Source organism: Mustela erminea, chromosome X (assembly GCF_009829155.1).
Source record: "Mustela erminea isolate mMusErm1 chromosome X, mMusErm1.Pri, whole genome shotgun sequence".
In the NCBI taxonomy this organism is placed as follows: Eukaryota; Metazoa; Chordata; class Mammalia; order Carnivora; family Mustelidae; genus Mustela; species Mustela erminea.
Window position 1 is genome coordinate 120,980,671 of NC_045635.1, and position 72,089 is coordinate 121,052,759.

The window sequence follows — 72,089 nt, forward strand, 5'->3', positions numbered from 1 at the left end:
CAGCCTGTAATCCTTATCTCTGACTTCTCTGACTTTTGGTCACTATATTGGAAACTTTAGTATTATTAACCATCTCAATCAATAAAACATAAAAGGTACTATGAACAAATGATATTTTCTTTCTACTTTCTGAATTTAATAATTTTTCATCTTTCTGCTAGGTTGATAGGTCCTAAATGTACAATTTGGCCTTCATTTAACATTTAGCAATGTCTCAAGGCAAGGCAGTCCTAGAGATTTTAAGAGAGTAAATGGAAGAGAACAAGGTTCACCTTTAACTTAACCACTGCGTGAACCTGAACAAATCACTTTACTTCCTCAACCAGTTTCTTTGTCTGTCAAATAGGATAATTAAAACCTTCTCATGAGGTTATAGTTACATGTCATCATATATGTGAAAATCTGAGTGGAGCTCCTGAGTCCCAGCACATATGTGAGAATGGATAGCTGCATCTGAAGAAGTGATTCTATTTCATTAATCCCATCAAGCATGACTTATCTGTAACCTAAATATGTTGAGAAGGAGGCACTTGTTATGGTGAGTACTGGGTGTTGTATGCAAGTGATGAATCGCTAAATTCTCATTCTTCAGGTGACTCATAGGAATCAACAAGAATCAAATTACATTTCATTCACATTTCAAAACAAGATGTTGTGAGAATTCTCCACCAGAGTCGTGTGGTAATAGAGTCCTAAATAGTATAGTGGTTGCAAGATAGCATTATTCATTCTCATGACAATTCCAGAGAAACAGCCTAGTGAAGGCCACACTTGCATTACCAGCCATTGTAAGACTTCACTTGTTTTACAAGCCTTCAATCAGCAAAACCTCCCTTCCCACTAACCATTTCTCCATCACAAACCTCTCTTGGCAGACTAGAGTGCATTTCCCATCAGGATGCTCTATCCCACCCAGCCTGCAGGTCAGACATCTCCAACTACTTTTCTTCAGGCTACAAATATATTACTATCTTACTGACCTTCAGAGATCAGAAAACAAACTTAATTCTAATCTACACAGAACATCAAGTTATATAATACAATTTATCCGAAGACTACATGCCGTTGAAAAAGTTAGCTTGGGAAAAAAAAAAAAAAATGAAAAGCTTGGTCTGAACTTACTTTTAAATAGCTGTTACTATGCTTGCATTCAAAGTCTTATTCGACATTTTGTTAAAGAGCTAGAACCTCTGAACTACATTCCCAGACAGGTTTCGGCAATCACTGCTTAGCACGAGCAAAGCTATTCGAACATATCCATTGTGGAATGTAGTTTGCTGCCTATAGGCCGCTATACATAGCACTTTCAATTAGGGAACCTGGCCTATTCTTTCAATGCCCCGCAGGACATGATCTAATTTTAAACTCCAATCTTCATTAGTACACCATAGTCTCAACCCTTAATCTCCTACCTAATTTAATTCTGCTCATCTACTCATTTGACCTCTACAAAGTTAAGGTTTTTTGCACAATTGTAAATATCTTGCCTGGATACATATTATGGAGGATAAAGCTAGAGGACAAGATGATAGAATTACAGGTTATTACCCCAACAGGTCACAAACCTTCCAAGTTTCTGGCCTTGGGATCAGCCTTCTTTCCTTCCATTGGAAAACTTAAACTCTTTCCAGCTCAAGCCATCTGGCTTTCCCAGAGCAATTATCCTATGTAGACGGTTTTCTTTTATCCTGCATTAGAGCAAACATCCTTCAGAAACAGAGACCTATCATTTCCTTTCTTCTTCTACAGTTTGTACATTTGAATAGGGGGAGCTGCTGTGCTACATAAGAATTTGTTTAAGACATAATATGCTGTGGATCGTAATCCAACAAATATGCACACCTCATCCGAACGCCTTTCCCTTTCCTCTGCAAGTTGCCTTCATCTTCTAGCTTGGCATACAGTGTTAAGCATTGCTGTGATGCCTCTATCATCTGTCCTTTAATCCGAGGTTCCATGCTCCCTAAGTCTTTTTTTGCTTAACTGTTCTCTCCTTTGTCCTTGGTAGTTTCACCAACTGATGGGTTTTTACCCTTCAGTCAGATGTGAACTTGAAGCCCAGCTCAGCTCTTTACTAGCCCTGAGACCACAGACAACCCACTTACTAGCTCCTTTTCCTGCCACCATCAAAGGGTTTTTTTACACTTGTCCAATGCCACAATTGTGACCTCCTCAGAAACATGGATATATTTAAGCCCCCCAACCTAGCATAATATCTGGTACAGATAGGCAATCAGAAAAGGGTCTCATGCGGGATTCATTCACTCATTCTGAGGACTTCTTTACTCCTGTTATAACATTTTGAAATGAAACCTTCCTGGGTTCAGAGTCTGCCCTTGTTACTATTCCATGTGCCATTTTTAAATTTTTTAAAAATATTTTTATTTATTTATTCATTTGACAGAGATCACGGAGAGAGAGAGAGGAGGAAGCAGGCTCCCTGCTGAGCAGAGAACCCGATGTAGGGCTCATTCCCAGGACCCTGAGATCATGACCAGAGCCGAAGGCAGAGGCTTAACCCACTGAGCCACCCAGACACCCCAATGTGCCATTTCTTAAAGGTAATCTCTACCTCCAACGTGGGGCTCGAACTCACAAATCCGAGATCAAGGGTCACATGCTCTACTGAGTAAGCCAGCCAGACACCCCCCACATACCCCCACATGCCATTTCCTACGGAGTTTTGTACAAGTCCAATTTTCCACTTGACTATAAGCTCTTTAAGGATATAGAGTATGTATTATTCATCTTTTAGTTATTCCCCTTTAAAGGTTATCATGATGACTCACAAATCTGAATTCCATAAAAAGGTTGCTTAATGAAAAGCTAGTGCAAAAGCAGGGTAACAAGTATGAAGTGCTTTATATAAACAAGACATTTCCGTGATTCCTGTGCTGGTCCTCCTTGTTATAACCTCTCCTCTGCCAGCATTGCCATGGTCTACAGTACAACCGTGGTCTACAGTACAACCGTGGTAATGAGAAAGCTCTGGCTTTCAGTTCTGGCTTTGCTGCTTCCTACGCGTATTAACTTCAACCAATCACCGACCATAATCAGCCTCTACATTACAGCTTTAAGGTAACAATTACATTAGATGATGGTCTTAAACCCTGGTACATAGGAGATACTCGGCATTTGTTAGTTCTCATCTCTCTTTCGGTTCAAAGCATGTTGTAAAATGACCTGCCTTTACTAAACCCCATTTTTTTTTAAAGATTTTATTTATTTATTTGACAGAGAGAAATCACAAGTAGATGGAGAGGCAGGCAGAGAGAGAGAGAGAGGGAAGCAGGCTCCCTGCTGAGCAGAGAGCCCGATGCGGGACTCGATCCCAGGACCCTGAGATCATGACCTGAGCTGAAGGCAGCAGCTTAACCCACTGAGCCACCCAGGCGCCCCTACTAAACCCCATTTTTGAGTAAACTTACTCTTCTCCAGATATCTCATCTGTAAAGTCCTGTAACTTTTTAATGAATGATCAGTGGTCATTGTACGTTGAATTTCTCTAAGTAAAATGTGGTGGAGGGGCACCTGGGTGGCTCAGTGGGTTAAGCCTCTGCCTTCAGCTCAGGTCATGATCCCAGGGTCCTGGGATCAAGCCCCGCATCAGGCTCTCTGCTCAGCCGTGAGCCTGCTTCCTCCTCTCTCTCGGCCTGCCTCTCCGCCTACTTGTGATCTCTGTCTGTCAAATAAATAAATAAAATCTTAAAAAAAATAGAGTCAAACACTTAACCACCCAGGCACCTCATGAACACCCTACTTAAAGTAGTAGCAGTAAGGACTGTTGGTTCATAAGTTCTTGAGGAGTGAAGGGTGAAATCTGAAACAGGCCCCACCTAGGTAGACAGGTAGACCTCAGCACTCTCCTGTCAAATCTCAAATGTTTTCTAGAAGCCTTAATGGGGTTCAGTCCTGCTTACTGTCCAGAGGGTCTCAATGCCATATGACTATCACAAGGCTATGTCCTTGGGACACCTTCAGGGAGTGGGGAAAGCCAGCACATTCTAGTATATTCCAAGAACAGAGGAGGCGGGTGAGGTCTAGTATATTCCAAGAACAGAGGAGGTGGGTGCAGGTCAACAACCAGTCCTTTTGAGGACATCTCCCAACTGGGAGGGTGAGACTAGGAAAACTAGGGATAATTAGGCTGCAAAAAACCACAAGGCTTGGTTACTGATGACTGAATAGATGCCAGGGTAAGAAATGAGAGAGGTTCCGTGTTTCCGATATGAGCAACTGGATAAAGGCAAGACTTTCACAGAGACAGAAAATGGAGAAAAAGTAGAAATTTGAGAAAAATACTTGCAAATGAGAAAATCATGAGTTGCATTTTATCTATGTACATTTTTCTTGATCTTAGAATAAATTGCACGGATTAGACAATTTGGTACAGAATTAGAAGAGAGGGCTTTCAGATAATAGCTAATGTTTAGCCAATAATTAAATTAATGAAGATTTGAACCTTCATAAATGTGGGAAACTGCACAGGAAACTGCTGATACCCATGTCATCTCTCTCCACCACTACCCTAAACCCCCTAGTCTGCCTGTTCTCAAACCTTGCAGATCCTAACTAAATCTTACTCTTTCCTCTGGACCTTTCCTTTTATCCTCCCTGGAACAACACTGTTCTTGGCCCAATTCACTCTCCATCCTCTAATACCCAGCCCAGCTATTTCCCCACAGGAAATCATGCCAACCCCCCCCCCCCAAGACTTAGCTTAGCTCTCCATCCCTTTGCCCAACAGCACTTCATGTTTACTACCACCTGTCTTCACACGGATCACATTGTTTTGTAATTGACAGTCTATTTGTCTCTCCCATTATGGGATAAGGCACTTCAGGGAATGACCATGTATTATTGTCCATAACCATAGTCTCAGCAACTCAACCTTGTACTAGACATACAGTAGTAGTTCAATCCATGTTTATCAAAAGCAAGCCCATTCTGGGCTTGGAATTTTACTCATTTAAATAGCACAGCAAGGAAATATTTCAGTTTTCAGAAAGGGCTCTTCTCCCCCCGACCCCAACTACAAAACTGTAGCCACTATGCTCACCGTTTTTGTGGGCCCAACTTACTAGAAAGTAAGGTGAGGAGGAACCAGTGCTAAACCGAGAGCGCAGCAAGATTCAGGACACAGTCATCGTGTTTTGGCAGCTAGTCTCCAGCTAGATACCAACTGTGCATGTACTGTGTGCGCGCGCATGAGTGCACACGCAGGGGGTGAGGGAGGAGATGAAAAATATTCAATGAGCATTTATTATGTGCCCGACTTAGCTGATGCGCTCTCAGTACATTATCTCCGGTATAATGTAGCAGATACCTTTGCCATACCTATCGTACATGGGGAAACTGAAGGTGCAGACACTTGACATGACTTACCCCATATCACATAGTAAATAAGAGGCAAAAAAAGAAAAATTAAGTCCAATCTTATCTGGTTTCAGATTCTGTATTCCTCCATGATGGTGGGTATTAAATCTTTTTCACAAAAAACCAGATAGTACTTTTGCTTTTATGGGTTACATAGCCTCTGTCACAACCAGTCAACGCCACCGTTACGGCACAAAAGCGACCCCAGACAATAAAAGTGGCCACAGATGGGACATAAATGAATGGGCCTAGCTGTATCACAATAGAACCTTATTTACAAAAACAGGAGGCTGACCAGCTTTGACCCTTGGATAATGTGTGGATACCTGCTCTATTATGTTTCTCAACCCCGGCTATGCAGAAGCATCACCTGAGGAGTGTTTAAAAAAAAAAAAAATGTTGATGCATATATCACACCTCAGAGCAGTTTTTGACCTTGGAAGTTGCTTGACTGTTTTTAACCTACAGATGGGGAAGTTGAGGTCCAAATAAGTTAAGGAAATAGTTCAAGGCTACAGCTGTCAAGTGAAAGAGACAATGGGCAACTACATCTTGGGCCTGCCTTCAGATCCTTGTCCGTTTCTATGTTCTGTCCCCACAGCACCTGGCAGCCCATCGACTGTGAAAGGTTTGTGTTCTTACGGTGGTTACAGTGATCACTTATGTGCCTTTAACCAGTTGAAAAGGCTTGATTCCACAGTCTGTCCCCTTTTGTTTGTGCAGGGGAGAATGTAAGTGGAAGAAAATACTGCTATTAAGAGGATTTCAAGGTGCTCTTGGCTGGCTCAGTCAGTGGAGTGTGGGGCTCTTAATCTTGGGGTTGTGAGCCTGAGCCCCACACTGGAGGTAGATCTTACTTTAAAAAAATCTAATCTAAAACAATAATAAAAATAATCCATTTTATAGGACATGCCAAATATCTCATCTATTACTCTAAGTCCATCTTCTTATACCTAATTAATATTTACTTTTAAAATATTGGGAATGCAGAATGATAAGCTCTGAATTGCACTCTGAAAACTTGAAACAAGAGTACCAGCTTTTACCAAGATTAAATATATCATTACCTCTCAGGTAGAAAAGCATTTATTTTTCACACAAAACCACTGACAGTGGATGATAAAGATGATTCCGTTTGATGTGAGATTATATTCAAGACCTCCGGGTCAGTAAATCTACGGAATGTCACAAGTTATGGAAGATTAGTACAAATTGAGACAGATGCAAAACTGCTATTAAATTATAATACTCCAGCGTCCTATTTAAAAGTTGGAATGTGCTCATCAGATTTAAATTCACAGTGAGGAGAACCTGACAGATATTCTAAAATCTACAATAGTTTCATGTATAGGTTTAAGGGGACAAGATTTAGCTCAAAAAAACAAATAAAAACTTCTAAATCTTTACTAGTACTATTGTATACCTCAAATTCTACCTGAAATTAAATATAAATAGCTCAAAATTGTTCTCGTATAACATCAGTTTATGTGAAAAAAAAATAATAAAGTATCTAAAAATAAAGTGACTAACATGGTTTAAAAAAAAATCAGCATGATCCAAAATTTAACCAAGAATGCTAATATAAGTATGTTTATTGTTTTTCATTTCTATAGTGACTTTTAACCACATATTATCTTTACAGAGCTGATTATTACATACAAATGGTTTGCAGTAGGTTGCAAATTATAAAAATCAACAATTATTTGTTAGATGGGTCATTTTGATGTACTGAATGATTATCACACAAAACCTAAATTTTTGTTGCTTTAACTAAAGAAACCAATCTGAAAATACCAGGACTTCACCAATTCGCAAAAAGACCTCAGACTATTCCCCAAAGCTGTAAGGAATAATCACAAGGCATTACGCAACCTCTTCCAGCTAAAATCTTCCTTACCTGTGGCAGCTTCTAGCAAATAAGAGACTATTTGCTCAGCACTTGCAAGCAACTGGTGCTTTCAATCAGATAATTGGACAGAGCAGGGGAATCGGCACATTGGCAGAATCAATCACACCTATGGTGAGTCAGAAGCCTTTTAAACCTTGGCTCCTATAAGTGGCCTAATCTGTCTGAAATTGGGAGAATCAACTATGAAACTACAAAAACTTCAGGCTACTTCAAACTTTCCTTCCCTTCCTTTTACAATTTTCACCTCCCCACTTTGTAAGCACAAGTGAACATCGTATTAGTCAATGAATGGGGGTTACTGAGAAGGTGTACGAAATGTATAGATTTTTACCTGCTAAATCCCATTTTATATGTGCAAGGCAAGTTGACTTTTTAAAGGAACCCTGGGAAAACCTTTACCAAGAAAACTTCTCTTAAAAAGGGGGCGGGGGGCACCTGGGTGGCTCAGTGGGTTAAAGCCTCTGCCTTCAGCTCAGGTCATGATCCCAGGGTCCTGGGATCGAGCCCCATGTCCGTCTCTCTGCTCCACGGGGAGCCTGCTTCCTCCTCTCTCTCTGCCTGCCTCTCTGCCTACTTGTTATTTCTATCTGTCAAATAAACAAAAAAATTTAAAAAATAAATAAATAAAAATAATAATAAAAATTTTAAAAAGGGGGGGGGCACCACATCCCCTGACAGTGATTCTGAACTGTTCTGGGTCGCTGGGCCACTTTGAGAATATATGGAAAGTTTTTTAACTTTTGAAACAAAACAGGACACAAGAGCAAAATTTTGTGGGCAATTTCAGAAGCTCAAAGACCCCTCCCCGAAGTCTCACATTTTAATTTTAGAATTTCTGCTCTAATCACTTTGGAGATGTGTTAAAGCTTGAGTCGGTCAGTGTAAATAGAAAATAACATCCCATTTTATCTGCTCTCAGATTGAAAATATCCTTGATTCTTTTGCTTTGCCTATACCAACTGACTGATTTCCATTCATTTATTCAACAAATAGTATTCAGCATCTACTATGTAATGGGGCCTGTTTTAGATATTGGGAAGCAGTGAACAAAACCGAAAACCAGCTCTCATGAAGTTTACATACTGAAATGTGATTCGAGCCGCATACAGTGTATGTACCAAGGTGTGTGGGGGGGGGGTGCTTAAGAGACCATACCAGGATTACTTTTAAGCTAGAATTCTCAACTTTGACCATTCATTACAATCACTGGGGGGCACTTTAAAAGCATCTCAATAGCTCAGCCACATCGCTGCTATGGCACCTCCCTTCTCAAGCTTTCTGTACAGCTTTCAAATATACTGTGTTTACTGTTGCACTTTACATGTTGGGGGAGTTGACTGGACATGTGGAGAGGGAAAGGGTTGAGTTGCACATGGGACTAGATCGATTGCAGAGGTGGACTAGCACAGATGGGGTGAGGAAATGGTCAATGAATGGGACAATTCAGGAGAAAAAGGATCTCAGAGCCAGAGGTGACCATGAGAACCTAGGGCCCCCGAAGAACAGGAAAACTTCCAGAAGCCATGGAGTTCTCAGTGTGTATCTTAAAGGTTAGGGAGAGTCCAGCACACATCTGCATCACACTTTGGAATATAGCTGTGCTAATGGGAAGAGGAGTGATTACAGAACACGGAGGATCCTTTTCCCCTGCTTTGAGTACAACTGAGGCTGAAGAACTTAGTGGCTGCCTCTCTGCCTACTTGTGATCTGTCTGTCAAATAAATAAAAATCTTAAAAAAAAATTCTAGAACTAGATTATAAAGCGGACTGAGCTCTATGGCAGTTTTTTGGCTCTGAATAGAATCTATGCTGGGACTGGACCTTTTCACCAGGTTACAGGCAGGATTCAAAAAGCAAACAACTCAGGAACCTTCCTGAATAGAAGCTAATTAGTTTTCTAGGCTTTCTGAAGTTCTAAAGTTTAAAGAATTAGAGGATTCAAAATACAACCTAAATGATTTAAAGGCTGAAGGAAATGGCAGGACTTTGTGAGCCTTGGTTGTTTCCCAATTGTTTTTTTAATCTACAAAAAAAAATAGATAATACAGCAAGAACTTTTGATATGCACGAAGTGCTATCCAACATTTCATCACCAAGTACTTGTAAAATTTCACAATTTGAGTTATATTACATTCTCCACAAGGGTTTCTTAACCTCAGTAATACTGACCTTCTACACTGGAAAATTCTTCACTCTAGGGGTGTCGTCATGCATTGTAGGAAGTTCAACAGCACACCAGCTCTCTACCCATTAATAGTAGTAGCACCCTTCACACCGGTTAGGACAACCACAAATTTCTCCATGTGTTTCCAATTGTCCTTGGGGCACAAAATGGCCCCAGTGGAGAACCACAGGTGTCCACTATTCCATAAAAATCCCAAACAGCTTACAAAAACAATATATAAAAATAAGACCCAAGCATCACTAAGGAAATAAATATGAACAGAAATCCAAAACCAGGGAAGAGGAGAGGAATTGAAGCATGAAGGTAACAAGGACTCAAACATGTGGTGTATACACACACATACGTGTACACGTCCATATGCATCAAAAGGACTTATTACAGGTACTTGACCTTGGGCAAATGTAAGCAAGCAGTCTTTGTAATGCTGCTGCTTTCAGGTCTTAGTTTGGAACAGAGGATCTCCAGGAAAGACAGGCTGGCGGGGGAGATGGAGGGAAAGTGGGGGAGAGCACGAACAAGCTGAAACCTACAAACACGAGCCGCAGCCCGGGAGCTTGGGCAGGAACCCACAAACATGGGACTGGAACCCTGCCGGTTTTCATTGCCTCCTACCTTGATAAAATGGGTGTTATTCAGGGAAAGCTGCTGCCCTTTGTCATGACGATTAACGCTCACCTCATCTGAGAGTGAAAGGAGCTGAAGCAAGATGGAAAGGAAGAAGGAACAGGCGGTGGCCAGGCCGCTGTCCCATAAAAAGGACGCGAATCGGCAGGTGAGTGAAAAGGCCTGTGAGCGAAAAAGGCACCCGCCTCAGCCACGCACAGGTGAACAACCTAATCCCTGCTGCGTTTCCTCCACCCACCAGACTCCTGCAAAATGTCTCTGATGGCCCAAACCAGGCAAAAACAGACCAGGAAAGGAATTTTGGGAAAAGGAGTTCAGCTTAGCTATACGGACGTACTACAGAGCCACCACATTTTCTCACCTGATGAAATTCTGGTATAGAATATAAGTCTATCTATTGATTTTCAGTAAAATGGAGCCAAAATTTAGAAGAACTCCATGGAGAAAAAAAATTAAATAACAGAGTTCTCTTAGGCTGCTTTATCAATAGTTCTTCAAAAATCCAATCATTTTTTTCTTTAATGGGGGGGTGGGGGTAGAGGCAGAAGGAGGAGAGAGAAACTCTAAGCAGACTCTGCACTGAGCCCGGAGCCTTACAATGGGCTCAGTCTCTGGACCCTGAGATCACAACCTGAGCCGAAACCAAAAGGCAGATGCTTAACGGAGCATGCCACCCAGGCACCCCCAAAATTTAATCATTCCTAAAATCAGATTGATCACAGATATCAAATATGCCTGCACAATCATACTGATGTTTTCTGTTACTATTACAAAATGTAAGTATTTTCACAAAAACATAATGGAAATAATTTGTATATATGTAATGCTATTTTTAAAAAAATTTTAAAGACCACAGCTTCTATTTGAATTGGTAGACTATTGCTTTTATGGGTGTAATTATGACTTATGTATACATTACCACCAATTCCACATATATTCCTGCTCTGTATCTTTTTTTTGGGGGGGGAGAAAACATCGTTTTTCCCATTATGCTGGGCTTGACCAAAAATTTTATTATCACATTTGTATTTTTCCACAAAATAAATCGCATTTATATTTTTAATTTATTTAAATATAAATAATACACTGACATGTAAGTGTAAATTACAAAACAAAATGTCATTTCTTCAGTATTGAATCTTTTTAAAATTATTTTTATTTTTTTAAGTCAACTTTACTCTCAACATGGATCTTGAACTCAAGATCCTGACATCACAAGTCACATGCTCTACCAACTGAGCCAGCCAGGCATCCCTTCAGTTTTGAGTTTTTCTTTTTTTTAAGATTTTATTTATTTATTTGAGAGAGGGAGCGGATGAACACACAAGCTGTCCGGGGCAGGGGTGTGGGGGGGAAGACAGCAGGCAGGGGGAGAAGCAGGTTCCCCGCCAAGCAGGGAGCCCAATGTGGGGCTCAATCCCAGGACCCTGAGATCATGACCTGAGCCAAAGGCAGACACAACCGACTGAGCCACCCAGGCGCCCCTGAGTTTGAACTTTTAACTTGAACTTTTAAAATAGCATTCCCCAAAATGTCAGGTATTTCATCTTTGACACAATGATCTTCCTAAAGCCTTGCCTTCATTCCATAAATTTGGTTTCTTAAAAACGGTACTATTACTGAAATAAACTCATTTTTAATCTGAAATATCTGATGATACTGATATGAAATTCAAATTTTTGAACTGTCTGCAAAGATCCTCTTCTGCCAGTGGAGCCAATACATTATGAGCTACTGAGCTTCTGTTTTATTTTATCTGCATGCATATTTTTAAGTTTAAAAAAATTAATTTAGAACAGTGATCTCATTCTGAAAGATAAGTCACGTTTCAATGAGTAACCTGTAAACACACCTTTTACAGCTGCATGTGTTAGTAGGAAACCGTCATCCTCTGAACAGTCTTCTTAAATGACAAGTAACATTTGAAGTGGTTGCTGATACTTCTTCAGGAGATTTGTGAGTTCTGATTTTCACATGATCTCTCATACCACTATGACCCCAATGAGGGAATGGGAAATACTGATGAATATTTTGTTTTTATCACCAGTTTTCGTGAGAGATAAAAATTGAGCACTTAAATATTTTAGCATTTAAATATTCATTAAATATGCACTTCTACTTTTTTGGAGCTCATAGCTACAGGAAAGGAATATTGCAAAAAATTTCACATAGAAACAGTAAAATAACTAATTGTCCAATTGTATCTTATGAAACTGAAAAGCCACCTGCATGCCTGTGTGGCGCAGTTAGTCATCCAGATCTTGATTTGAGCTCAGGTCATGACCTCAGAGGCCTGAGATCAAGCCCCAGTAGGGCTCGGAGATGGCTGTGGAGCCTGCTTAGAATTCTTTCTTCCCCTCTCCCACTGTCCCTCCCACTTCTGAAACAACTAACCAACCAACCAACCAAACAAACAAACAGAAACCTGAGAAGCCACAATGGAAACACAGTTGGATTACTCTCTGCACAGACTATGGCATGGCCACCTAGCCGGTTTCCCTCCTCTATTTCTTGGACACAACCTCTAATCTCCCATGTTTCCCACTGACCCAAACAAGTGAGGATTCAGTACCTTCATGAATTTTGCAGTTCTTGGCACAGACTATAGGACAACTGAGTCCATTACTTCTCCCATTCCCATTTGAGACTAGAAAGTAATCATCCCCAACACCATGTGTCACACACTACCTTCCATCCTGCAAATAATTTGCATGCTATCTTTAGAAAGAAAGGGCAGAGGACGAGAAATGGGCTAGCACTGTTCACTACACAACATCTCACATACGACTAGCTGGGATATAAATTGCAGATCTGCCAAAGCTACGCTGACATATTTTAATGTAACTATTAATATTAATACTTCATTAAAAGTCAAATATTCAGGAAAAATATAAAGTCAGACTGGACGCCAGGAGTGCAGGAGTAAACAGGGACTCTCCCAGGCAAACTGGGACTTACAAGTGTTCTACATTTAGTAACTATGACTCACTTTCAGCCTTAAGTCTGAAAGCACTTCCCACTCTCCTGAATTAGGCTCTGGGAGCTTCCATGGAGAAGAGGGGTTGAGCAGCAAATGTCTGGCCTCCTCTATCCCTCTTCCCTCAACTCCACCACTCTTGCTAGGGTGGCCAACCTTAACATGACCTCAAATAATTTGCATCCCTTAGTATTCACCCTATTGTTGTAGTCCCGCCCCACAATGTACAGGGCTGACCTGTGTAACAGCAAGTTTCAGAAGTGACAGGGTGCTATTTGTGAGTTAGACACAGAAGACACTGTGGCAATCCTCCCTGTTCTATTAGATAACATTCTATTAGAAAACCAGCTGCCATGTCGTGAAGACCCTTGAGGAGCCCAATGAAGAGGTTCTTAAACAAGCCCTCCTTTCCAAAAGGCAGCAAATCTCTGAAGCTTCCTACCAACCGCCAAGGGAGTAGGCCACCTTAGAAGTGAATCTGCCAGCCTCAGTCATGCCTTTAGAGGGTTACATCCCCAGCCAACATCTGGAAGGCAACTTAATGGAAGATTTTTAGCAGAACTACCTACCTAAGCCACTTCTGAATTGCTGACCCGCAAAAACTGTGAAAAAAATAATTTTTATTATATCTAAGACATTATATTTGAGGATTACTTGTTATATAGCAATGGGTAACAGACTCCTCTGGGGTTTGAAGGACTAGGAGAATTAGAGGAGGAGGAAGGACAAGTCTAATATTGGCTGATATATTTATAAATTTCAGCTCTAGGACTACATTTCATAATATGTGGCCACTTGCCATCTTCTTTGTGGGGTCCATTCGGCAGAGCACCACCCACTGACCGTCATAATGGATTCTAGCATTCTCTGGATGCCTTCTTGCAACACCCTCTAAGCTCCTGGGAGAGCAGTACACCCATAGCTTCTCCCTGATTTGGTCCTTTCCATTAAGCAGCTTTCTTGGGCATGGTCCCATCCAGACCTCAGGATGACTCAAGCTGACGATCTTCTGCGCTGTCTAGTTGGCCCAAAGGAAAATCACTCATTTTGGACATGTATCTTTGGACACATTTGGACGTGTATCTTTTGGACACACCAAAAGATACAACTGCAGTCTGACCACCTGCTGATCTCTCTTTCTCCTTGCATGGCCATTTGGACCTACTAAATCCACTCCTGATTTCCATGTTCCTTTATTCCCCCAGAACTCCAGAAGACAATGTCCCATTTCTCCAAGAGCTGTTCCACTGTACCCCATCTGAGTGGGAACATGATTTGGACATACAAATTTCTGCAGTTCAGGAAGTTTCTATCCAGAGGATGTAATGCCAGTCTCCTTTTATAGTCATACTAAATCTGTACAAGTGGGCTTTTTTTTTAAAGATTTTATTTATTTGTGTGTGTGTGAGAGAGATCACACACAAACAAGGGGAACAGCAGGCAGAGAGAGAGGGAGAAACAGATTCTCCACTGAGCAAGGAGCCCGATGTGGAACTTGATCCCAGGACACTGGGATCATGGCCTGAGCCACAGGCAGATGCTTAACTGACTGAGCTACCCAGGCACCCCTGTACCAGTGCTTTCTTAAAAAACCCTCTTCCAACTCAAGTTTAGAGGGAAATCTTTAAAGTCATTATAGTTGCTATTCCTAAAAATTTCCTTCAACAATTCCATTTAAAATGTTTTATATTTCCCCTATGTAGTAACAATGGAGAAGAGGTCACTGGAACCATTTCACTAGTTTTTAGTATGTCCCACATGAATGTGTCTAGCACTATTGTTCTAAGCTTTAGGATTTTAGCCAAAATTCCTAGAAAACTGAAAAAGCACAATTATCCTGTTACATTCTGGTTAAAATGGTTTATTTCCCCCACTTCCAGGGGTATGCTGGTAGGTGTACAATATGTATTTTTGAGTAAATAGATGGAAATGCCAAGATCTCATTACCAGAGAGGTAGATAATTACATACACTTATATCTTTATTTATATTTTTAAAGTAAGCTCCACAAACAGCATGGAGCCCAACATGGGATTTGAACTCACAACCCTGAGATCAAGACCTGAGTTGCTTCCTGAGATCAAGAGTCAGACGCTTACCAACTGGGCCACCCAGGCTCTCCCTATCTATTTTAAAATAAAGTACTCATATTAGGCATCCTATAGCAGTTAATTTGTAACATAAAAGCTAATTTCTTTGACATTTATTTAATTCAGTAATGGCTTCATAAAACTTTTTAAAAATAATGTTCTTTGCTAAAAGGAGAGGACATAACAAAGCTACTGTTTCTAAATACAATCTGATTCATATTCTTTGCAAGACTGGAAGAAAACGCTCCTAGTGAAGCAGATCAAACATTAGAAATTAGGGATAATGTGAAATAAGGAAAAAGATGGAAACCACAATTGCCAAATGAAAAACTACAATGAAGAAAATGAATGCCTGACTCCCTCTGGAGAAACCAGATGATGAATTGCTTAGGGACATTGACTCTGGGGTTGAAATGTACCATCTCCATGAATATGTGCAAATGACTTAAATTCCCTCAGCATCAGGCATGTCATTTGTCAAAATAGAGATGATAACTGAACTTCACGCACGGAGAGAGAACTGGGAGAATTAAACAAGATACCACATATAGAATACTAAACATCTAGTAAATATGTAATAAATGTGAGCTTCTAAACCTGAAGAGTGACCAAGAGTATGAGAAACTTGAACAACTTTTTCTTGATCATGAAGGAAAGGGATAAAATGACAAAAATTCTACAATAAATATGTGATCAATGTAGAAGACATATTCCAAAGATGCAAACTGTAGTTGAAAAAAAGAATAAAACAGAGGGAACAAAGCTAATAAGCAAAAATACGACGCAAAGCTTTCCACCTATAGACAAAGCTTTTTCCTGACAATGGAGAGTCCTCAAAATGTATTAAAGAAAATAAATAAAATTAATTCCATACCTACGCTTATCTTAGTGTATTATTTTTTTCTTAGTGGAATTTCTACACTTCACTCCCAGAGAAAGAATCTCATGAATATCCATTAAGGTAACACAAAGGAAGAAGAAAAGCTTACAAAAGACTGATTTAGGTTGACCCCAGGCTCCTCCCGCAACACCAAACCCCTGAAGAATATGGAAGCAAAATGTGAAACAGTTTTACTCAGAAAAAGTGTTGTTCATGTGTGAATACATCTGTAAGCAAGGTATCACTCAGGAATTATGCCAACTTGGTACTTTTCATGAATAAAATATTGGAAGGTCTTCCCACATAAAAGTACTTGCAAATGTATATGAGGAAAAAAAGAGAGAGAAAATATCAAGAGATAAGCAATTAAGATTCATGGTAATTTTGGAAAAAATTGAAGGAACAGGCTGCTGTATAAATATATACTCTAAATAACTATAAATATATACTTTTTAAAAAAGATTTTATTTATTTATTTGACAGAGAGACATATAGAGGGAACACAAGCAGAGGGAGTGAGAGAGGGAGAAGCAGCCTTCCCGCCAAGCAAGGGGCCCGATGGGGGGCTCGATCCCAGTACCCTGAGGTCATGCACTGAGCAGAAGGCAGATGCTTAATGACTGAGCCACCCAGGCGCCCCTGTAAATATATACTTTAAATAATTGCTTTTAGTCTAATTACAAAATTAATTGTGTATTTAGTTTAAAATAAGACAATGATATTGTGAAAACCAAACAAAAATAAAAGTTAAAATGCAAAAATGAATTATATAACTCCAGGTTGTGTTTTCAAAGACTTTCTCCTATATAGGAACAATGAAAAGAGATCACTGGACCTATTTCACTAGCTTTTCACTATTTTCACTACTGCACTAGCTTCTTTCACTAGAAAGAAGAGGAAAACAAATGCAAGAATCTCCAATTCTCAGGGTGCCTGGGTAGCTCAGCTGGTTGAGGGACTGACTCTTGCTTTCAGCTCCTGTGGTGATCTCAGAGTGGTGGGAAGGGCCCTGTGTTGGACTCCGTGCTTGGCATGAAGTCTGCTTGTCTCTTTCCCTCCCCTTCTGCTTCTCCCCCCACATGCATTTTCTCTCTCTTTCTCTCTCTCTCCCAGTTAAATAAAATCTCTATTAAAAAAAAAGAAATTCCAGGGGCGCCTGGGTGGCTCAGTGGGTTAGGCCACTGCCTTCGGCTCAGGTCATGATCTTGGGATCCTGGGATCGAGCCCCACATCGGGCTCTCTGCTCAGTGGGGAGCCTGCTTCCCTCTCTCTCTCTCTCTCTGCCTGCCTCTCTGCCTACTTGTGATCTCTACCTGTCAAATAAATAAATAAATAAAATCTTAAAAAAAAAAAAGAAATTCCAATTCTCACAAAGGAAGTGAAAATTAAAGGAGTTATGTCAGACAGAAGAGTAACAAGATTCTTAATAGTGAAATAGTAGGGTTCTACCCATTAATATCAAGAAGGCAAAATACTATCACCATTACCACTTAACATGAACATTGCTTTGGAAGTTCTAGTCAATCTATTAAAACAGAAATAAAAAGTGTCAGTGGACAGGAAGGAAACTGTATCATTATTACAAATTATGTGGTTATATAGCCAGAAATTATTTTTTAAATTGAAAAGCTACCATAAATAAGTTTTCAATTGGACATTAAATCAAAACCTCAAAAATTAATAATGCTCCTGTGTATAGAAATAGGTAAGTTATAGACAATAGGAGGAATACCCAACTAATAGTATGATCTTTATGAGTATGGTTATCTACATGAGAAAATATAAACTTTAAGGAGTAAATTTTTAAAAACCTGCATACATGAAGTCATGCCATGATTTTGGACAAAAGCATGAATATTATAAATCAATTCCTCCCGAAGAGACAGTATGTATTTGATATAAACCCAATCAAAATAGCTATATAATTTGTTAAGAAAAATTTTAAAATAATTCTGAAGATAAACTAGAATGATAATTCAACAGAAATTTCTAATATTTTTAATTTTATATATTTGCAGATATCAAAGCATATTATAAAGATTTACAGGGCAATATAGAAATGGCATAAGAATCAACACTTCTGTGGGATAGAATATATAGCCAAAAAATACACAGTAATATATATGTCAGTATACTATATAAAGAAGTATCATCAGTTAACATAAAGAAAAAAACATTTTCAAATGGTAATGAGACTCTTCAGTTATTGGAATGGAGTTGAGAGAAAGGAATAAATTAAAAACTTCACCTCGTAATATGAGCAAATATAATTTCCAGAGGAATTTAAGTATGAAATACTTTTAAATTATATATTTTTAGAAAAAGTAGTGAATATTTATCTTACATTTGGGGGAACTTTCAATGCTTAGATGCAATGCAAGAAACTGCAAAGTGGTAAAACAGGAACTTTAAAAATAGATAAAACATCTGAATATAAAAAAGAAACACCAACCCAAATCCAAAGGCAAAACTGAAAACTTTGCCTTATATATGGCAAGTGGGTAATATTTCCATTTATAATGAAGAGGGAGAGCAAGGTTCTTACCTCAAGGAGTCAAAGAATCAATCCTGTAGACAAAGGAGAGTGAGTAAAGAGATAGAGTTTTTATGAAGCAAGGATACAGAAAAAGCTCTTGGAAGTGAGAGGGTTGCCAACCTGGGCCTCCACTGACAGTCTTTGGTTTAGAACCGACCAGGGAGCTTGTGACCTTATCATTCTTGTGATGTTTTGGGTTGAGTTAAGGACTGGTAATAACATCTTTAATGGCTTACTTCTTCTTCGGGGTCTGCTTGTTCTTTGTTGGTCACAATGTGACTGCCATAAAAAGACCCCACCTCTGACTCCCGAGGCTGGATGGTCTGGTTCTGTTACGTCTCAGCATTTCTGGGATTTCTGTGAGCCTGATCACATAGTCCCCTACCTAGCTCTCCATACCTAGCCCAGCCTGTCCCTTAATGAGACCGTTCAGAAGTATCTTGGCGGCGGGGGTGGGGGGGGGTGGATGAAGTTTCCAAAGGAATTTTTATGTGCTAAAGTAGACTTCTAGGATCCTGGGGGTCAGGCTAAGATTAACTTTTGCCCTTAGAAAGTGTCAACATCCAGGCAGTGGAGTCCCTAGGGGAATGTCACTCTGCCTGTTCAAGGACTTGTCAATGGGCTGTAAGTAGTAAGGAAATTTAATAATTTATCTTCGCCTTTGTTTCCCAAATCAGTAACATCCACATGATACGGTACTAAGCAACTGATATGTTTATGAATAAATTTTCCCTTAAAAAAATTCCCATAAGCAATTATTGTTAGTATTTCATTTGCCAAATGCTAATTTACATAAATAATGTGATATCAACTGTTTGGGTAATGTACACATAGGAAGACTACATGTATATATACCATATATCCCTAGACAATGGGATCATAAGTGAATTTTAATTTTTGAGTATTTCTCTGTATGTCAAATTTTTAAGTTTTTTTTCATAAGCTATACACATTAAAGGTGAATATACATTCTTAAGTCTATACACATCTATTAAAAATACTCAAAAACCCAATCAATAAATGGATAAAGAAAATGAATAGACAATTTCACAAATGAAAGTATGTATTTATCTATCAAATATATGGAAAAGTAGCCACTTTATCACAGTGGTTGAACGAACAAATTAAAGCAAAGACTCAGAGATGGGATTGGGAGTGAGACAAAGCATAAGAGACTCTTAATTTCATAAGAAAACTATGGGTTGCTGGGGGGTTGGGAGGTAGGGATAGGGTGGTGGGGTGATGAACACTGGCTAGGCTATGTGCTATGGCGAGTGCTGTGAAATGTGTAAGCCTGATGATTCACAGACCTGTACCCCTGGGCCAAATAATACATTATATGTTTTTTTTTTTATTTCCTATATGTTAATAAAAATAATTTTTTTAAAAAAGCAAAGACTCAGGATTTTTTACCATCAAATCAGTAGAGATTGAAAAATAATGATTATCATTGCTGGTAAGCACATGGTGAAACATATCCTCTCAACCGTTGGTAAGGAGCAATATGCATTAGTATAGCGCTTCCTAACGGGCACCAAGAAGCCTAAAACTGTTCATGCCCTTTAGCTTTGCAACTCCATTTCTAGTCATCTCTCTTGTGGTAGATAGAATGGCTTCCCAAAGATGGCCATACCCTAATCCCTGTAATTTGTGAATATACTGCCTTCTGGGGCAAAAGGGTTTGCAAATATAATTAAGGTTATGAACCATAAAATAAAAGGATTATCCCAGATTTTCCAAATGGACCCAATTTAATCATATAAACCCTTATAAACAGAGAACTTGTTATTTTTACCTGAAGCTTCTTCATAGAATTGCAAACATTTTCATTTCCTTGTTCTAATATCCTTGCCCCATAATGGAATGCCAACTTTTGTTATGTATTTCCCATGTATTTTCTTTCAATTAAATTTTTTATCTAAATTGTTTATATTTTTAATCCCTCAAAAATGCTTGTAAACTTTTGTAAACATTAATGATAGTAAGCAATTGTTCATAACAAATAACTGAATAGCATAAATTCAAAATAATCACTTTCTACCAAAGATACAATTTGTTCCTTAATAAGGATCTATGCTCTAATATAATCTTGTACCATGCCTAAAATTAAATTTAAATGTTTTGATGGCATCATTCCATTTTATATTTGGATAGTTTTAAGGGAAAATGAGATATGTACTTCATCAAGATATTCCATTTGGGAACAAATGTTGTTGGGAAGAACTTCTTCCACCCTATGGTCTTTCCAGCTGGACTTAGAATCAAATAGACATGAGACAGATTAATAGGAAAAATCAAATTTAATAGGTGTAGGTACGGGGAACCCACATAGCCATGGGATTCCAAAAACAATGAGGCAACTTGAAGCTTATAGGAGCTAAGGACAAGGGAGGGGTCTGAGGATACATAAGGGAGGAAGGCCCTTAGTTGGAAAATAAAAGGAGATATTTGGAAAAACAAGGTTATTACATAGATAAGTTTCTTAGGTAAAGGGGAGTCTCTGTTAATAACTCTCTTCCTTCTACAGGCTCTGTTTCCCATTATATAAATTTCAGCAGTTGTCACGGAGGCAGAGAGCTATTCCTGCATCTGCTAGGTTTTGAATATTTTTAACTCCAAATTATCTTTATGTCAAAGTGACCGATCTTAGGGCAGCCTGTCCCAGGCCCCTACAATATAATATTTAGTTTTTTTAATTTTTTCAAAGAATATCATCACTGTCAAAACAGTTAAGGCCATCTTTCTAAAGAATAAGATTAAAATAAGTGTGTCATGTGGCACAAATAATGCTTCTAGGTTTTGCACAAACTTCTGGTTTGTACACCATTTCCTTTGCCAGATTTTTCAAACCATTCACACAGGCCTACCCTCAAAAGAATCTTAGTTTATTTAAATAATGTTGATATTTATTTTTTATAAATTTATGTCACATTAAATATTTTTATAAAAATAAAACTTTTATTTTTAGCAGTCAGTCCATATCTATCTTGTTTCTGATGTAAAAAATCAGTATCCTGTTCTACACACTTCAGCTCTAGCACATATAAATAAAAATCTAAGAAATATGGATTTTTGCATATTGAAAAAATATTCCTTGCTGCCATTTGCAAATTTTGCAAATACCATGCAATTATATAATACCTTGGGATATAAGGAAAAGCAAGAGAATTAATACTTGCCACCAGTAAAAAAAAAAATGACACTTCATGGAAGAATTATTCCAATTACACCATTTGAGAGAAAGGATTTGGTAAGTTAAATAATTGGCTTTTTTTCTCACCTAAGCACATTTATAGCACAAATCCTCCCTACATTATGAAGCAGGGTTTGTCTTCAGTGTTGCTGATAACACAACAAGAAACTTTCTTGCCAGTGAAACACAGTTACCTTCTGATGTAAGAGCAAGATATATGAAGAAAAGATTCCCTGAAGCCTGAATCCACTGTTGGTGATATGCATGCATACAAACTAAGTCCAAGGATGGTCCCCCAACCAAAACTATTTATTGAAATACTCTGGAGAACTTTTTTGATAATAGAGGAAACTAACAGCTACTTAAATCATTTTAAGAATTTTTCGGGGGTGGGGGGGTGGGCAGGCCTGGGTGGCTCAGTAGGTTAAGCTTCTGCCTTCAGCTCAGGTCATGATCTCAGGGTCCTAGGATGGAGTCCCTCATGGGGTTCTCTGCTCGGCAGGGAGCCTGCTTCCCTCTCTCTCTCTGCCTGCCTCTCTGCCTACCTGTGATCTCTCTCTCTCTGTGTCAAATAAATAAATAAAATCTTAAAAAAAAAATAGAATTCTTCAGGGAGGGGCGCCCTGGTGGCTCAGTCAGTTGAGAGACTGACTCTTGATTTTGGCTCAAGTCATGATCTCAGGGTCAGGGGGACTGAACCCCACATCTGGCTCTGTGCTCTGCTCAGCTTAGAAGTCAGCTTGAGATACTCCCCGCCTCTCCTTCTGCCCCTCCCCCTGCTTGCACTCTCTCTTAATAGATGAATAAAATCTTTAAGAAAAAAGAATGCTTTGTGGAATTTTTATTATTATAAAAATATAAAACAATGCTTTGAAAAATGAAACTTTCTCTTATGACTCAATTAAATTCATATAGAATTTAAACCCTGAATAGAACATTGCAATCACCTAGTTAAAATCCTTTTCATTTTTCCTATTAGAAAATTATAGCCCAGAGAAGGGAACTGAATTGCCCAATACCTCAGATTTCAATAGCAGCAAAACAGGACTACTGTCTTGGTCACCTGACTTCTAGGCTTATTATCAATGTTGGTTGATCACTGATATATTAGCTTGGCAAAAGCAAATGGAACATTTAGGAAAATGCAGGGATTTTTATCAAATTGTAAGAATTAGTACTTGAAGCAAACAAGTTTTCTACAACCTGAATGTGCTATTTTCTCACTTTCTCTTAGTCTAAATGTGTTCTTAATTTAATCTGAGGAAACAGTGTACCACAGGGATGGATTTAGTAGAATTTTTAATGAATGACAGTAGGCTCTAATAAAACAAAATAAAGTAAAATCCCATAATAACTTCAACTGTTGAAAAGTGTCTGGATAAAAGAGGAAATTTAGAACTGAATTTTTTATAGAATTTCAATTAAGTTTGACAGCTGTTTCATTACCAGATTTTATTCATTGCAATAATACATTGTGAAATGATAATCCTTTTATCAGTAAAAAAAAAAAAAAGGCTCTTACAATTTAGGTAATAAGATCCTCGTATAAAAATCTAAAAAATGTTTAATATCATTATTTCCTCACTTTTGCAGTGCCTTTCATGGAAAATGTTAAGAAAAAATACATAACTAAAATGAGGAAAGAATAAGACAATTTAACGGTGATGAATAACCAAATTACATAATAACTGGTGGGAGAAGCCTAACTTCTCTGTACTCATTCTAATTTGAGCTCATTTATTGAATCACAAAGGTTTTCCAAGGTAAAAGGCAATTAGTCTGAATAGTTATAAAATAAGATTTAACCTCAGGTTCAAGTGAATGCTTAAAGAAACAATATTGGCAGCACAGATTTATGATTGGTTGGAAGCTACTAGAATAAATGCACAAACTTTAACATTTGAAACAACAAATCATTATACTGGAATCATAGCACTTTGGCTATAGTAAGATTTAAAGAGCATATCACAGACCAGAATGGGAAATAAAGATAACTTACCAAAGAGAAAATGTCAAAACTAGGGAATAGAAACAATCATTAAGTTAAAAGAATAGCATGAATTTTAAACAATTCAGATACAGTAACACAATTCTCAAGTGTACCACAATCAGATCCTTACTTTATAGTATTATCTGAATTACCAACCAAAAATGAGAAAAGAAATGAATCATTGTATTTCTGGAGATAGCTTTTAAGACCCAGTTAGCAATGTTGAGATTCATTTTTGAACAATGAAAACATGTTATATTAAAACCATGTTTCCAATAATTTGTTAAAACTGCTTTTTATTCAAATCATGAATTCTAAGTCTTATACAACTTTACACACTTTCTGTTTGCTCAGGGATGTGGTCACCTTCACCACTGGGGTTACCTGTATTTCACTACTGGGGCCAGGAGAATGACAACCAGGACTATGAAAAGCCCTACTTCTGACATTATGCAATGAATAATAAAATAATAAAATAATGTCTCCACTTTTTGTTCAGATTTTCATATTTCAGCTAATGAGTTAAAATTTCAAACCATGGCACAGTGATGTTAACATCCAGTCAACAATTCTTTCTCAGCATCACCATCTTTGTTCTGAAGTGCTAATGCAATTATTTTTTTAAAATGCTTATGTATTGTCATTTTGTCAAAAAAAAAGTAGAAATAAAAAATAGAAGTACTGATGAGAAGCCTAGAGCTCATTATTTAAAATGATAAAAGAAAATCATCATGCCTGCTAAAAGCAGTGATTCTCCAGTTTTAGACACTCATTGTATTAATTTGAAAAAAAAGGAATATAGAACATGACAAAAGCAATACCCTACATAAAATTTAACAGTCAATCAAAGACACAAATTTTAAAATGTGAAACTATAAAACTTCTAGAAAAAGATAGGAGAAATTCTACATGTCCTTGGGTCGGACAATGAGTTTCTAGATGCAATATTTTAAAGCATGATTCATGAAAGAAAAATTATGTAAGCTGGACTTAATTACAATTTAAAAAAAACTTCTGTATGAAAGATGACATTGAAAGGATGAAAAGACAGGTCATCCTGATAGAAAGCACTAGAAAAACACATTTCTGATAATGGACTTCAAACAAAAATATATAAAGAACTCTAAAAACTACAAAAACGGGGCGCCTGGGTGGCTCAGTGGGTTAAGCCTCTGCCTCAGCTCAGGTCATGATCCCAGGGTCCTGGGGTTGAGCCTCCCATCCGGCTCTCTGCTCAGCAGGGAGCCTGCTCCCCCTCCCTTTCAATACCTGCCTCTCTGCCTACTTGTTATCTCTGTCAAATGAATAAATAAAATCTAAAAAAAAAACCTCTACAAAAAGAAAATTGAAAAATAAATCAATATTAAAAAGAGCAAAGATCTAAACAGACACCTCATCAAAGAAGATACAGATGGCAAGTAGGAATACAAAATGTGCTCAATGCCACTTGTCACTAGAGAAATACAAATTAAAACAACAATGAGATATCAGTACACACCTATTACAATGCCTAAACTCCCCCCCCCCCCAAAAAAAAACCTGACAACACCAATTGCGGTAAAATCTGTGGAGCAACTGGTATTCCCATTCATTGCTCATGGGAAAGCAAAATGACAGAGCACTTTGGAAAACAGTATGGCAGATTCTTAAAAAGCTACACATAGTCTTATCATACAATCAAGCATTATATTCACACAAAAACCTGTGCCATGTTTATATCAATTTGATTTACAATTACCAATAACTGGTGGCTACCAAGATGTCCTTCAATAGATGAATGAATAAACAAACTGTAGTGTAACCATAAAACAGAATATTACTCAGCAATGAAAAGGAAAGAGCTAGCAAGTCAGACAATGTAACTGCATATAATTTGGTCTTCTTATAATAAAGGCATTTCTTTGGAGAAAGGTCTAGCCCTACCGAGATTCTCTACTCTCATCTTTGTAGGAGTATGCCATGTTCTTAATCTCAAGCCTAAAGACAGTTGGACAGCTAGACATGTGTATCCTGCAGTTGAGGACCACCAAAAGCAGGGATCTAATTGCTGTTCTTGGAAATCTAGATGGCTAGATATTAGCTAACTGCTTTGGTGGCTGAATCAAAGGAATGTTGTCAAACTGGAATCAGCCTGCACTAGTAGTTTGGGGCAAAAGTTGCCCAGCATTCCACATGGGCCAGGTGTGGACCCCAGGTAAAAGGAAAATAGAGGCTAAGTACAAAATACTTAGATTGAATGGTTATGACCAGATGTCAAAATAAGAACTGAAAAGTATAATACCCGAAACAGAAGGAGAAAAACTCAATTTATCTATATCACTTACAGATCCAAGAAGCTCAGTCAACTCCAAGCAGACAAAATACATCAAAAAGCACATCACAGTCAAATTGATAAAAACTAAAGACAAAAAAGCAAATCTTAAAAGCAATCAGAATAAAGAGATATACAGAGAAACCGGGATAGAATGATGAATGATTACCAACCAAAACAAAAGGAAGCCAGAAGACAATGTAACAATACATTTTAAATCCTAAAGAACCAAAGGAGAGAAGAAAAAACTACAAGATTATTTCAACATGTTCTAAAGTAATATCTGATAAAATTCAGCACTTTAGAATGAAATCAAAAACTCAGAAAGTTGAAATAAAAAGGAACTTTCTTGTTGAAAAAAAAACACTCTCCCCAAATCCTCCAGTAAACATTTTAGTTACTAACCATTAACTTTAGGATCTAAAAAGAAAAGAAGCTCACTGTCAATGTTCCTTTTAAACATACCACTGTAGTTCCTTGCCATCACAGTAAAAAAAAAAAAAATGAGATGTTTATGGATTTTAAGTGAAGCAGCACAACTGTTATAATTTGTCATGGTAGGATGATCTACATAGTATCGATAGTTATAATGTCTCTAAGAATTAACCCAGTAATTTTAAAAAATGTAATCTCTACACCCAATATGTAGAGGCTTGAACCTCTAACCCCAAGATCTTTTTAAAAAAGATGTTTTATGTAATCTCTACACTGAACATGGGGCTCAACTCACAACTCTGAGATCAAGAGTTGCATACTCTACCAACTGAGCCAGCCAGGTACCGCAAGATTACTTTAAAAAAAAATCTTTATACAAAAAGATATGAACAAATGGAGAAAAATGCAATGTTCATGGATTTAATAACTTAATATTATAACTATAATAATTCTCCCTAAAAATAATCTATGAATTCAATATAATTCTAGTAATAATTCTAGCAGAATTTATGCAGGAATCAACAAATTCATTGTTTTCTCTTTACTAATCCTATACTTTATTTATCTTTTTTAAAAGATTTAGTTTTTTTAATTTTTAAAAAGATTTTATTTATTTATTGCTGTCATCCCAATTGCTGTTTATTTTTATATTTTTATGTTGTTAGCCACCATATAGTACATCATTATTTTTGACATAATCAATGATTCAATAGTTGAGTAACACCCAGTGCTCATCACAACACAGGCCCTTCTTTGATTTTATTTGTTTATTAGAGAGAGTGCACACAAGCAAGCTCATGCTCACGTATGAGGGGCTCAGAGGGAGAAGGAGAAGCAGACTCCATGCTGAGCAGGAAGAATGATACAGGCTGAATCTCAGGACCCTGGAATCATGACCTGAGTGGAAGACAGACATTTAACCGACTGAGCCACCCAGGCACCTGTTAAATAGTTCATTTTTAGGTAATCTCCACATCCCATGTAGGGCTCGAGCTTATAACCCTGAGATCAACAGTCATTCCTGTACTGAATTCCAGTGTGTCTGGAAGATTCCCCACTATCGACAAGCAATTGTCAAACACCCTGCTAGTGTCCAAAAATTCAACTCAAATCTAACACTACCTAGTAGGAGATGGCAACGGATGCCACAGGTAAAGGACAGTCTCCCAAGACCACCCTCTACTTTGAGGTCTATCACAAGCCAGTATGATAACCGTGCTTCTGAACGACCAGCTACAAACTGAAGGTTCCAAAGACCCACTCCAACTAAGGATGCCACTCCTTAGACCAAGTCATTCTCGTGCTTCTGACCGACTGGCTATAAATCAAAGGTTTCCATGACCCCCTCTTTGGGTTCAATTAATTAGCTAGAGCAGCTCACAGAACTCAGGAAACTCATTTACTCACCAGATTACTGATTTATTACAAAGGATATTAAAGGATACAAAATAACAGCTGGATAAAGAAACAAAGGGAGAGATCCCAAACAAAAGAATTTCTATCCTCGTGGAGTTTGAGGCCTAGCATGGTAGCCCATGAAAATGTTCTGGTTCCCCAACCCGGAAACTCCCATTCCTTTCCTTTTGGGTTTTTATGGAAGCTTCATTTCATAGGCAGGAATGATTAAATCACTAGCAACTGACAATGAATTAAACCTCCAGCCCCTTTCCCCTCCCCAGAAATCAGGGAGTGGGACTGAAAGTTCCAACCCTCTAGTCACAGTTGGTGCTCCAGCAACCAGCTACCATCCTTGGGTGCTTTCCAAAATTCGTCTTATTAACAAAAATCTAATTGTGGTAGAAAGGGGTATTATGAATAACAAGACACCCATTTCACTTTTATGGCTCTAAAGCATTTTCAGGAACTGAGAACAAGAGACCAAATATTATGACAAGAGATGCTCCTATTGCCCTTGTTATTCAGGAAATTTCCAGAGTTTTGGAAGTTATGAGCCAGGAACTGTGGAGGAAAACATATATATTTTTTCTCATAAACCACAATATCATACTTATATACTATACAATATTAATATTATGCTATACTAATACCCACTAGGTATTAGAATGTATGTAGTTAAGGGGTTGCCTTTAAGAGCACTGACTCTTGAACCAGACTACCTGGGTTCAAATCTACATTCTACCAGTTCGTAGCTCTATGACCTTGTGCAAATTACTTAACTTCTCAGTGTCTCAGTTTCCCATCCAATTTTATGGGGATAATAACAGTACCCACGTTATACATTTTTGTGAGAATTAAATGAGTTTACATAGATAAAGTAATTAAAATGGTATATATTAAGTATCAACTATTATTTAACTACCTCTGTGGCACAGTAATAGAAATGGTATAGTCCTGGCACATATACACAAAATAATAGATGAAGAGAAAAGAGAGATCAGAAGCAAATTTATGATAACAGTAACATCTCAAATCAATGGGAAAAAAGTCATTTAGTCCATGGTACTGAGAAAACTGACCCATAACATGGATTTATGACATAAATGTGAAAGGGAAGTTAATAGAGGTAAGCAAATGAAGGAGTATTTTTTTACCTTAATATTAGCAAAACTCTCCTTCAACAAGACCCCCAAAATGGTAACCATATTGTTTACATATAAAACTTTTATTTAATTACATTAAAATGGAGAACTTCTGGTCAATGAAGGGAACTAAAGACAAATTTACCAGGTGGGTGACAGACGGAAAGAAGATGTCTGTAGCATATAAAACTGACAGAGAATACTTAAAGTACATGGGGGCCTTGTGCAAACTGACAAGAAAAAGACATCAAATCTAATAGAAAAATGGGCAAGAAATAAAAGGGACACATTCATAGATGATAACAGATGTATGGAGAAACACAACCTCAAGGAAAACCCTCAAACAACGCTACACCACTTGACTGACACCCATCAGACTGGCAAAAATGAAAAGTGGGATAGTATCGGGTCTTGGAGAGGGTGTGGAAAAATGCACACTATCATGCCTTGCTGAGAGAAGGTAAGTCTGAGCAAGAGCAAGCGTGCAAGGGTTTGATGAAATTAAATGTGCAGATGCCAAATGCCTCGGCAATCCCATTCTGGGTTATAGGTCCTACAGAAATGTTCACGCCTTTCACATCTGCTCATTGAAGTACATGTATGAACATGCTTCTTACTGTGTTGGTTGTGAATTTGGGGTATTGATAAACCGAACGTCCACCACCTGGGGATAGAAGAAGGGAAGTGTGAGGAGGCACACGACGGATTGCCCTTCAACACTCTGAGAAAGGAACTTTAGATGTACACATAGTATGAATGGATCTCAATACTTAAGGGTTGAATAAAAAAAAAAAAGCAAAACAAGTTCACAGTACCAGTTGTATTAGTTTTCCAGAGAAACAGAACCAACAGGCTATATAGAAATAGATTTAAGAAGAGATATATTATAGGAAATGACTCACGTGATGATGGAGGCTGAGAAGTCTGTGCACTGGAGAACCAGGAAGGCCAGCAGTTTACTAGTTCGAGTATGGAGGGTGAGAACTGGAAGGCCAGTGGTGTAAATGTCAAAGTCAGAAGGCCTGAAAACCAGGAACACCTACGTCAGAGAGAAGGAAAAGACGAATATCTCAGCTCAAGCAAAGAATGAAATTACCTTTTTACTGCCTTTTCAGTCCATTTTAGTCCCTCAGCAGATTGGATGATGACTGGTCAGGAGGAATCTTCTTTACTAAATAAAGTGTGGATTTTCTTTTACTTTACTGTGAATTCAAACTGTTAATCTTACAGATTAAAATGCTACTCTCTTCTGGAGACACCCTCATAGACACACCCAGAAATAATTTTAGTAATTTTTTTGATGATACCCATACACATTATAACACTTTTTTTTTATTTATCTTATACATTCAAAGTTTTCAGTTATGCTTTATGCATAAAAGCAGAACTTTGGTACCACCATCATTTAATCATGGCACTATTCCTATAGATAACTGTTCCTACGTGCTTAAAAAACAAACAAACAAACAAACTTTTATTTAAGTAATCTCTATGCCCCACATGGGGCTCAAACTCACGACCCCATAATCAAGAGTCACAAGCTCCTCCAACGGAGCCAGCCAGGGGCCCACCTATATACTCTCTTTAATAAGAAACCTGACACTCAACAAAGTTAAGTACTTGCCCCAAATTCTGGGGCAAGAGCCTTGGAATTAACCTTGAGACCAAGCACTTAACCATTAAACTACCTCCTCCCAGCACAAAGGAAGTTTGATATTACTCACTTGCTTATTGGTGTTATATTCAGTTTGGAGTTTATTGTTTCCCAAGCAGCTCATTATAGGCTGTCCTCTCGTATTTATGAACCGAATTCATTGTCAAACTTTTTTCTTCATAACTATTTAGAGAAATGGGCAAAGTTGTTCTTTCACATTCCTATTTTGTTGTCAAGGAAGCTGATGCCCAGGGTGGGAGGAATGAGGCAGAAATCTTAATCCTGAGTCCTTTGATGAGGAAATTCAGTGAAAAGTAATGCTTTCGACATAGGAAACAGACTTGCTCATGAGTCTAGCAGTTGATGTGTATATAGTACACAAGGTATTCAATTCATTTGCTCTATACATTTATTAAATTTGATAAATATGTTGCTTCTTATCCTGAGGGAATTTTTTTACCAGAAAGCACCAGACAGTGAACATTTGATCAGTACTGCTAAATCCACACCCATAATCTGCCTGTTCTTCAGATCAGCAGCTTCCAATCAAATTTAATTGTCAAATACAATTCATGTGATACTTTCAGGTTCATTTCACTACAAATAAATTTCAATAAGTGTTTTCTGGTGAGACTAATTGTCCTTTACCGAATCACCCTCTTGATAGACACCATTACACATGCAATTTCATCAGTAACTACTAACATTTGGGCAGTTAACATTTTTCTAGGCTTAAATTTGTACATTTTTCAATATTTTATTACCTACAGTCAGCCAAAAGAAGGAAAAATGAACATGTTTTGCTATTTACACTTCTGGAGCATATTCTCGACTACATGCCATTTATTCCCATAAATCCTAATAGGACAAGATATTAATAACACTTGGCCTGCCTAAAAACTTGAAGAATATAAAGGTGATAAGGCAAACTGTAAACAATGCTGAGAATTAGCCAACAAAAATTGTGCTAAATAAAAAACTGTATTGTATTGTAAAGAAAATCATATTACTAATTGGATCCTCCCTCATCATTTCCTTTTGATCATCTACACTGATTTACACCTATAAAAACTGCCATTCATCTATTTTTTATGTATTTGTTCATCACTATGTTCCCAAGAGTACTAAAGACATTTAAGAATATTCACATAGTATAGCAATATCAAATACAGGTAAAAGTAAGTTGAGACAAAATTAACTAAATAGTAAAGCAAGCTGAAGCCAACCCTGAAGGAAGGGGAACACACAAAATATCACGAAACCCATAAACTGGGTGTGCCCAAGATTCACAGCAGCCAATGTCAAGAAGAGATATATGATTTGGGGTACATGGGGGGCTCAATCTGTTAAGCACTGCTCTCCCCTTCCCTCTGCCACCCACTTTTCCTCCCACCTGCCCCACACTTGTGCCCACTCTCTCTCTCTCAAATAAATAAAAATAAAGAGGTATGATTAAACACAATGTTCTTAATGTCCACCAAATAAACACTTATTTTGCAGGAGAAAATACAACCAAGTGTCTTCAAAGAGAAGGCCCTACGTAGCTAGCAATTGTGTTTTTCCACGTATAAATCTTATGAGTTAACTTTTAAAAAGGTAGTTTGCCCCTGTTTATTTAAATTTTACCAATCTAACCATACTTCTATTTCTAGGAATTAATCTGGAAAACATAATTCTAAATTCCAAACAATATGCAGACACAAAGATATTTATGACAGCATTATTTATAAGATCCAAAAAACTGGAACCAATCTGAATACATAATGAGAGGATAATCAACTAGATCTATGCCTGAAACAATTTTCAGCCAATTAAAAATGTTACTGTAAAAATATTTATAATATTTAAAATTGTTCAATAATAGTATAAAAGAGTATGCATATCATGACCCCAAGTTTGTCCTTAAATTATATACATGTATATTTAAGGATAAACAAAATAAGGGGCACCTGGGTGGCTCAGTGGGTTAAAGCCTCTGCCTTCAGCTCAGGTCATGATCCCAGGGTCCTGGGATCGAGCCCCGCATCCGGCTCTCTGCTCGGCGGGGAGCCTGCTTCCCTTCCTCTCTGTCTCTCTCTCTGCCTGCCTTTCTGCCTACTTGTGATCTCTGTATATCAAATAAATGAATAAAATCTTTAAAAAAAATAGAAAATAAAAGGTTAAACTCAAAATTGCATAGTGGTTATCTTTGGGCTATACAAGAAGAGATTATTTTTACTTTGATCTTTGGAATTTTTTTCTCTTCGTGAAATTCTTTGGAATCAACATGAATTATTTCTATGAGAAAAAGTAACTTTAAAATAGTTGGAGGGATTTATAATGGTTGGAGACTTCCTTACACAATGACAGTGGTACCTATCCTCTGCATCTAAATGTCTTGGACTAACCCAAGCAAAGATCAACCAAATGACAGAACAAAAATTTGACCCCAGATTTTCTGCTTTCCAGTCCAGTTTATTCAACTCTGTAACACAACATCAGTCAGGTATGAAAGTTAGGCCTACTATAAGTAATTAATGAACATAAGGCATAATATTTAGTTTTTTTCTAAGTAAAATCATAGACTGATAGTTGACTGATAGATGTAACTTTTTTTAAATTTAATTTAATTTTTTCAGTGTTCCAAGATTCAGTGCTCCATACAATCCGTGCCCTCCTTAATACCCATCACCCAGCTCACCTATTCCTCCAGCCCCCTCCCCTCCAAAACCCTCAGTTGGTTTCTCAGAGTGCACAGTCTCTCATGCTTCATCTCCCCCTCCGATTTCCCCCAACTCACTTCTCCTCTCCATCTCCCCATGTCCTCCATGATGCAACTTCTTATTAAAAGAATTTTTTGAAGGAGAAAGAGAAAGAGAGCACAAGAAGTGCGGACAGTCAGAGAGAGAATCCCAAGCAGGCTCCACACTCAGTGAGGAGCCTGATATGAAGATCAGTCTCAAGACCCTGAGATAATGACCCAAGCTAAAATCAAGTCAGACACTTAACTGATTGAGCCACCCAAGCATCCCCAAAGACTTTACTTTTTAGAGTAGTTTTACCTTTACAGAAAAAGTGATCAGTAAGTACAGAGTGTTCCCATATACTTGGTCTCCAACTACTCCATCCTCCCACAATTCCCCCTATTTATTAACATCTTACATTAATATGGTACATTTGTTATAACTGATGAACCAATATTGATACACTATTGTTTTGTTTTGTTTCTAAGTAAACTCTCCCCACAACATGCAGCTTGAACTCATGACCCCAAGATCAAGAGTCACAGGCTCTACAGTATGTACAGTATGTTCTCTCAGTATGAGTCCAGCAGGCACCCCTGCACCACTTCCAATTTTTCACAATTATGAATAAAGCTGCTATAAACATTTACAAGCATGTTTTTGTATGAATGTAAGTTTTCAACACATTCAGATAAATATCTAGGAGTGCAATTGCTGGGTTATATGGTAAGATTATATTTAGCTTTTTAAGAATGTTCCAAAGTGTTTTCCACAGAAGCTGTGCCTTTTTCCATTCCTATGAACAATGAATGGGAGTTCCAGTTGCTTCATAGACTCTACAGCAATTGGTACTATCAGGTTTTTGGAAGGTTAGCCATTCTACCAGGGGTGCAATGGTATCTTATTATTTCAATTTATATTTCTCTAATGACAAATGATGCTGAGCAAAATTTGTATGCTTACTTGCCATCTGTATATCTTCTTTCATGAGGTGTCTGGGTTATTTTCTTATTGTAGAGCTTTAACTATTTGTAAAATGTCAATACAAGTTCATTATCAGATATGTGTTTTACAAATGTATTCTTTCAGTCTGTGAATTGTTTTTTCATTCTCTTAGCAATGTTTTTCATACAGATGAGGTGGGGGTTTTTACTGTTGTTGTTGTTGTTTTTAGTAGACTCCAAACCCAATGTGGGGCTTGAACTCATGACCTGAGATCCAGAGTTGCATGCTTTACCAGACGAACTGGACAAGAACCCCCAGAAGAGGTTTTTTTAATTTTAATAAAATTCCATTTATTTAATTTTTCTTTCACAAATCATACTTTTGTTGTACTTAAAACCTCATCATCCAATCTAAAGTCACTTAGATTTTCTCCCTTGTAATATTCCAGAAGTTGTATACTTTTGCATTTTATATTTAAGTTTGTGGCTTATTATGTATTAAATTTTATGTAAAGTATTTTTGCATGCTATAAATTTGTTCTTGTTTTCAAAATTCACACAATGAGCATCTAACTAAAACTTAAGAATCATGGCTTTTAGCAGGCCTGATTATTTTCTTCTATCAATTTTATTAAATAATGAGATCTATGTTTATTACTTTTTAAGACTTCCATTGTTTTTCATTTCTATTTTTTTAAAGATTCTTTTTTTTTTTAATTAATTTTTTATTTTTTATAAACATATATTTTTATCCCCAGGGGTACAGGTCTGTGAATCACCAGGTTTACACACTTCACAGCACTCACCAAAGCACATACCCTCCCCAATGTCCATAATCCCACCCCCTTCTCCCAAACCCCCTCCCCCCAGCAGCCCTCAGTTTGTTTTGTGAGATTAAGAGTCACTTATGGTTTGTCTCCCTCCCAATCCCATCTTGTTTCATTTATTCTTCTCCTACCCACTTAAGCCCCCATGTTGCATCACCACTTCCTCATATCAGGGAGATCATATGATAGTTGTCTTTCTCTGCTTGACTTATTTCGCTAAGCATGATACGCTCTAGTTCCATCCATGTTGTCGCAAATGGCAAGATTTCATTTCTTTTGATGGCTGCATAGTATTCCATTGTGTATAAGATTCTATTTTTAAGTAACCTCTACACTCAACATGGAGCTTGAACTTTCAACCCCAAGATCAAGATTTGCATGCTCCTCTGACTGAGCCAGCCAAGTGTACCTCATTTCTATTTTTTTTTACAAAATAAAAATAAGCAAAATTATTTTAAATAATCGCAGACACTGCAGAGCAAACAAAGATGATGCCAATAAAGAAGCTGAGCCATTGGCTAGAAGTTAATTAGCTGAAGTATAACCATCTTACCTAAGAGTGGAGACATTTGGGGGGTTTTAATTTTAATAAAGCTTAACTTACCAATTTTTTTTTAATCGATGATGCCTTTAGCATAGTATCTAAGAAGTCATCACCAAACCCAAGGTCACCTACATTTTCTGCTATGTTATCTTCTAGAAGTTCTAGGGTTGGGCATTTTACATTTAGGTTTGTGATCTATTTGGACTTAATTTTTGTAAAAAGATTAATGTCAGTGTCCAGAATCAATTTTTCCATGTAGATGTTCAGTTATCACAGCAATATTTGTTGAATTGGCTCCCCGTTTCCAGATAGTAGTTATATATATTTATTATTTCAATAAAAATATAATTTTAAGCTCAGATTAAATGAGTGTAACAACCATGTTCTTAACCCTGGATTCACACCGCTAAAACTGTGAATTTCTTACCGTCTCTCACTCTAAACTCTGAGCTTCTCTAAGTACTGATCCAGTCTTGTTCACTGTGACATTCTTAGTACCAAGCAGTGTCTGTTACACAGTAAGAACTCAGTACATATTTAAAGAATGTATGAATGCCCCATTTCAGTGCTATATAAATGTAATACCAGTTTAAACGTGTTAAAGTGATTTAATCAAAATTATTAAACATTCAGCTATTTAGGTATTTCTAAAAATCCACATGGGATTGTGAGTTGTGACATAGCCATCTATTGTACCCACTTCACCTTCCTCACCTTACTTACCACCGAAAATATTAAATTCAAAATAATGCATGAAAAGCTACAAAGTTGAAATGGCTCAGTAAACTAAGGATATCAATAAATATTAATCTACAAAAAGAATTACCCTTTGAGCAGATGGTCCTAACTGAAATAATTTGCTTAGAAGCCAACTTGTGCTTAACCCTCTGAAACATGAGCACAGAGGGAGGGGGAAAAAAAGAAGCTTCCACCTACCCACACCTCATATCCCACTCTCAGAGAGCTAGAAGGCTGAACTAAGGACCATGAACATGGAGTCTCACTTTCCTCGTAACTGGGAACTGCTTTCTAAGCCACTCAAGATTGTTGCCTTTTCATCCTACTTCTGCTCCCAATGCAGCGGAGGTGGATTAAAATAAGAAAGCTGGCAAATATTTACCAAGCAAACATAAACCACATATAGGAGTAACAAAATTATTTGCAAGACAAAAAGTATTAAATGTAAAAAAGCATATTATTTTATAGGATAACCATAGATTTTTACATGGCAAATGTGTGAAATTGGCATCTGCATAGAAATGCGAGAAACTGACAAAAGTATAATTACTAGAGGTTTTTTTTTTTTAAGATTTTATTTATTTATTTGGCAGACAGAGATCACAAGTAGGCAGAGAGGCAGGCAGAGAGAGAGAGAGAGAGACAGAGGAAGCAGGCTCCCCGCTGAGCAGAGAGCCTGATGCGGGGCTCGATCCCAGGACCCTAAGACCACAACCTGAGCTGAAGGCAGAGGCTTTAACTCACTGAGCCATGCAGGTGCCCCGGGTTTTGTTTTGTTTTAGAGATTTTAAAAAATGTATTTGAAAGAGAGCGTGAGCAAGGTGGAGGAGCAGAGGGAGAGGGAGAAGTAGATTCCACGCTAAGTGGGGAGCCCAACACAGGGCTTGATCCCAGGACCCCGAGATCATAACCTGAGCTGAAGGCAGATGCTTAACCGACTGACCCACTCAGGGGTCCCACTGGAGTTGCTTTTTTTTTTCTTTTTTTTTTTAACAGCTCTACACTGACAAAAAATTATATAGAATAATAGTTGACAATATTTTTCTGTAAAAGGGCCAATACTAAATATTTTAGGCTTTGCAGACACTGTGCAACTCTGCCACCATAGTTTGAAAGCAGTCATAAGATAATGCGTAAGTGAGCGGGTATGGCTGAGTTCACATAAAACTTCATTTACCACATAGGTGGCTATCCAGATTCACCTCATGGGCCATAATTTGCTGAATTCTGATACAGAATACCTAAATAATATAACTAATATGTATAAACAAATATGATACAAATACTGTTGACCAATTTTATAGAATATATATGATATAAATACTATATAAGAATATAAATATGCTTTTTACAAAAGCATCTATGACACAATTCGATGAAAAATCACTTACTAGTCCCCACAAAAAAAACCCTTAGTAAATCTGGAAAATGGAAAGGCCAAATTCTTTAACCATAATATGGTAAAAATTAAAATACCACATTTAAAATAGAATCTACCTGCATGTTTGGGAAAAAACAAAACCCCCCAATGAACAAATACTGACTTAGGGAGAAAACCAAAATTAAACTTTCAGAATATTCAGAATATGAGTGTTTTCTCATAACTATGCCAGAAATTAAATCTATCGATCCTTTTTATCCTTCCTAAATGATAGGTGAAAAACTGTATTTGTTATTATTTTAATTTGCATTACTTCATTTATTCATGAAGTTAAACATCTTGTATATGTTCATTTTGCATGGTTAGTAGAGAACAAGATACAGAATAATACTTTCTCATTGGATTTGAACATTGTACTCAATGGTGAAAAACTAAATTAGGAGCAAGCACTGCTTTAAAAATAAAAAAATTAAAAAAATAAAAAAAATCAAGGCATTAACACATGAAATAGAGTAAGTATAACTATTAGGAAAGAAGTAAAGAAATTGTTTTATTTGTGAATTTTATGATCATAATTAGGAAAATAAATTTTAAAAACTATGAAAATGAACACTAGTTACTAAAGTCTCCAGATGTTTCTTAGTCATATTTTTTTAAGAACAAGTAAAGACTTACCCAAAGAGATAAAACAATATAGAAAAAACAATTGTAAAATCGAAAGAGTGATTAAAGATAACAGACCCCTGAAACAGACCAAACTACTCACTCATTCCATCATTCATTCATGTCTCATGCTTCAGTCATACCAGCCTTCTTTTATTCTTTTTGTTCCTCAAGAACATCCAAGCCCCGTCCAATCTTCATGTCTTTTTACTTTCTTATCCCTCCAATCAAAACCTCTTCTTCCTCTCTAGTCTCGGACTTCTTATTCATCTTTTCACATCTCAGCTCATCTTTTCAGAACCCTTTTTTGGCCATTCTGCCTCAAACAGCTCCCATATCACCACCACTCTTCCCTATTGCAGTGATTCTCAGAGTGTTGGTGGTATAGTGGTTAGCACAGCTGCCTTCCTATTCCAGTGATTCTCAAAATGTGTCCATGCACCAACAGCATGAGCACCACCCCAAACTTACTGACTGAGAAACGCTGAGGGTGGGCCCTGGTAATCTGGGTTTTAACAAACCCTTCAAGTGATTCAGATGTGCCCTCCATTTTAAGAACCAGTGCTCTATTCCGTTGTCCTGTTTCACTTTATTCAGAGCACTTGTAATAACCTGAATTTGTCCTTAACTAGCTAACTTTTTTATGTTTCCTATTACTGAAATGTAAGTTTCACAAGGCATGAATCTTTGCTTTGTTTATGGCTATATCCCTATGCCTAGATCAGTACTTACCTGACACATAGGAGGTAGTAAAAAGTATTTGTTGAAAAGTACACCAAAATATCACCAGTGGGTGGTGAGATTCTAGATGAATTTTACTCTCCTTATAATTTGTATGTACTGTCAAGATTTTAAACCATAAGCACATATCTTATAACTACAAAAACCAACGTATATCATAAAATGATATGCATATAAGTCTGCATTTTCCATATTGATAGCAACAGAACAGTCTACCCTCTGTTAGAATCCCATGATCTCCATGGCAACAAAGCAGCACTATTATCTTAATATTGAATTTTGCTTTATTACGATAAGCTTCTGAGTAGTATCTTCAGGGGCAAGTAATTTAAAATCCAAGCCCTTACTTTCAGTAGCCCTTGACTGTTTTACAAGCAAATGACCTTTCAAATAACATGCATACGTCCTTACTCTTCCATCTAGAATTTTCTAAAATGTCTCTTTTTAGATTATGTAATTTAAGTGTACGGCTTACCCCAATCTAATCTGTATAAATAATCCTGAGACCTAATATAACAGCAACAAAAACAAAATCAGCATATTTAGGACTTATAATAATTCCATCATTTGATATGAATTCTTCCCCTATCAAGACATAATAGTTGGACTTTGAACTATCACTCAGGAAAGTTGTTTAACTGACATGAAATTTGAACAGTTCTTCTGAGAGGGTAGTTCACTCTCAAGACCAGAGATCTCGGAGGGTCTGGGTGGCTCAGTCGGTTGGTTGTCTGCCTTCAGCTCAGGTCATGATACCAGGGTCCTGGGAATCAAGCTCCATGTCCGGCTCCATGCTCAGTGAGAAGCCTGCTTCTCCCTTCCCCTCTGCTGCCATCCCCCTGCCCCAACTTGTGCTCACTATCTTTCTCTCTCTTTCTCTCTCTCCCTTTGTCAAATGAATAAGTAAAACATTAAAAAAAAAAAAAAGACCAGAGATCTCTGCTCTGAGTATTGTAAATATGATGAAATTAGTGTTACATTGTGGTTGAGAATTCTTATCTTTCTTTCAATAAATGATGATCTAGACCTAGTTCCACCATTAATTTCCTGTGTGACCTAGGGCAAGCCACTTAACTTCTCTGGACCTTGCTTTTCTCACTGGTAAAAAAGAAGGGATTTTATCAAATGACCTCTTAAGCCCTTTCTAGCTCTAAATTTTATTGAGATCCATGTCAATTATTCAAATTGGGATTTCACTGTGGTGGGTGTCACTTGCTCATGATTCAGTCAATATCAATTAAAGGGAAACTAAGATTAAAAAAAGTAAGAAGGCAGTATTACTGACCCTTGGCAAACCTGACTTCTTATACACTTCTGATATATGCAACTGTTCATGAGGCTAGAGGAAGAAGAAAAAAATCAGGCTCAGTGAGAAAAAGCAAATGTATGCTGAGTGACTACCCTGTGCCAGGCACTATTTTATATGTTCTACTTCTAGTTACCTAGTTAACCTCTCAACAAGCCTGTGAACTAGGATTTAGTACTATCCTACTTTACTGGTAAGGAAACTGAGGAACAAAGTAAAATTGCAAGGTCACAAAACTGGTAGGAGTCAGAGCCAGAAGTCAAACTGAGACAGGCGGATGCCAGAGGCCATGTTCTGGTTTACCACACCCTGCTACCTCTGACCAGGCCAGTCTTCACGGATTCCTTCCAACTACTCATAGATGGCTTGTCAGGAGCTGGATGGTGATATTCTCTTTCCTCAAGCAGTCACATGAGCTGCAGCCATACTTGTCCTTGGGAGGAGCAACCGCCATGGCTTTTGTAATTGGCTCTCCTCACCTACCCATCTCTCAGACTTCAGGCCCCTTCCGCGAGCCTTTAGCTTGTCTCATCCCAAGACAAGAGAACGCACACAAATACGTAAAAACACTGACATCCTCTCTAGAGTTTTGTGTACATTTAGTGACAGGGCACAGATTTCTCTTCTTAAATTTTTTCTACATTAGTATGTTTAGTCTCCCTGAATAGATAGGAAGTTCCTTTGGGCAGAGACACTACAGACAACATCATCTGTAACCCTCAGAGAATCAAATGTTTACTGAGCATCTAGTCAGTGCCAGGCACAGTTTCGGGCCCGGGGGCTACACGATTAATACGAGGCGGTCTTCTCTTTTGAGGAATTCAGAGATTAGCAAGGGAGATGGATATGTAAACAACCCACACAGATAAGTGGCATAAAAATGAAATGACTAAAGGGCAGTACACACAGAGCGAAAAAGTCTTCACTCTGCTGAGGGAGGACAAAGCAGTCTGTGTGTGTACAGCAGGCATGGTGATCAAGACCCTGAATTTTGGAGGCAGAAAGAACTTAGTCTGAATTCTGACTTATCTATTTAGAAGCTGTGTGATGTTGCAAAGAAAAAAAAAAACTTTTTTATAGTCTCAAGTCTCTTCTCAGTAGATTGGGGACAGTAATGAGATGTGAATAAGAAAAAGCAGTCACCAATGCCCAGCATGCAGTGGGTATGAAAGAAATGGTAGCTACTATTCATCTCGGGTAAATCTTCATGTGGAAGAAAACAGGCGAGGTCAGCCTTGAAGAAGAAATATGAAAGGACAAAAGGGACAGTATTCAATTGCAGAAAAGAGCAGGAGACCTGCAATGTTTGTTTGAGGGAAGCAAGATTATTTTGTATGACTCCCGGGTATTACAGAGGTTTGGGGACAGTGAAGAGAGGTCATGAAAGGCAGTCCACAGTCGGATTGAAAAGAACATTGAAAATCAGGATCAAAGGATTTTGAACTTCAGCTTGCATGAAAAGGGGACTAATAGAAGGTCGTTAAATATGGAGTGGAAAGGAAAAATGACATATCATCTCATCTATACTTGTAATGCCTCAGGAAGTGAGTGTGATCATCCTTCAGATTATTTGGTTATCCCTGAGTAAATCTCTTTCAGAAAGACTTTAATTCCCAGGGAAGAAACTGATGAGACAGCTGCCTACCAGCAACCATCAATTCAGCCCACATTCTCTAATCACAATTCTCAAATTGTCCAATATTACATTTTCTGAAATAATCGTAGTCCAGCAGAAAAACTGTTCTGCTGGTTCAGCATTTTTAATTCAGCAAGAAGGCAAAAAAAATATTGAACTACTTAGCCTAGCTTGAGGTTGGAAGTTTTACTGGGTTCTTATCACCTTAAAAAAGCCCCACATTTTTCATTAAGGTAACCACCAAACATTTTTCTGGAAGAGTCCCAAAGGCTATACCACCACATCACAGATGGGAAAATCTACCTTGAAAGCTTACCTCATTTTTGCATTTGCTCCCACCCCATCCTTTGACCCTAGAATCCCAGCAGCTTGTCTATAATCTGTGGGGCTCCCAGAATCCATCAGGCATAGTGTAAGAATATTCATGGCCTTTTGCCCAACTGTATTTTTCCTCTTTTAAGATGAAGTATGGGTTTTAACTCTGGCCATTTGGTCATATTGAAAAACATGACCACAATTACCGATGAGTCATAGCACAACACAACTGACTCCCAGACTAACCTGGATTCAGTCTCTCTCCATCCTCCGCCTCCATTTCGACTTCTGTAGAGGAGGGTGTCAGGCTGCAGAATCTGAGAGAAGCCATTATTTGCTGACATTCTCAACTTCACTTTGTAAACTTAGGGTACCCTATTATTTTGGAAACAAGGTGTTTAATGCCTTGGGAAGAAATCTTGTTATATCCCCGTGGCCAATACTTACTGAGTATTCACTGTGTGTCACACTCTCCTGAACATTTTGAATAATCTCAGATGAATCTTGTGGCATCCTACTGATAAAGTAGAATATGATACAGACTATAATTCCTTTGGCACAGACTTCCCAAGTTTCCCAAACTCCTTGGTGGGAAAAATATTGAGAGCTCTCCAGGGACTATAGTCCTGAAGTCTGTTTCAGAGCAGCAGCCTTTGCTTCCCAGATTGCCAAACTTTGCTAGCCCACTAACTCCCTTGAGGATGGCCAGAAATTGAGTCACCATGAATCTCTGTCCTCACTATCACGACTGTTGGCACATTCCAAGTGCCCCAAGCAAAATCAGCCTCCATGTATGAGACTCTAATATAAAGAAACATGCAGAAAACCACCAAATGAAACCTATCCTAAATGCATGCACACGATTTCTTGAAGCAATTTACTGAGGGTGACTCCAAGAGTACCAGAAAGGGTGAGCTTCTTACTATTTTTTTATAACCATACCCAACTAGGGCTCTTAGTTTTATGCTGAATTAGAAGGAATGTGTCGCCTGAACACTGGAAGACATGGGTTCTAATTCTGATTAAGATTCTGATTAATTCTGATTAAGAGTAATTAGCTGTGTTGAATGTGAAAAAGACACTTTAAGTATCAGGGTCTCAGATTCTTCCTTTATAAATTGAGAAGGCTAGACTGGATAGTCTTCCATGTTCCTTCTGGCTCTGCTAGTCCATGATCATCAAGCAAATTTTTTTCCTGTTCTTCTCCATGTGTTGTACATACCTTTTTCTGCAGTTCTTAAGAACTCTTCCAATTTATAAACAGCTCTTATATTCATTTAGAAGATATAGACTTTTTAATTAATCAAAATGTTCAATGGACCATTTTGACATTTACAAAGATGGACATAATTTTAAACTCATTTATTTTGTGTTTGACTATTCTATAAAGCATTCCAAAGCTCATGGTCATGTGGGAAATGAAAGCTACAAGCATGCATTAATAGCAACATATCAAGGACTCTGGAGATTCTTCAATTAATCTGTTTTCCAGACTGTACCCTCAGATTTCATCCTATTAAAAAACCAGACATCTTTCTTCATACAAGACAACTTTCTCACAATTCACTAAATCACCAAAGCATTCCACCTTGGCTAAAAGAGAATAATTCACATAACTTAAGTAAACCTTCCACACAGTATATATTGAGTGATAAAGCTTGACCTAATCTCCTGATGTAAGCCAAGTGAATAAAGAGTGACTTTTTTTCTGCCTACATATCAAGTAGTTTAACAAAAACTAGAAGCATATTTATGTATCTCCACAGGGAGCTTCCACAACAGTGGGGCAAATCACGTAAGCCAGGTGTCTGCTGAACATTCCTTACAGAGATATGACAAAATCAGAGCCCAGAATTTATGGTGAAATATGAAAATATCTTTTCTCGTGGTTTCCATAAATTATCAAAATATCCTGAATATTCCAATATTCCAGTATTCAAACTACTTCCATTGATCTGGGAAACGAAGGCAAAAGAAAAAAAGTTAAATTTCCTTACTGCCTACAGCCCATTGACAAGCCCTTGAAACAGAGAGTGACATTCCTCTGGGAGCTCAGCTGCCTCAATATTAATACTTTGCTAAGCGCAAAAGGCAATCTTAACCTGACCCCCAGGATCCTGTCAGTCTACTTTAACATGTAAAACTTCCTTCAGAAATTTCCTTTATCTCACCCCCCAAGATACATGTTAGCAATCATCTTCAAAGCATATGACCCACTGATATACATCTGAAGGATCTCATGACTGAGGGTTATTTGTTTGTTTGAAGATTTTTTATTTTAGAGATGGGGTACAGGGAGGGGCAGACAGAGAGGGAGAAAAATCTCAAGCAGACTCCCCACTGAGCGAGGAGCCCAACCTGGGGCTTGATCCCAGGCACATAAGATAATGACCTGAGCTGAAATTAAGACTCAGACACTCAACCGACTGAGACACCCAGGCTCTTATGACTGAATTTTTACTAAACAGTAATAAATGAACTTTTCCTAACAATAGTTAGTCCCTCCAAGGTCCTAGAAACCTAGCTTCCAAAATTCCTTAAAAACTTAAGATATCCCTAACCCCCTACCAACTTGAAAGTATATAATCACCACTAATCACAACCCCAATGAAGCTTTTTCTGCCCAGGGCTTCTATCCCCTTGCTTTAATAAAACCACCTTTTTGCACCGAAGTGGTCTCAAGAATTCTTTCTTGACCATTAGCTCTGAAGCCCAATATTTTCCTACATCATTATCAGCACATGTCTTGTTCTCAAAAGTAAAACACAGATCTTTTTATCCCTGAGTTCCCCCCATCACCCTTTTTTTCCCACCCCCTTATTCCTTGGATCCCACCCAGCAAGGTCAAAGCTGGGAGACCTTCATTCCCAACTTCCTCAGGGGAGATGTGGCTCTTTTACCATATTACAGCCCACTGCAGGGTCAGCTTCGGACTTTCAGAAGAACGAGTCACAATGAACACACTCACTACATGCTGAGCACTGCCCGATTCCGTTAGATGTGCACACATCCCTCACAACAACCCTCTGAGTCAGGTGCAGAAATCTCCCTCATTTTACAATAACTGAGGCAGAGAGAGTCCGTGGCTAGCACACTGCGGTGCCAAATCCACATGTCTGCAGTCTGCTTCCAGAGTCCTGGCTTGTCACCATGGCAGCACTGCCTTTCAAGACACAGACTGGAACACCACCACATCAACCTATTCCAAGCAAATAGTCACTGCCCCTTGTAATCTCATTTTTAAGGTGTTACTATGCTTCAAACAACAATATTCTCTACTAGAGATGGGGAAACACAGGAACAAAGTGGCCCAATGGGACACAAAAACCTGTCCTAACACATTCATACATTTGTTTCAATTTCAGTTCTGCAAAACATGGTCAGTCCAGAGGAAATCCCTTCATGCCCCCAGGACCATCACCTCACAAGTGCAAGTAGCATAACTGACCCACCGTAGCCTTGGCAGGAGGGCAGGATGCTGCAGAATCCACCATGCAATCTTACAGAGGGAGAGGAAAAGCAAAAACAGGATTTGGGGTGTCCTTGCTGGCCACACTTACATATTTAAGGAGAAAGTTATAAATAATACCATCTTTATATATCACTGATAACATACTTGGTCCAATTCCTCTAAAACTGGACCAAAAAACAGCAAGACATCACGATTTTCTAAGACCTGTTTTTCATACATTCCAAATAATTGTGGGGGAAGAAAGACAATTTTCCCTCTAGCCCCGTAGCAGAAGATAGATTAACAGGACAAAAGCAAACAGAAGTTTCATAACATGCATACCTCCCATATACACGCGAGACACGCAGGAAAACTGAGACAACTCCCAGAAAGTGACCCAAACCACCATCTTACAGACCATCTTCAGTAAAGACAAAAGAAAGATTTTGAAACAGGGAGGGAGGAAAGCCAGTTGGAGGAGGCGATGAGGCAAAGCCCAGCAAACAAGGGTACAACTGTTAAGCAGATTTAAGTTGCTGCCTTCTCCATTGAGAAGTTTCCAGAGATTTACAGTCGCTCTTAGAAATGGAGATTTCCTTTTTAAATGTAAATGTCTCCTACCAAAGGGTAACTTCTACTTGGTTTTCAGAGCTTTTCCTCTGTCTGCTATTAAAAAAAAAAAAAATCAGCCTTAAATAATCCTTATGCCAAAGAGACATTCTTTGGGGTGGCAAATTCTGCTCCCCTTCCTAATAAAACATGGGATAAAATTAGTGCAAGAAAAAATAAGTGTGTTTATATCAAGCTGAAGGTTTCCAAAACCATAAATCAGCAAGAGTGAAAAGATAAGTGATAACATCTGAGGACAGACTCTCTTCTATTATTGCATCTCCCATCATTTATTTTTATTTTTATTTTTTTGCATTTCCCATCATTTTTAAGCATATGTAACTCACAATGAAAACATAATATACAGAAAATTTGACGCTTCAGAATACACGGAACTGTCAGTGCTTGAATTTTCACCTCTTTCTTCTCCAAATATTGTTTCTGTCGGTTCCCAGATATTAGGCAGGAAAAGATTTAATAATGCAGTAACCACGGCTTTCCCATCTTTAAATGACATTTTAAATCAGGTTTTACTGGAAGCTTAATTTTTTCCCGCAGAATCCCTTAATACACAGAATAAGAGAAAGAAAGAATTAGTAAGAATCGGCACCATATTCTTTATTAAGAAAAAAGAAAAAAAATACTTTGGGGATAAAAAAATGTATATGTCAAAGAATGCATGACCTATATCTATTTAATGCATGACTCCCATTTGAGTCTTTGTACAAAGCATGTGTTTCTCTTAAAAAAAAAAATAGCCTGTTATGAAAAAAAAAAAATCCCTTGGAGGACCAAAACCCCCAAGCAAGTAATTGCTAGCCCCTATGCATCTAAAACCAGTCTGCATCAGCAAAAATGTTCTAACTGTAACCACTCTGGTTCCTGTACCTACACATACAGAACCCCTGTCTACTAACTTCATGTACCACAACTAACTTTTGTTTGTTGCTTTTATTTTTTTTTTAAGATTTTATTTATTTATTTGACAGGGAGAAAGACAGCAAGAGAGGGAACACAAGTGGGGGGAATGGGTGAGGGAGAGGGAGAAGCAGGCTGCCCGTGGAGCAGGAGCGTGATGCGGGGCTGGATTCCAGGATCCTGGGATCATGTGGGATCATGACCTGAGCCTAAGGCCTCTCCAAGCCTTCACAACAGGAACCTGTGCACAGCAATGCCCAAGTCCCATGGCGATTTCTGAACTATGGAGAAAACATTTGTTTCTACAAAATCCACCACCATCTTCTCCGTCTAGAAGCTTCGAATCAAGTCTTGATCACAACAGCAGCCACGTGGTAGCAAGTGCTGCCGCCGAATTCCCAAGAGCCCTCGCCGTAGATCTTTGGCTTATTTTGGCTTAGTGACCTCCTGCCTCAATGCAAACTGCCGTCTCCTGCGTCCGCGGCTCCTACTAGTTGCTTAGGAAACCCAAACCACAGTAGAACACAGTACCTACTCAAGGAGTTTACAGTCTAGCTGGGAGGTAAGACTTCGATTAAATAACTCTAATACAAGGTAAAAATGTGAAGAATCCTTACTGTGCTTGGATGGCTCAGGAGAAGGAAAAAATCCTTTGAGTTAATGTCTGATGCATAATAATTATTCAATAACAATGAACCGGCTAATAACAATGAACTGGCTAATAACAGGACTGTCCCAGATGTCTTGCATATATATTCTCTTTTAATCTTTTCTGCAACATGGCGATGTCTGTACCCAGCTGAAGTCCACCATGGGGATGAGTAAACTGAACCACAGAGGAGGTGAGTAATGCCTCAAGGTCACACACTCTTTTAAGTATCAGTGCCAAGAGTTGAACTCGGGCAGACTTTCTTCCAAATCTGAGTTCTTAATAACTCTACTATCCTGCTTCCGTAAATGTAATAAATACATGAGCTTGGTCTTAATGGTAAGGTTGGGAACACAAGGCTGGCAGAAAGTAATCCCAAGTGGAGTTTTAATATGAGCAAAGGCATATAAAAAGGAAAGCATGAGGGCACATGAGAGGCAGAATGAATCTAATTTTACTGGAGTATGTGGAAAACTGTAATGTGTGATGCATGATTGAGAAAGAGATGGCAGATCGAGACTGGATGGTCTTGGGGCCACCATTTCCCATCATTCTGGAATAAAACTGAGCCCTCTTGGGCTCCCTTCATCCTGGTTCAGCCCATGTCATCCGCTCAGAGTCCCCTGAGTTCTCATCTACACTTTTTCTGGAATCTACCCCTTCTCCATTTTCCTGGCCTCTGGTGCAGAGCCTAAAAAAGTACCTGCTGAGATTACAGGAAGTATCACATAACTGAAATCTGTGCGGGTCTGCACATCCTGAAGAGTAATGCTCCAATGACCCTCACGTCTCCCCTTGAAGAACGAAGTCACGAGAACTTTTCCCCCTGTCAGCTCTGTCTTTATTCTGTGCTTCTGTGCTTGGTTTTGCTAAGGTCCTACTAATAACAATTTTCATGAGCTATTTTGTTCGGTTCTGGGAAAGGACTGAGCTTCTGGACAGAAGCTGACAGTACTCTTCAGGGATACTCAATGGTACAGGTTCGGGAGCTGAGCCATTTCACCATTCCAATGCCAAAAAGAGGCCCCAAAGTGGAGAAGTCTTTCCACAGCAATGCTCTGGCACCCTAAAAACCTGGGAAGCTTTGGTACAACTGGAAACAGTACATTTGACATGGGCATTAATATTCTCATGATAGACAGTGATGAAAGGGAAGCTGATGGCTCTGATAGGGACCAGTGGGCACCAGAGCAGGAGAAAAACAACAAAACAGGTGTGGTGATTTGCAGGTACCAGATTGGTCTACAGATACATGTGAAGACTACCTATGGGTACTTCTCAAAATAACAGGAGGATTTGTTTTATTTTCAGGGAGTTAATGTTTGACTATCAATTTTATGGAGATTCATGTTATCCAAATTTCGATTTAAAGAAATATAACTCTCTAACACTCTGGGACTCTGCCAGGAAGTATTCCTCTCCCTGGAAGTGTTAGGTGAATCTTAACCTGGAACAAGGAATGAGAAAACTTGTCTACTTCCTCCTAGCTTCACTCCACACACACACAAATGAGCTGCCAATCACATTAGGCCAAGGATTGGGACACTGATGAGGCCATCTTTAGTAATGGCCCAGGTCACGTGGATGGGGTTTTCTTTCTGCACCCCCCTCCATCCATACTCACGGACGGGTAAAATGAGCACAGCCCGCATCCTAGGGGAATGAGTGGCCACCTTAACCTAGTTCTCTTCTCTTCCACATCATACCATCAGTAGTAAGCTGAGCAAGGTACTGGTGCCAGGGAAATAGGCCTAGGGACCTTGATCTCAGTTGTCACCCCTCACATATAAACTATAGGGACCCCACTGCACAACCACCTACAGTCCACTGGTGACAACAGCTGGAAGAAGCTATCTCGGTCCACAGTAGCACAAATTCGAGTTCGTCATTCTTAATTACGAAGTCCGCAATTTATTTCAAGGATGCATAGCTGGATTATTGGCAATTGGAAAAGCTTCTAAATCTAGTATCAGTAAGATGCTGTCACCCCAAGCTGTGCATCTCTCCTCTGAAGTAAGTCTTCCTCGAAGATCTGTTTGCTTAAGTCTCAACTATCCATCTGAGATATATAAGATGCTTGTCAAAACAAAACAACAACAACAGCAACAACAAAAACCCGTGTTCTCATTGCTGGGCATGACACACACATTTTCTTAGCTGTGAGGTTCTTGGCTTTCCACAGTTGATTTTATAGCCACTTCTCAGTTTCTCTCTGGGTGAACTTGGCCTTCCCATTTTGGCATCTTAGCCAATCAGCCTGGCAACTCAGTTTCAGGGGTTTGGATGATATTAGTGCCCTTTAGTGTCTTATGTAATCCCAGCCTTGCCATGTACCTGAAAAAGCTGTGACTTCTATAACTCTGGTCTGGAGCAATGTTTCAGTTACTAGAAATACCTCCCAAACACGAATTTCAATATTTGCCCATGCAGCTTGCAAACAGCTGATGGATTCCAAGTGCTTATTTCATAGCATCTGCCATTTAAAGGCTGCTGCCATTCCTTTGTCCCAGTCATGACTCTCCCCTCCTCCCTCGTAGGGCTCTTCACAACCAGCTCCTGATACATGGTGACTTCAGACACTCAGCATGTGGTAGCAGTTGGGGCACAGAGACTAACTCTTCGGCACTTACACTATTTTCTGAAGGGACTCCAACAGCTCTCATCTCTCCTTAAAGGATGGAAAATGCAAATTAGCTCATTCATCTGGCTTCTACTCACTGAACACCGGCTATGTGCTAGACACTATTCTAGGCAATGAGGCAGGAGCTGTAAACAAAGCAACTAGGGGTCTCTATCCTCACAGAGCTTGAATTCTGATGGATGAGACAACAAATAAGATTCTTAAAAAAAAAAAAAAAAAACAGCAATGCTATCCATTTGCAAGAGTAAACCCTTTATTTGCACTTCATGAGTAACTCAGTGGGGCAATGGGACATGTTAACTAAGCTGTCTTACATAACTTCTGTGACTACCTCCCCTGCCCTCCACTGTTAAGGAAGCAGAACCAATTCTAACTGGTCTCTCTTAGAAGCTGCTCCTTAGATCACGAGCATAAGCCATGTGCCATAGTGCAGTTAACCAGAGAGGTCCCCATTTAGAAAATTTATCCATCAATATTCACATAATCGCAAAGTGGCACTTGATTTTTCATTTTCCATTTCCCCTTGTGTGACTGTCTCTCAGGGATCTCACATGGAGGAGGAGCTCTGAGCTAAGCGGGATTAGCACATTCCTGAATTCTTGACCTAATACCACTCAGTTACTCTCAAATCTCATCACTATTTCCAACAGACTTTATTTTGTAGGCAAAGTTGGGTAAAGCCTGCAATATTTGGGATAAATAATTTTCCTTTTTTATGCTCTCAACCAACTTCCCCTATGTTGCCACCTTCTTTAGCCTTGCTATCTTGATTTGCCCTTTTCCATTTCTTCTTGTAAAGCTCCTTCCTGTCCCAGTAAGCTTTCCCATGGGCAGAGGAGATGGGAAGCTGCCACCCCCCTAGCCACCTCGCGTCATTAGTTCCTGACTTCTGCCATCTTCAATGCCAAAGATCATTTATTCCTTCATTTCCTCCAAACATATTTACTGAGCAGCTACTATACACTAGGGTATTGGTTTTGATGCCGAGGATACAGTACTGACTAAATCAGGACATCTTCCTCTTTAATGGAGCTTATTCTACTGAAGAGACATATAAGGTAAACAAACACAATACACCAGGAGGTGATCAGTAGAGCAGGCTGAGTGGGGTAGAAAGCAGTGAAGGCAACACTTCAGACAAGAATCACTGTTGATTAACCTTGATCCTGCTCCACCCTCCAGCCTCAGGAGCAAAACTGTCTCCAAGCCACAAAGATGGGAATGTGTCCTTAAAATGGCTAAATGCAGAGACTCTGGCACCAGAAACTGTTAGGTAAGTCGTAACCTCTGCCAGAAGACATTTTTCTGATGCTCTTGTCATTCCCCAGCTCTTTGTCTTCCTTTCCCCAAAGGGCATGCCAAGTGTTCCCTCTCACATTGCCCTGTGCTGCCCTCGTTGACCTGCCCTTATGACATACACTGTCTTGGTAACTCCTTCTCCAGTTTCTCTGAAAAGGTCATTTCCAGCCTTGACCATCAAAAATGCAAGAGAAAAAAGTTTCTTCCGTTCATCTCGAAAAGCTTGTACCAATCAGTAATGAAACCTCCAGCCATGAGAACACCCAACCCCTCAGGGAAGCGTGGCATTTTAAGTCTTGCTTCTTGAGCTAGGAAACAGGTCTTTGAATCACACTCCTTTCCTTTTTAAAGTTCCCTTCCTATTTGCTTCCTTTCTCCTAGAACACTTCGATTAAAAACGCTTCCATTACGCGCTGTTTGTTTTGGAGCCAAAATATTTTGTTTGTTTCGTTGGGTCCAAGATCTGACTTACAGTTCTCCCTTCTCGTTCAAATTTTGTATATTCTAGGGAAGGATAGCTTTTGTAACAAACTATAGGAATGATCCTTGAAAGTAGTCTTGAGAGTACAGATTTTATGAGCCAAAATTCTATGTAGAAGACCAAAAGTTTATGTATATAAAATGATGTAATTACCAAAAAAAACATAACAACAAAAAGTGTAATTATTAAATTAGTGGCTGCCGGTGAGAAATACCAATGTTACATATTACAAAAGACATGATCTTATTCCTACTTTCTGGTCCTCTCTCCACTTCTACATGCTGGGAAAGATGCCTGCATTTTATGACCATAGTTAGTCTACCATGTAAGGCAACCCAAGAGCTCAGGGACAGTATCACTAAACTATAAAGATTGATACAGCTGAATTTCCAGTTTGAAAAACTTCTCTCTTAACCCCCTCACATTCTAGATTAGTGGTTCTCAAAACGTGACAGTACCGACTGGCAACAGGATTGCCTAGCGTGCTGATCAACTATATGCTGATCCGGATGTCACTTAAGACCAGCTGAAAAAGAAGATGGCAACAGGAATCAGTATTTTTCAAGCTCCCAAGGTCATTCGAATGCACAATAAGTTTTGGGACCCAGTGGGCTATTGGATAAACTCTAAGCAAATTGGCTTATCCAATCAGACCTTTCAAAATGAGACTAATACCTGCCTCCTTAACCTTAACTTCTCTCATTCTCACATGTGAACACTTCCATTCTTCTAGTCATTTATTCACTGAGTCGCCCATTCATTATTTGTATAATGGCATGTTTGCATTATTCCAGACTCTGGGGACATAGGGGTAAGCAAGATGATCGTTCCTACTCATACTTTCTCATCTCCTTTGTGCATCCCCACCTGTCCATTAAACCGACCATGGGGCTCTACCACAGGTCTTCTCAGTCTATATAATTTCTCCAAATGTTGTATTCTGGGCTGCTGTAACAGATTATCATACACTGTGCAGCTTATACAACAAACACTTACTTCTCATAGTTCTAGAAGCTGGGAAGTCCAAGCCAACAGATTCAGTGTCTGCTCACTAGTTGATAGATAGTGACCTCCTCGCTATGTCCTTATGTGGTAGAAGGGGCAAGAGAGTTCTCTGGCATTTCTTTTATAAGAACACTGATCTCATTCATGAGAGACCTTCATAACTTAATCACTGAGCAGAGGCCCCACCTCCAAATATCAGCACACTGAGGATTATATTTTGCTACCATCTGAATGTTAGTATCCCCCCAACATTCATATGTTGAAATCACAAGCCCCATAAAGTGGTGGTTTTAGTAGGTGGGGTCTTAAAAAGATGCTTAGAGCATGCCAGGGGGGCCATTATGAATAGGATCAGTGCCTGATAAAAGAGCCTCCAGGTTGATCCCTAGCTCCTTCTACCATGGGAGGGCACAGCAAAAAGGTGGTGGCTCGGAATTAGGAAGAGGGCGGTCACCAGAACACGATCGTGCTGGTGTTTTGATCGTAGATTTCCCACCTCCAGAACTGTGAGAAATACATTTCTGTTCTTTATAAGCTACCCTGTCTCTGGCATTTTGTTATAGAAGCCTTAACGGGCTAAGACAGATTTCAGTATAAGAATTGGGGGGCCGAGATATAAACATTCAGTCTGTGGCACTAGTGATCCATTTCTGTGCCTTGATACCTTCTCTCTGCTGATAAATATCAATGGTGTGTCTCCAGACCACTTTTCTCCCCTGATTTCCAGAGTTTGATAACTAACCTCCTGCTAGACACTACCCCTGAAACTGCCCACATGCACCTCAAACTCCCTGTGTTGAAAACTAACTGGAAAATCTGTCTTCTCTCCCCCTACTTATTTTTTTTTCTAGTATCTCCTTATCTCAGTAAGAAGTCTGTACATCAGACTGATCTCTGCCCTCTCCTGCCCATCCTCCCCAATTTTCAATAATTACATCCTGCCAATTCTACTTAAGCAATTTTGAAATTACAGGTTCCCCCCCACTGCTATCTGTAAGTAGACTGGTTCTTATCCTTTCCTATGCCAAAAGGGTGTAAAGCAAAGAAGCAATTACCATTAATTCATATGGAAAAATTTTGAATGTTCCCAGACTCCCCCCAAAATCACCTCTCTTAGGCTTTTCTGATCCCTTAGGACAAATCTTGCTAACAGATGCACAAAATAAATTGAGATAAAGCACAGATGCTCACATACAGAGTTCAAAGCTCTGGTGGCTTGATGCTGAGATGCTGACTGTGGTTTCTGGGGAAGGAGCTGGGCGAGCTGCCTCTGTCACAGCTCCATACAAAACCAACTCTGAACATTTTCCTTTTTTCAGAAAAGTAAAAACCTTCTTGGGGTTTCTTTCAGTTGGTAAATAAATAAATAAATAAATAATAAAATTTTTAAAGACCAAAAAATAAAAAACAAACACACACACACACAAACCCCAAGTACTAATGCTGGTCTTTCCTAAATGTCAAGTGGCATAACACGCACTTTTGAAAAGTGGAGAACACCTGTAATGCCCTCTCCATTGCCACTAGCTTAGACTAGAATACCATCACCTCTTGCCTCAATTAAAGCTAAAGGTTTATTATCTTCAATTATGAAAAAAAAAAACTTGTTCATTGCAACAAGCAAAGCAATATATAGGTTTGTAAACAAGGTAAAACCTCCTGCTCCTCTCTCGTAATTCCAATCTCTCTTCTAACATGCTAAAAAGCAACAGTCTGTTAGAACTTCACAATTGGCCAAGTTCCATCCATTCTTAACCCCCAAAGCCTCAATGATCCTTCTGGGGTTATAAATAAGTCCACTCGCTCTCGTGCTTATTTACAGGATAAAGTGAAAATAATACAGCAGGGATCACATTCACTTCCCCCATAATCTAGTATAATATAATGATTAATACAATGATTATCAGTCATCCTTGACCTTTTGATGTGGGAGTGTAGAGAAGGGCTGTTCCTGGTGGCCTGGGTGGCTCAGTGGGTTAAGCCTCTGCCTCCGGCTCAGGTCATGATCTCAGGGTCCTGGAATGGAGCCCCGCATCGGGCTCTCTGCTCAGTGGGGAGCCTGCTTCCTCCTCTCTCTCTGCCTGCCTCTCTGCCTGCTTGTAATCTCTGTCTGTCAAATAAATAAATAAAATCTTAAAAAAAAGGCTGTTCCTTCTCAATGTCGTACACCTGGCTATAGAGAGAGATGAAACTCCCCATTTGTCTCCTTGGAAAGGCAAAGAGAGGGAGAGAGAAACCGACAGTACTGTCCCATGAACCAGACTGTCTACTAAGTGCTTTTTCCATGAAATTCTTTATTTAATTTTCAACCATGGGTGGTAATGAGTATTTTTATTGTCATTTTCCAAACAAGAAAGCTGAGACTTAGAGACAAACTAATTTATCCATAGCCATCAATCCAAAAAATGGAAATACCACGATTTGAACCCAGTTCTGCCTAGAGCTAGAGGCTATTTACCAGACCACACAGTAATTGCACTGAAAGCAATACTACAGTTCTCGAAACTTATTTCCTACCTGAAAGGCACAAGGTATAACCAAAGTCTGTGGAAGGCGAGGGCCTAGGCTGCATCAGCATTACCAGTCAGTCACAACACAGAATCCCAAAATGCAGCGTCTTAGAATATTTCTCCTAAATCATTCCACTCTCTGACAAAGTCTGCTTCTCTGATACAATTACCACTTCCTGCTCTCGATGGCCTTCATTTCTTTGACATTTGAGATTCTAATCATGTCTCAGCTTTTTCCTGGCATATCTGCTTGAGGTAATGTCAACCCCAACGTAATTTCCTCACCTGCACTTTCTTTATTACAGCTACTTTCTTCCTGGTATCTCTTTATACCTGTTAACTTCTGAAATCTCAAGATTAATTAAACAATATGACTTAGAGGTAAACACCAAACTCTTACTATTCTTATGAAGTAGGGGGATTTTCTGGGCAAACACATGCACATGAAATTTTATCTGAGAACCAGATGTTCAAAGATTCAAACTGAGTACCGATCCAGGAATATGGGACTCGAAAGCAAACCCATTTTGGTAAAAAATAATCTCAAAATTATGCAATAACTACAAAGCTATGGGCCACTAAATGCACATGCACACTTTGCGTATTGTTAGGTACTACAATACACAAACACGCACTGACTTCAATAAGAGGGGAGCTAGTAGATTCCAAAAGGAATGACACAGAGGAAGGTACGATGACAAAGAGAAAGGTAGGAAAAAAAGAAAAACATGCTGTCAGAAGTGAGTCCAATGAGGGAGGCACTGTTTCTGGTTCTTGGTATCAGTAAACATTTCAGGGAAGTGTCAGTACCCGAGCCAGACCCGAAAGGAAGCACAAACACTTAATAGAAAGAAATGAGGAAGAAAGCATTCCAGACAGAATCACCTGATTCAATACTTAGCGGTGGAAAAGCGAGGGACACCTTTGGGGCCTAATGAGTAACACAGTCTGGCCTGAGCACAGGAAAGATGAATCTGCACAGGGGAATGTCCCAGGACTCAGCACAGAAATTTTTATGTATTAGAAAATGCAGAATACAGAAATATGTATTAGATGTGTTAGAAAATACAAAATGTATTAGATGTATTAAATGTATTAGAAAACACAGAATATAGAAATGTTATTAAAGGTTCACTAGAAAAATAAATCTACAGTGGCAAGTGAATTAGGATGACAGAGACGGAAAGCAACTACAAAAATCTAGAAAAGGGGTAATTTATTCACATGAGAACAACTCTTACCTGGATCCCTACAAAGCACCTACTGGCCTTAGTGACCTCTTTCTGGCTCCCCACAAAGCAGCAAGATTCATGGTTTGCAAATGCTTACCTGAGGTCCTTATCCGCATCCTAAAAGCCTTTGCCCTTCCACGAAAATTCATGATGTGACCCTGCCGTGCCTGGCCTTGGAATCCCATCATACTTTATGACACTAGGCTTCAGGCACACTGGTCTTGTTCTGGTTCTCCAAATAGACCAAAGGTCCCACCTCAGGGCCTTTGCACATACGGTTTCCTTTGTCTGCCATTCTCTTTGCCCTTTCATTATGTGGCTTGCTACTTTTCCTCCATCAGGCTCCTGTGAACCCTACCTAAAGTAGAAACCCCCTTATTATTCTCTATTCATTCCCTTGGGGTTTTTTTAAGCTCATTAAATACAACTTAATTTTTATTTGTTTCCTACTTATTCTTTGTCTGTCTCTCCTCACTAGATCTTAGGTGGCATGAGGGCAGAGCCATGTCTGTTTTTTCTACTTCCACAGCCACTGTGCTTAGAGCAGAGTAGGTATTCAATAAACATTTGTTGAATAAATGCTGATTTACAGCTCCGTGGCAGGTACTGTAACAGGCACTAAAGAGATAGCATCAATAAGATAGTATCATTGTCAAGCAGCTAATGGTGTAGAAAAGGGAAACAAATATGGAAAGACATCACTGCAACAGAGGCAAGAGTAAAGTGAAGCAGACAAACTGGGAGATTTTTCTTTTTCTTTTTCTTTTTTTTTTGAGCTTTTTCTAATTGTTTAACAAGAAATAATGAGGTCAGAGAGATGTTTAAGTAGAAAAAGAAAAAAAAAAAAAACAGCCAAAGCTATAGGTCTTAAGGACAAGAAAGAAATCAGACGATGACTGAACTTTCAAGCCTGGGTGACTGTAAGGATGGTACTGGCATTACCCAAAGTAAAGCTTTCAGGAGAAGGAAAGAGGAAAAGTATTCTAAAAACAGATCTTCAGTCTTCATTTTCATGACCTTCTCCTCAAACGGAAAGTGTTTTTCATGAAGTACGCAAGAAGTCCACTTTTAAGTCTTGTTCAAAACAGAAAATTTTGAAGTTTCCACTTGAGAACAGCAATTTTCCAAATAAGCACTGTCATCAGTAGTGTCATAACGATAGACACGACTACAAATAACAAGCACTGAACTCAAGGCAGCTGCCTGAGCCCAGGGACTCTCAGTATGGTCTCCTCAACCATCACCTCTAGGCCCACCATAGCCAGAGATGGGGAAATAATTATTAAAGGGGAAAGACTGAACTTAGGGAGAAACAGACAAAAGAAAAGCAAAATTAAAGTCTATAATTGTATCCCAAAAAGAAATGTAGGTAATTTTTGTGAGCTTTGGACATCAGGAACATTCACTGCTGTTCTGAAAAATGAATTCACAAGCTAGCTATGATTGTAAATGGAAAAAACTCAAAGATTATTTTAAAAGAAGTAGAAAACAATATGCAAATATGATGGTTAAGTTGGCCTGAAGTTTCTGCAAACATCACTCAGAGCCAACTTCCTACCCTTTGAACCTTCCTGCTGGCTATGATTTATATCCATGAATGATGTGCATGTACACATGCCCAATTTTCTATGGCTACTTGGAGAAAATGGCCTCAGAATATGGTATACTTACTAGCTGCTGAGAACTTAATTAAAATTCTCCACAGACTAAGCTGACTTCCAATGCTGCCATAACTAAACTTACTAAAGCCCTTCTGCAGAAAAATATGACATTAATCCTGAGTCCAGCCGCTATCAATCTTACTTGAACACTCCAAGCACCATAATTCATATTGAAGCTGTCTCTACACTTGCAAGTGTTTTCCAAACAAAATTTATGTTTAGGCAAATGAGCAATTCCTTTGGAATGGTCTTAACTGATTAAATACATTTGTACTGGTAGAAAATGATTTTCCGAAGAGTCACTGAGGCAAAACAAGGACCTTCTTCAAGTAAACCTAAAGTGTTTCAAACACATATCCAAAGGTTTCAAAAAGTGATTTTCACCATGTGACTAATGATATTGCTGGAGTGGGGGGGAACTACAGTACAAACAGTTTAAGAGCCTAATAGGGAGGTAGTATATCTTAGTAGGAAAAAATGCATTTTGGAAGCAGATGGACCTAGACTCAAATGCCACTTATTTGCCTTATAATGTTTAGCATGTAATGTAACCTCTCTGTATCTCAGTTTCTTGTGTTTCCCAAAGGGATTATACCACCAATGCCCTATGCATGGTGTAGGAATCAAATGAGATAAGGTACATAAACTAACTAGGAGAATGCCTGATATAAAGCACACAGTAGACAGATTGTAAGTAATTTTTCTAGTATTTTTCTGGAAAAAAAAGAGCCATGCAGATGTTTAAAATGCCTCAGTCAAGGAGATTTGCAACCCTAACATCTGCCTGTACCATATATCTCTAGGCCACAGCCCTAGGGAACACCATAAAGTCTTCATTCAATATCTTTTATTTTTGTTCATATCTGAGTTCATTTATTCTTCTCTTCTCAAACTGACTGTGTTGTAACCCCTTTTATTTTCCAAGACAGACCTCAATTATCTCCTCCAGAAAGTCTTCCTCTCATCATGAGAAAGCACTTACCTACCCAGTTCATCCCATTGCTATGTTAACCTGGTCTACCACTCCCCAACAAATGCTCAACTTTTTGAGGGTGGAGCCAGCATCTAACTGAATTCTTCCCCCAATGTGTTAAGTCAGTATCAGTTGAAGGTGCCAGTTGGTGTGAAACTGGTGTATTAGAGCTGTGGTAAAGGGAAGAGTAGAAGTATTAGGAGAGGTGGTTAGCGAGACTGGCATGAGCTTGGCCATGTAAGTGTAGATGTTATTCTAATTGCAATGGGAAGATAGTAGAGGGATGGCAAATCTGACTTCCATTTTATAAGGGCAACTCTTGCTGGGTGAAGAAATCAATGCCAGGAGAGTGAAAGAAAGGATGCCAGTTACAAGGCTATCCCAATAGCCTGAGAGAGAGAGAACGATGGTCCAGACGAGGGTGGTACAGGTGGTTGTATAAGAAATGGACATATCTGAGGTAGAGTCGACACTGTTTATTGATGGACTGTATATAGGAGTGAAAGGGAGGAGTCAGAACTTGCTTCCGGGGGCACCTCGCTGTCTGTCGGTGAAGCATGTGGCTCTTGATCTAGGGATCACGAGCTCAAGCCTCACACTGGGCATAGATCCTACTTTAAAAAGAAAAAAAAAAAAAAGGAATGATTCCCAGATTTGTGGCCTGTGCAACTAGATAAATGATGACACTATCTGCTGAGATGGGAAACACCCTGAACACCTCTTCCTCCTGTAAAGAAATTGTTTCATTCATCTTCTTATCCTCAGTGCTTAGTATGGTGCCTGACACACGAGTAGTACTCAACAAATCTAAGTTCAAGAAGTTGGTCTGCTAGATTTCCTATAACAAACATCATCGATAACAGTTGAAATGTTTTCTAGGATTCCTGTGCTTTAACTGAACTGAAGCACAGATCCATTGTTTACTCTAACATGAAAAGAATATGCGTTTCCTTTTCTATGGAAATAAAAACTATAGATGTCTGAAGTCTTGGGGATGTTCCAGAAGGTCAGATAGGATTCTCTCTTAATTCACACATATCAATGTCACATATCACACTATTATAGTGACATGCCCACCTAGGACTGAGAAAATCCTAAATAATGATAAATTATTCCAAGTAATGGTCTGAGACTACCAGAAGGATATGTTGATCATATGGGATCTGTCAAGGAGTCAAGTTTATTGAGGACAAAGCCTGTGAGTGACTTCTGTATCTCCATACATAGCAGAACACCATGCACATATTAGGCACTAGCTGAATGTTTGTGGAACTGAATGGCAGAAATATTGCGATAAGATATTAATACATCTAGTTTAGTGCAAAAATAAATATGTGTAGAAAAGGGGTGACCCCCTCTCTCTGCCTGCCTCTCTGCCTACTTGTGATCTTTCTCTCTGTCAAATAAATAAATAAAATCTTTTAAAAAAAGAAAAGGGGTGAAATTAACTATGATAAATTATAAATCATAAAGATGACTCACCTAACAAAGAAATTAAAGAGTAAATTACAGTGTCTTCTAGTGCCATCTACTGCTTAATTCTTGACATAGGAGTTTAATTGATTTCTTTCACTATTTTCATGGTATGCATCTTTAAGTTTAAAATGCAAATAACTTTTCCAGTAGAGCCAATATTTTGGCACCCACTCACGGTAATAAAAACCCTTACGTCACGAGGTACAGGATACAGTCACATCACTACTGACACTATTGGCTGGGTAATTCTTTGTCATGGGAAGCTATCCTGTGCACTGTGTAGGACTTTGAGCAGCACGCTGGCCTCTACCCAGTAGATGCCAGGAGCAACCTGGCCTCAGCCATGACATCCCAAAATGTTCCTTGGGAGGCAAAATCAACCTTTCTGAGAGCCACCAGTATAGAGAAAAGGAATGGATAATCATGCATTCATTTATCCATTTTATAAAGTGTTTGAATGCCTACCAAGCATTAAGCTAGCCTCTGAGAATACACTGGTGAATGAAAAAGATACGGTCTCTGCCCTGATGGAGCTTCCAACAGAAAAAGGGAAAGAGGCAATTGACAAGCACATACATACATGCAAAGGTTCAAATTGCAGTAAGTTCTATGAAAGAAAAGAATGATCTAGATTGGGTGGTCGGGGACAGCTTTGCTGAAGAATTGGCATTTAAACTGTGACCTAGGGAATAAGGAGGAGCCAGCCAGCAAAGAGCATGGGGGAAGTGTCTGAGTCAGAGAGAACAGCACGTGACAGCCTTGCTATGAGCCAGTGTGCTAGTCCCATTCCACGCAGCGTTTCATCTACACAGGCTGCTCTATGTCCTGGCTGCCCACAACACTCCCACTTGTATCTGTGGCCCTCTGTGGTTATCTGGATGATGGACTAGATCTCCACCCTACATTTAAATACTACAACATTTGAAGGGGACTTGGTTCCTATCTCTGTATTACATATAAGAAAACCGAGCCCCAACTATGTTAAGTCATTTGTTCAAGTTCACAAAGTTAGTAAGTGACCAAACCAGGTTATAAAATTTGTGTCCTGACTTCAAAGTCAACGTTTTTGACTACTCTGCTTTGATGTCTCGCATTGAAAGACGGCTGAAGACAGAATACTAAGTAGACATGAGATCATAATAGCAGGAGTGATAATGGAAAACACAATAAATATGTGAAGAAATTATATACCATGCAAAGAGATCTTGGTTAGAATTGGGATTATCTAAGCCTGATGGCATGAGTCCTCTTTCATGGCCTGTGATGATGGAAGATCAGAAGAAACTTCTTCACCAACGTGGTTCTGAAGGGCTTACTCATGAGGCCCCGGTTGATGGGGGCAGCGTTGTATGATGAAAGGAACCTTGACCAGGAGCCAGTAACAAAGGTCCAATTTGGGGCTAAAAGACACCTATTAGACAACGTGACCCTAAGTGAGTTCCAACCACTAAGATTATTTCCTCATCGCACAATAGAGAAAAGGGAACAAATTCTATCTATACCAAGGTTTGTCAAAAGGGTCCTGTAATGGTAATGCCTGTGAGTGTGCTGTGTAAACTAGAAAGTACAATTAAGCATCCAGGCAAAAGCAGGTTTTTTGGAGATGTACTCAGTCACCGTCTTTTATATTTGCAATACCTTGATTTCTTCAGATGAAGGTACATGAGTTCTTCTGGGGGAGAAAGAGACATGATATTTTTGAATGTTTTGGTTGAACTGTCTGGTCAGACACTAGTCTGGATCACCAGCAGCTGGGTGGACCTGAGTGTTATCACACCAGAGTTTCACATTCCACTGTGGCCCTCACAGGCACACCCACAACTGAACTTACTGCATGGCTCTCATAGTTGTTTCTAGCTGAGGAAAAGACTAAACCCAAGAGAAAGAAATCACTCTGTTCTACAGAGAAATTTCCAAATATTGAGTTGGCATCACAATGGCCCTTTTTCATATCCACCTGTCCTGGTCTGCTTGTACAATCAACACTTATTGTTTAGGATTTCAAGCAGCTTAAAAATATATTCCTAGAAATATAATGCCCCTGTGACCTTTAATCAACCTTTCAATAGTCACTTGCTGCAGCAGAAAAGCAATGGAAAATGCCTATTCTTTTACCTCATTATTTTTTTTCACACTGAGTCATACACTGGCTGCATTTTTTTTCTTTAAAGAGTAGAATGGAAAGAAAACTTCTGAATTTATTTGAAAGGTGGTTTTAAGTGACTACCTAAAGTAACTTTTGGAGCGCCTGGGTGGCTTAGTCAGTTGAGCAACAGAATCTTGATTTCAGCTCGTGTCGTCAGATCGAGCCCTGCATTGGGCTCCATGCGCATCATGGAGATTCTCTCTCTCCCTCTGCCCCTCTACCCACTCTTACTTTTTCTGTTTCTCTCTTATATACACGTACATACATATATATACTTGTATGTATGTGTGTGTATGTGTATATGTGTGTGTGTGTATGTACACACATATGTATACATACACACACACAAACCCTTAAAAAATAACTTCCATGCTGTCTTTTTTGAACTAATATTTTTTTAAGTAACCTCTAGTCCCAGCATGTGTTCCAACTCACAACCCCAAGATAAAGAGTCACATGGTCCACCAACTGAATCAGCCAGGCACCCCTTAAGCTAATATTTTTTAAAACTTTATTAAGATATAATTTGTATGCCATAAAATTCACTACTTTAAAGTATACAACTTAGCGGTTTTTAAAATATATACAGAGTTGTGCAAGTATCACCAGTATCTCAAGTTAAAAAATTGAATCACTCCCCCAAAAACCTTCATACCCAATAGTAGTCACTGCCCATTTCCAGTCCCCTCTTCTCCCTCTACCACAGACAACCATAGTACAATCTATTTCCCACCTATACACATTGTCTATTTTGGACATTTCATATAAATAAAATCATATAATATATGGCCTTTGGGTCTGGCTTCTTTCACTTAGCATAACATTAGCAAGGTTCATCCACATTGTAGTATGGATCAGTATTTCATGCCTTTTTATTGTCATAATATTTCACCGTGGATAGAACATCTTTGCTTATCCATTCATCAGCCAATAGAAATTTGGGTTGTTTCTCCTTTTTTGGCAACTATGAATAATATTTCTATGAATATTCATATATGAGTTTCTGTGTAGACATCTGATTCCATTTCTCTTAGCTATGGACCTAGGAGTAGAATTGCTAATTTTCCCTGAAAACTTTTAACAATGTTCATTTGAAACAATTATTGTAGAGATGGACTATTATGATAAAATAATTGGAAATCTTCTTATTAAACTATTGTAGGCAGGCAATAATTGGTATTAGAGATATTTAAAGGTTAAGAAGATTGAAAGATTATTTCTCAGATTTAATAGCCTGCAATTAAGCTATTATCAACTTTTAACAATTGAAAAAACTATTTTCTTATCATAACTGGTCATTATAAGTTGGACTCTTTTCCTGCCTATTTTATCAATGCAATTTCTATTTATGAATTTCATTACTGTCAGATTATAAATTATACTAAGAAATATTGCTATGTCAGATCATAACTCTTAGGCCATTTATGTTTGATTTATAAGGTCTAAAATAGTTTTTTATCATATTTGTGAATAATTAAATGAGCTAATACTGTGACAGAAAATATAAAAACAGATGAACATAAAATGTGCCTGCAATTTCATTCATTCTCTAGGAATAAGGAATATAGTTTTGGTGTAAAAATCACAAAATATGTCACTCGTTTCAGTTTGAAAATGCAAGCATTAGGTTTAAAAGGATTTTCTTAAATATAACATTAAATACATTTAATGGAAGTGATTCATGCTCTAAAATAACTGCACTGCTGGTCCCGCCTAGGGTAGAAGGAAGAATCCAGAGAAGCTGAAATGCAAAGAGTGAAAGCAGGGTGGAGTGGGGGCACTCCGGCACTCCAGCCTCACAAGGTATCCAGAATGTTCTTAGGAGCTAATTAAGTCTCCAGTTAGAATTCTCTAAAACCGAGACTCTCCTTAGTCAACCGTAGGTACAGAAAATTTCAGAGCAGATCATGTGACGGAACATTTGAGAACTTTTTTGTGTTATATTTCACTTACCAATTTAGCCTGTCTATGGGCCCCTGCTGCTATGGATGAAATCCCTTTACCCCTGTATAAGGCCAACACTTCCACCTATGCCCCAGATCGCATCCCTTCGTCCTATGAAAGGCCATCACTCCAGCAATTCTCCCCTCTTGCTCTTGCCTCTTCCCCTTTCTATTAGACTAATCCCATCAGCATACTGATGCATACAATCCCATCAAACATACTGTCATTTCTCTGATTTCACATAATAAACAATACAAACTTCTTTTGACCTCGATTCTCTTGCCAGTTACCTCATTTCTGTGTTTGCATTTGTGGCAAAATCCTTATATTTTATATTTTATATTTTATATTTTATTTTATGTTTATAACCTTCATGTTATAAATCCCAGAATCAATTTTCAATCCTCATCTTCGTTGACCTATAAGCAGATTTGATTATAACAGACACCCCCTCCCTCCAGGAAGCAGACACTGGGCTTTTTCTCCGATCTGACTTCAAAGATTCCTCTGCCAGTTGCTTTCTTCTCCTTGTACTTGACCGTTGTGCTCCAGGGCTCAATCAGCAGCTCTCTTTTCTATCTCACTCTTCCCTCGGCTTTAAACACCAACTCTATGTCGATACTCCCAAATGTATTTCCCCGATCCTCACTTCTGTCCTTAATTCCATGTGAGGATATTTTACTTCCTACCCAGGATCTCCACTGGCTGTCTCACTAACATCCCAAAATGAGCATATTTGTAACTTAATTTTTGATGTTTTACCAAAACTTATTTTCTCCCGTCTTTTGCATACAACAGGCAGAAACTTCATCCTTTTCAGGCCCCAAACTGGAGTCATCCTGGATTCTCTTTCTTTCCTTCTCTCTCTCTCTCTCTCACATAGTTTGCATATAATTCTTCACACCTCATGCTGCTTGTCCAAGCCACCATAATCTCTTGTCTGGTTCACTGTCAAAGACTCTTAAATGTTCTCCCTCTTTCCACTTCTTCCCCTATACCCCAATCCCAAAACAGTGGCCAAAATGACCCTGTTACTACATAAATCAGATGTTATGCCTCTGTAAAAAAAACAATCTTCAGCTGCTTTCCAGCTCAGAGTAAACGCCAAATTCCTAAGCAGCCATCCATGATACAGTCCAGTTAACTCAATGACTTCATTTGCTAACACTTTGTGCTCTTGATCACATTTTTTTGGCCTCTAAATTGCTATTCACATTCCTGCCTTAGGGCCTTTGCACTTGCTTTTCCTTCCCCATGGAAACTCTTCTTCCAGGTAAGACATGGCTAATTCTGCCATCTCCATCACGTCTTTTCTCAAAGTCACCTTTTCAGTGGGGCCTACCATGGACCTATGTTCCTCCACCACCAAGAACCCTCCACTGGCACTCCACCCCCCCCCAACACACTCCTGAGTTTTTTCTAGTGCACTGACTATGTTTACTGCTTGCTATCTGTATCCTAATTATCACAAGATATCTCTGACAGGAAGGATATTTTGGGGGAGTCAGTTTCATCCATGCTGTTTGTCATACACTTAAAATAGTACTTGACACAGAGAAGCTACTAAATAAATATTTGTTGACTAAATGTATCAATCAATCAAACTTAGCATATTTGAAACAAAACTCACAAGGTCCCTCTTCCAGACCCATATCTCAGTATATGGTACTGCTGTAACTCCAACTGCTCAATCTTGAAATCTAGGAACCTGCCTTGATTTATCTCTTTTCTTCCCTCAGCAAATACATGGGATTTATCTTCCAAAATACAGCCAGAATTAGACCATTTCTCCCCATCTCCACCATCACGCCCCAAGCCAAATCCACCATCATCTTGTACAAGGGTGACTGGTTTCCTTACTTTCCCTTTAGCTCCATGGTCTACTGACACTTTAGCCAGATCAATCCTTCCATCGCTCAAACCAGAACATGTCATCTCCATATTCTCAACTAGTCTGATGGGATGCCCACTACACTCAGAATAAAATCCAAACTCACCATGAACCATTTGATCCCACAAATCAAAGCAAAACAGTGATTTAGGATGAAATTTCTACAGGTCCTTCTTTTTTATGTCAATGCTAAATAAAGACAGCTCTTTCTGAAGAAGGCTGATTACAGTCTCTCGTGTGAATGGGAAGGTCAGCACTAAGTACTCTCTTAGACACAAAAATGCAAAGCATCTGATCATTGCATCTGACCAAGTAAGGTTTGTGGTAAGAAAAACAAAACATGAAAATAATAGCAGTCACAACAAATGTAATTGGATTGGATTTACCCATTGAAAGATAAACTATCAAAACATTAAAATAATTTAAAAAGACAGACATGTTATAAGTGAAACAATACAAAGTTTGAAAATACAGCAAAAATATGAAAGGGAAATACTAACCAAAAAAGCTGTAAAAAATACAAATACTAAATGCAAATAATTTACATAAAGAGCATTCATAGAAAGAGACATGACATAATGATAAAAGAAAGAGCTCATCAAGAATTATTAAAATTTAAAAAAAAGAATTATTAAAATCATGAATTTTATGTCCCTGACAAAACAGCCTAGGTTCCTAAAAATGGTCTGGTTTCTGGTTTCTCATAATACCACCTACTCTCTGACTCTCCACACCTTGATGAGATGCAGCTCCTGCTCTGGCTAATTTCTCAACTGCTTCCCCTTTCCATTTGGTTTCCCTGCACTGATATCACCTGCTAACCAATTGTCTGTATTAAATTTGCTTTCTGTAAAACACTTTGAGTGATTTGTTTTCCTAGAGGGGCCATGACTGATACACAAATACATACTATTTTCTGATCAAAAGTTGAACATACACAAAATATGTCATGTCACATCTTGCAGAATTTGCTGATTTCCATTTGCTCCTCTTCTGCCATTTATTCTCTGCTTTTACTGCCTTTTCTCTATGTGGTAATCCCTGTAAACTGCTTTACCTGGACTCTTTGGCTCCCAGTTAGGGATGGCTACTGGGAGGTACTGGCAGGAGACTGGAGAACATGGAGACCAGGGTGATTTTCCTCTGCCCCCCTCTTCTTGGGTGGGGGCCAGAGTCCTGGCAGCAGCGGTGTCCTTCTATAACTCTAGCTGCATACAGAGCATCTGCATCACTGGGCGGCAGCAATATTTGTTTCCTTCCTGTGTCCCATAAGGCTTGGAGACAGTAACGGTTCCTACTCACTCTTGATTATCCCCAGTTGCCCTGACCTCTCTCAACTTATTTAACAAAATTTTTGGATGGGTGAGCCCGGTGATGGGAATTAAGAGGGCACGGATTTCATGGAACACTGGGTGTTATATGCAAACAATGAATCATGGAACACTATATCAAAAACTAATGATGTACTGTATGGTGACTAACATAGCACAATAAAAAAAAATAAATAAAAATCAATCAATCAGTTAATTAATTAATAAGAAAATTTTTGTCCAAATCCCAGTTGAATATGCCTTCGGTTTCCTAGATCTTGAGTGTTGCTGAAGCATAACTGATAAATAAAGGACATTAATATTTTTCAAAGAACTGATAATCAAACAGATAAAAATATCTGACAATCCAATTAGATTAGAAATCAACAAGAAAAACTAAGCAAATACATATACATGTACAGTCTCCTAAATAACTCCTGAGATAAAACACAATGCAACTTCTAACCAAATGGTAATAACATTACTACATATCAAACATTTTATAAAATATTTGGTGGCATTTTATACAAAAACCTTTTATTTAGTTTTACCTATTTGTCTCATAATTTATTTCTTCACTATTCTTTCTTGCATCTCAGATGTTCCTTCAGGAATCTTTCTTCTGCCTGAATAAATTCTTTAGAAGTTTCTTCAATGAAGACCATTCAGTTTTGTTTATCTTACAAGTCTTTGTTTTTCCCACACTGTCATAAGACAGCTTGCCTAGGTGTTCACAGTTCTGTGTTGATGACTGTTTTCTCTTAACTCTGAAAAATATTATCCCATCTCATTTTCTTGGTGGTTGATTTCAAGATCTTTGTCTTTGGTTTTCACAATGTGTGTATTTCTTTTGTCTCCTACTATGTATTCCTGTGTCTCTTATATCCACGGATTCATGACTTGCAGCAGTTCTGGAAAACACTCAGGCCTTATAGTCTCAGAAATTATTCCTTTTCTGTTCTCTCTATTCTTCACTTCTTGGTCTCTGGTTTGATATACATTAAAATATCTCTTACAACAAAATGATGACAGGTTATATTTGCATGGGTACTTCAATACATTTGAACTATTTCACAATAAAAAATAATAATTGCCTATGGCTGAGGATTAATAATTAAGTGCTTAAATGTTGCTGAATGGATAAACATATCACAAAAGCAGAAAAGTAAACAAAGTTATTGAAAATATAAAACCTTAAAAAAGTACAGCTTTCTTCTGAATCCTCAATATGATATGAACAACCTATGAAGACAAATTCAGCTATATTAAAAACCTACACACAATGAAACAAATGTTTGCTTTAGGTGCTAAGAAAAGATCCCCATGTTTCTCTGGAAAATTCTAGAATATATCCTGAATTCTTAGTATTGAAGTCATGAAACACTTAGCGTAAAGCCTTATAACCTAACTGACAGTTTCATCAGTTTGTGGCTTCTCATAGTGGAGTTTTCATGGAGATGTTATTGTTCAACCATGAAACCTTGAGACTGTACCCAGTTCAACTCAAATCCATTTCCAGTGTCCAACACAGAAGCTGACAGCAAAGAGGCACTTAATAAATGTTTAATGCAGTGGTTCTCATATGCATAAGAATCCCCTTAGAGAGCTAGTTAAAACAGTTTCTTGGATCCCATCACAAGAGATTTGGATTCAGTAGTTCAGGTTGGGGGCCGTGAATTTGCATTTCTAATAAGCTCACAATTGAAGCCTACACTGCTGAGGACCACAATATAAGTAAAACTAATGAATGGAAAAAAATGCACGTGATTTACTTTACTCATGTCATTTTCCAATTCCCTTTTTGAGTGATTTATAGAAGGAGTAGTCCTGTTTTTACTTCTTCTGGCAAGGCCCTTAAGGTGATAAAGCCCTCACAATCTTGTTCATAACCAACTTTCCAGGCCCCATTTGTCACTTTGTTCTCCTCCGGCCACACCCATCTACCCTACTTTCTCCTAACTCCCATGTGCCATTACATAGGCTTTGCCCACTGTGTTAAATGTCCTATTTTCAATCATAACTTTATCCTTTAAGATTTAGCTCAAGCATTTCAATTCTTTCATACCTGTCCCCTCCTCCATTCCACATCTGGATCACAATTTGTCACCTTTGCTACACGCCCAGAGAACTCTCATATTTTCACTACCACCCAAATTACGTGAAGGGTGGTCATTCATATCCCCATCCATCCAGCTGGGCGCTTATCTTCAAATACTGTCTACAACACCCAATCACAGAACCTAGCACGGAGTAGATAGTTAATAAATATTGGTTGAATTGGAACTAAAAGAAATGATAACTTAGGTATGTGTTAATTTAGCATTAAAATTCTGATACAGCTAACAGTATTCTCAGGATAATGTCCGTGACACAGTGTGATGCTATGTCCACTTCAATGGCTGCCATCCCAGCATAATTACTATGAGGACCCACTTCCACTTCTGAAAGGCTCCCATCTAGGAGGATAAATTATGTGATCACTTTACCATTAACCTAGGTATATTCCTGAAGGTTTATTTACAGCAGGAGCTGCCAATACACTGCCTTTGGTTTTCATTTACCTCACTGGTCCCATCACATAGTCAGCTGGATGTCACTTGATTCATATCTGATTCAAATGTACAAATGACAAAGTCTACTTTCATATCTTTAAACCACTTTTCACTCTTTTCTTAATGTGAAAATATAGAGCATATGAGGAAGAGGTCTCACAAGAAAAGATCAATGCAAACAACCATGTGCCACACATCCTTGGCCAACTGCAGCATATACACAAACAAAAAGTTTGCTATTCACAAGAGGGAAAATTCCTGATACACTACTCTAGTACCTGATATCTAGAAGGGCCCTGGGTCAACCATTTTTGTTTTGTTTTGTTTTGTTTGGGGTTTGTTGTTGTTGTTGTTGTTTTTAAAGATTTTATGAGTGGGTGCAAGCAAGCTTGAGAGGGAGAGGTCAGAGGGAGAAGCAGACTCCCCACTGAGCAGGGACCCTGATGTGGAACTCAATCCCAGGACTCCAAGATCATGACCTGAGCCAAAGGCAGTTGCATAACCAACTGAGCCACCCTCAACCATTTGTTTTTAATACAGATCTCAAAGAGCAGGCATGAGAAAGATTATTTCTTCCCTTAGCTAAGAAGGACTCCATAGGAAAATCTATTAACAAAAGATGTGACAAGCGACAGTGTTTGACTGCTTTGAAATGATGTATAGTTACATAATTTTAAATGATAAGCACATTAGCTTGGCTACTAAGTCAGAAGACTTTCTTCTTGCACAACAAAATAATGAATGAAGTCAATGAAACACAATGTGGCACAATGAAAAGAAAAAAAAAACACACAGCATAAGAGTGAGATCTAGGCTTAAATTTT